Source organism: Dicentrarchus labrax, unplaced genomic scaffold (genome assembly GCF_905237075.1).
Source record: "Dicentrarchus labrax unplaced genomic scaffold, dlabrax2021, whole genome shotgun sequence".
NCBI lineage: Eukaryota > Metazoa > Chordata > Actinopteri > Moronidae > Dicentrarchus > Dicentrarchus labrax.
Genome location: NW_026136723.1, coordinates 22,386,165 through 22,447,112, shown reverse-complemented (window position 1 = coordinate 22,447,112; position 60,948 = coordinate 22,386,165). Strand labels below are relative to the sequence as shown.

The 60,948-nt window shown below is 40.3% G+C and overlaps 3 protein-coding genes across 12 annotated transcripts in view; 1 reads left to right on the top strand and 2 right to left on the bottom strand.

Moving 5' to 3' along the window:
• Nucleotides 1-232: 232 nt before the first annotated feature.
• On the bottom strand, nt 233-44,642 carry LOC127357652 (MAP7 domain-containing protein 1). 7 transcript variants are annotated; one of them, XM_051389984.1, is made up of 18 exons: nt 44,245-44,642; nt 27,187-27,396; nt 22,640-22,708; nt 22,050-22,070; nt 19,306-19,469; nt 18,292-18,400; nt 17,285-17,389; nt 12,101-12,220; nt 10,648-10,799; nt 9,259-9,401; nt 8,352-8,593; nt 6,353-6,701; nt 5,859-6,039; nt 2,695-2,799; nt 2,516-2,566; nt 2,366-2,420; nt 2,014-2,286; nt 233-857 (listed from the first exon to the last, which is right to left on the bottom strand). In XM_051389984.1, exons 1-18 carry the CDS (start codon nt 44,309-44,311, stop codon nt 847-849), a joined length of 2,427 nt encoding a protein of 808 aa, XP_051245944.1. In that variant the 5' UTR covers nt 44,312-44,642; the 3' UTR covers nt 233-846. The 7 variants fall into 7 exon arrangements, with proteins under 7 accessions (XP_051245944.1, XP_051245945.1, XP_051245948.1 ...); XM_051389985.1 differs by having other exon boundaries at nt 2,014-2,283; XM_051389988.1 differs by having other exon boundaries at nt 10,648-10,775.
• Nucleotides 44,643-48,496: 3,854 nt separating this feature from the next.
• Nucleotides 48,497-55,667, bottom strand: stpg1 (sperm-tail PG-rich repeat containing 1). Of its 2 annotated transcripts, none has more exons than XM_051390524.1 (8): nt 55,508-55,667; nt 55,297-55,424; nt 55,100-55,201; nt 54,471-54,650; nt 54,274-54,382; nt 54,016-54,184; nt 53,734-53,924; nt 48,497-51,996 (listed from the first exon to the last, which is right to left on the bottom strand). In XM_051390524.1, exons 1-8 carry the CDS (start codon nt 55,536-55,538, stop codon nt 51,923-51,925), a joined length of 984 nt encoding a protein of 327 aa, XP_051246484.1. In that variant the 5' UTR covers nt 55,539-55,667; the 3' UTR covers nt 48,497-51,922. The 2 variants fall into 2 exon arrangements, with proteins under 2 accessions (XP_051246484.1, XP_051246485.1); XM_051390525.1 differs by having other exon boundaries at nt 55,297-55,421.
• A 682-nt stretch (nt 55,668-56,349) lies between these two features.
• Nucleotides 56,350-60,948, top strand: part of meaf6 (MYST/Esa1-associated factor 6) — a 5,663-nt gene continuing 1,064 nt past the window's right edge. Inside the window, exons 1-7 of one of the 3 annotated variants that reach the window (XM_051390434.1) lie at nt 56,350-56,517; nt 57,863-57,978; nt 58,107-58,194; nt 58,313-58,358; nt 58,468-58,660; nt 60,319-60,348; nt 60,880-60,913. In XM_051390434.1, coding sequence (XP_051246394.1) covers nt 56,428-56,517; nt 57,863-57,978; nt 58,107-58,194; nt 58,313-58,358; nt 58,468-58,660; nt 60,319-60,348; nt 60,880-60,913 — 597 coding nt within the window. In that variant the 5' untranslated portion in view covers nt 56,350-56,427. Of the gene's footprint in view, nt 56,518-57,862; nt 57,979-58,106; nt 58,195-58,312; nt 58,359-58,467; nt 58,661-58,759; nt 59,337-60,318; nt 60,349-60,879; nt 60,914-60,948 lie in introns of those variants that run through there. The other 2 variants (XM_051390435.1, XM_051390436.1) reach the window with 2 other exon arrangements.

The following is a 60,948-nucleotide window of genomic DNA, read 5'->3' as shown; positions in this document are numbered from 1 at the left end:
CCCACTGATTTGTTGTGGAGTAAAAGTATAAAGTATAAGTAAAACAATGTAGTGCTTTATAACACCTATACAGTATGATAATATACAGTAAGTGTGCAGCTTTATGACAAAATCTGAAAGGGTTAAATACACCATTTGGACAAAATATCAGAATTTTCCAGATCTCTGTAGCTGCAGTTTATTTCTAATGTCTCCACGTGAACGGATGCAGACAAACAGTCACAGAGCCGAGTCCCTTTCATAAAGCTTTATTTCACAGATCCCCTGTAACAGGAGGCCGAGGCAGCCAGGCTCATAATACATTTACATACACTGTCTGTGGCCAGTCCTTACAATGCTCCCCATGTTAAATAACTCAATAATTCAAGACAAAAACAACAAACACACACACACTGTTCAACTTAAGATAACAATAACAATATCGTAACGACGGTAATAATAACAACCATTGTCAAATATTATGTATTTCCAGGGTCTTATACTGTATTTTCTAAAATTTGTTACAATGTCAGTCATCTTTAAGGTGCACCATAAAATCTGTATGTGACATTTCAATAAAACTTGACAAATGCTGCACCATAACACGCGGTGAAGATAGAGAATACTTGTTGTTGCGTTTTTTCTTTTTTTTTTGTATATTTCAGATGAGGTTTAATTTAATTTTTTTCCCGTCAGGCAGAGTTTCGCTCCTCCTCGTCTTTGTCCTCTGTGGCAGATACTGTAGATGTGAGTTCAGCGCAGTTCATTGTTTGTTTGGCACACTATTCTTATAAGCCGCTGTGGTGTGGCATGAATCTCATAGCTCAAGCTGAGACATAAGGCGCGTCTCCATGGATGTGTGGGGACTCACAGGACCTCTGCAGGGAGAGAAAAACAACAAGGGGAGAGTTTTCTTTGGTAACTTATATTTGTTAGATGTGGAATAAAACATATCTGCTCAAACATTAAGATTTGCTGCTTTTCTTTGTCACATTTGCTATTAAACTGAATATCTTTTGATTTTAAACTTTATGATGTAACTTTGAGCTCTGGGAAATTATGATGCACATTTTCACAAGTTTTTATTGACAACAAAGTTTATACATATCGATATTGACAATAAGGTTAGTAAGTTAAAGCTCTAAATTGAGACAGTAACTTATGACTACAATACATCTAAGATTGCTAATAGCTATTTTTGTCTTAATTAATTTGTTTAATATTTGTCATTAATTTCTGTCTTTTTTCATGGTAACTGCGTCACAGCACGTAGATATATGCACATCTGTGTTCGTGGGAATCTACATATATCCTGTTTCTGTTTACATTAATGAGCTTACACTGGGTTTCTTTGCATTCTTTAACATCTTTCCTATAAAACACTCATTAAATTACCATTATTACTATTATTATTGTTTTTTATTATTGGGATTGGGAGGATTTCCTCCTTCTGTGTGCAGTCAGGAAAAAAACTTTTGTTTACACGTGATAAAGAAAAATAAAAATGATAAAACTATGAAATACATAAAAAATGTCTCGCTATCTGGGGACAAAGGTTTATTTAATTTCTTATTGTCCAACTTCTACATCCATTGAAATTTATATTTCAGTTCACAGGGACATAGATTTTTAATAGATTTAATTTTTGTTGATTGTGGCGGCGCCCTGTGGACAAAAGCGGTAGTTTTCCTACCGCCTCGTTTCATTGATTTCAAGGCTTTAAGAATAACTACATAAAAATGGCCAATCTTCTCGCTGATGGTCTTGTGTGCTCATGTAGGTCATATAGAGGCATCAGAATTAAACTGAGACTGTTTCATAACCAGTTAAAACTCCTTGTAGTAGGTTTAAGATTGGAAGTGGGGTTCATGAGATGGACCACAAGATTCACTGATTCCAGAGAAATGTAAACATTTATGTCAAAAACAGTCCAAGTTTGAAATCTGGACCCCCCTTCACTGACCATAAAGTAAACCTAACACACTGTTTACTGCTCTGTATTATCACATCTTATCTGGTGTCTCTCTACCGTACCTGCGACATGCTGAGGCTTCATAGGGCCTGTCTTCATCAGGAACGGCTCTCCACCTTCGAACGCCAGGATCGGCTCGCTCACCAGCCCGCTCTGAGTCTGCGCCGGGTTGCCGCCGTTGTTCAGCTGGATTATCTCCTCGAAGTCAGCCGCCTCTCCGTTGGCTGAGACGCCGTTCTGGTGAGCGGCAGGCTGCACGCCGTTCACAACAGGAGCAGACACGCTTTGTGACGGGCTGAGAACTGCTGCGGCGGGACTCTGCAGGTTTCCAGCTGCTGGGGACAGATAATAAATAAATAATTTTTCAGGCTGCATATGTGACACAAACCAACAAAGCGTTGATGTGACACTTACCCTTACTGAGCTCGGTGTCCTTGCCGTTGACCTGTGGAGAAGCTTTGACGTCCTTCTGCAATTATAAAGAACAAAAAGACTTTTGTTATTTCAAAACAGACAAGAGGAAGTTTAGTTTCTTCAAGCCTGTTTAAAAGGAATCACACGAACCTTATCTCCTGCATCACTTTTCCGAGTCCTCTTCATGATCTCCTCAAGGCGCTGTGCAGATCAGACAGAGAGATCAGTAAGTTAGCTGCTGATGTTTTTTTTAGCGGAGGAAGTACTCATGAACTCGAGTGTGACCTGAGTGACTTTTTGAACTCTGCTGAGGTTGTTTTTCTCCTCACCTTCTTCCTCTCCAGCCGCTCCTTCTCCTCTTTCTGGAAGTGCTTCTCCCTCTCTTGGCGCTGACGCTCGGCCTCCTCGCGGGCTTTGGCTTCAGCCTCCTCCCTCTGAACAGAAAGAAAATATATCATGAAGCTTTGATTTTAGGTAAAAGAAAAGTCCAAACAACCCTCATTCTGATGTGCAGCTACAAAGAGAGAGGAAGCAGCAGGATGTCAGTTATTTTCAACTGAAGTTCAACTTTATGAAAATGTTCTGTCACATTTCAGAAATCCTTGGGTAGATTCCCACGGAGAATAAATACAAAGCAATTGACAATTATCCAGTTATAACTGAATGTGTAAATTACATCCTCAGTGCAAACAAGGGTGCAAATGTACCGCCTACTTCTACAGCTTCAGTTTGATATTCTCGCTGCTAAAAAGTGTCCTTTAGATGAGAGACTCTCTAAATTATACACGTATTTATTCTTTTAATTATTTAATCTTGTTTCATGAGCAGCAGTGTGTTGGACTGTCTTCTGCCCCAAGTTTTGTCTTTCAGGTCGAATAAAGGCTGCACTAAACCTCTGAGTGGTGGATTGGGCATCCTGAGAGGAAGCCTGCAGACAAAACTCAGGACTAAAAAAAACAAATGTTACATTTTAAACTTGTATTTTGATTTACAGGTCTCAATGTGTAATTTTGTCACTGTAATAAAAAAAGATGCTACAGGAACTTGTATGAAATTGTATTTCAGTGTTAAAGTTTCTGTATGCTTGATTCATTTAATTAAACTTACACTTCCTGAACTTCTTTTTGAGGTGAAAGATATTAAATAAATAGTCGATTAAATATAATGTTTGGATTTAGATCATGAATACAGACATTTAGGCTTTAATTATAATTCTTTTGTTAGACTTACAGATGTTTCACAGACCAATTTCGTTACAGGATGTTGGCTAGCGTCAGGAGTTTACCCTGAATTCCCTGAATACAACATATTGATGTGTATATATATGCTGTGTGGCCATATGTGCACTGTATTTGTTTTTCTTCTTGTGAGAGATGATCATGTGCAGTGTATTGTGAAAACAGAGCTCCCTCCAGGGGCAATAAAGTGTGTAAAGAAATAGAATAAATAGCATTCACATCAGGTTTTTTTGACTGGTTGAAGAGCTCCACCCTTCTTTTATGGGTTGGGAAAATTCTCATACTTCTTAAGTTAAATAAACTATTAAAACCCCCTCTTGGATTAGCTGGAAAATGTATCATCACAAAGATGAAAACCGTTTTTTATGAGCTCATGAAAAGTTGACTTTTTAGAGATACGTGGTTCTTACATATGATGATCTTACAGAATATGATGCATTGCTGTTGATTAAATTATCCAGCAGTATATAAAGTAGTTAAAATTAACTCAACGTTACAAAACAACGCTACAACATACAACAGTAATATTAATCCATAAATGTCACATATAATAGCAAAACACTGCTTTTACTTTTGATACTTTGAGTACATTTTGCTGTTTTACTTATATACTTCTACTTAAGTAAGATTTTGAATGCAGAACTTTTACTGGTTTACTAGTTTTCACAGTGTGGTATTAGGATTTGAGTTCTTCTTCATCGTGTGTGAATGGAGAACAACTCTCGGCCACCAGGGGGCAGCACGTGCTCAGTCTGCTCCATAGCCTTCAGGCCAGGGTTGATATTATGAGAGTAACTCCATTACATGCTTCAGTGAGTATTTAGACTCAGCACCAACCAAACAGATGTGTTGAAATCAGCAATAAAAACAGGAATTATGATGTTGTAACGTTAACCAGCTGTTTTTAAAATCACTTCTGTATCCACAGTCAGCTGACGTTAACTTTATATTCCACGGACACAAATCTTAAACAGTTCACACACATTTTTCAGACTGTTTTGAATGAACACTTGAACTAAATTGAGCTCTAAAATACATGAGGCCACTCTAGTCTCGAGTGAGTGCGCTGTCAGGGTGGAACAATGGTCCGATTGAGGGGGAAAAGGGGAGTCCGGGCATAGCTGATAGCTTCAGGCATGGCGTACACTGATGCTGCTTATCCGACTATCGGCCCACTGCAGAGCCAAGAGTACGAGACGGAGGCAACACAGGCCTGTCACCATCACAATGGCTCCCTCATCACCATTATGGAGGTCACCAGCTGGCATCTGCCCGGGCAGACAAGGGGCCTCTGACTAACCGGGCTCAAGCATGACACACATCGTCCGTGGCAGCGGCACATATTCTCTTCCTTTAATCTGCCCAGATGCCAGACAGTCAGGGGGTGAGGGAGTCAGTCAGATGTTTGGGCTCAAGTACAGTAGCCCTCCTCCATCCCCTCCAACCCCTCCAACCCTCCAACCCCCCGACAGCTCAGGCATCCTCGTATTCATTAATCTGCCCAGATGGTAAATGGGCTTACTGCATGCAGGGATAACAGGGATTCATGTTGGTTAATGGAAAATTAGAGGGTTTTCAGTGTGTACGGTATTTACAGTTCACAAGATATTTTGGTAGCGGAGTGAGTTTAATGCGGGGGGTTGAGGGTTTGATTCCCTTTAGCTATCTGCAGTGTGTTCATGGAGTCAAAGTGTAGCAGGTTTTTGAGTTTAACACTGGTCCAAATGACATATAATAGGTTTTGTTTACAGTATTATGAAGTAAAATAAATCACAATAAAAGCCTTTAAACTCAAAACATTTGCGTATTATTACCCTTTTGAGTCCCACTCCACTCAAAAATGTTTTTCTGTCTTGTTCATACAGTTGGATGTTTGATCTTCACTGTGCAGAATGATGTATGTGCAGAGTTTGACACTAGAAGGATGTTTTTCACATTCATCTGCTGAAAGTGAGAAGTTTCTCTGAGCTCACTGAAAATAAGATTTTAAGGGGCATCGCACACAAATTAGGTTGCAGTATGTTTGTATTTGCTACATACATTATTGTTATTTAAAATAGATAATCAGGCAGTTTTAAGTGAGCATAGATTTTACTGTATAGTGTGTATACATCAAGTCCTTCAAATAAACCGTCATACACTGGTTTCCCTGCCTCTTGGACTCGTGAGTACACTGGTTTAATTCACTCAAGTTGGATTCAGTTAAATAGAACAAGAGTGAGAACTAAGACTGTTCCCGGTTCCTGGTCACCGACCTGTTTCTGCAGCCTCTCATTCTCCTCCTGCTCGGCTTTGGCTCTCTCCTGCACCTCCTTCTCCTCCTGAACTCGCTGGGCTTCGTCCCTCAGACGCTGCTGCTCAGCCATGAACTGAGCCTCCTTCTCCCTGCGCTTCCTCTCCTCTGCCTCCCGGGCCATCGCCTCCTCCCGGAGGATCCTGAAGAGACGCGTACGTGTTACATACAGGAGAGGCAGGGAGCATTACTAAAATGTCTTTAAAAATGATTGGGACAATATAACTTTACAATGTGATGCAATACAATGCAAGTTTAAAAGGTGTTTTTTTATTGCAGGACTGTTGTATTGGATTTCATCATATTATAAGGTGTTTCTGATATTTTGTCAACATGGTATTTTTTTTATGTTCTGTCTCTTGGCAGTAAAGATAAAATGTAATTTTGTACACACTGTCTGTAAACTTTAGATGACATAATATGATGGATAACGAGGTGTTTTGTTGACGGACTGACTTGTTCTTGTGCTCCTGCTCCAGACGCTCCTGCTCCTCTCTCTCCCGCTGCTCTCTGGCTTGTCTGCGTTTCTCTGCCAGGACGCGAGCAGCCTCCTCCGGGTTGTTGGTGCCGGCTGATGGCCTGCTGGTCGGTGCAGCCGGGGTGGAGGCAGCAGCGGCGGCGGAGGCGGCGGCCGGTGTAGCAGAAGGAGTGGGATTACTGGTGGAGGCTGCAGCAGGAGAAGCAGCTGAGGCAACCGGCTCTTTGTTTGGCACAGTTGGAGAGGCTGCTGATACATCTGGTGGAGTGAGGGAAGGAGGTGTGATCGGTGCTGAGGATACCACGATGGCAGGAACATTACTGGAGTCTATCAGAGAGGAAAAGAGAGGAGAGGAGATGCTTACGTTTCTAAAAGCCAAAGGATGGAAGCAACAAAGTCAAAATACTTCATACTAGAGTATTTACTTGCATTTATACACAAATTTCTTCTCCTTATATTTCCTAAACAGGCTAATTTCTTTAGTTTTAATGCATTTGAGGGGAATTATTGATTTTCTTTTTTCTTTTGTTTTTCATTTTTTGCATCATTGCACGCGTCCCCAACATCAAATCACTGATGACACAAAAAACGTTAAGTAAAAGACCTTATAAAGACAAAACGGACAACAGAGGGAGACTCGACCCTTCATTTTTTAAGTTTTAGTTGCACAGAAACAGTCAGTAGAAATGTCCTTCAGAGAAACAAAGAGAGTAAATTTTACTTTTTTCCACAAGTATCTGGACTTCTACTTCTACCTCTGCTAAAAACACAGTAATATGGAAGCAAACGCCTGGTTTACCAAGAACATGCCTATTAAAAATATCTTAAGAATAAGATGAGGACAAAATCACCACAGACTGCCAGATGACACATTGTTTAAATATTTATTACGTAGCTCTGACTCAACATTGAATTCTCATTTTAACAGTTTCCAGTTAAGTGTCCACTGTGTGAAGCTGATTTATCCAGAGCAGACATAAAGGGCCTCTATTTTCATGAATTCAGCGGCGCAGCACAGATTGCAGTCTGGGGTGTGCCAAATGTACTTTGGGTAATTTCGTGGCCAGGCTTGAGGGGCGCACCTGTGGCACACTTGGATCCAGGTTGGACCAGAAAAAGAATATATTATCATATATTATAGGTAGGCTGTGACAAACATGGCCAATGAAGAATCATATCATATATGGATACGAAGCTCAAATATTCCACTAAGAGCAGAGTAGTTTTTTAAAGAATTCCCTTTTTATCCTACAGCCATCATGTTTTCTATACTCAATACTTTACCTGGCATCACAATGATCCATCTGCCGTTAAAAAAAACACAGTGCCGTAAATAAAATAAGTGGAACTAGTTTTTGGCATGTTATATTTTTTCATTTCGGTTTATATTCTGTTAGATTTTACATGATTGCTCACAATGAGGGAACAAAGTAGTCGCCTTCTAATCTTCATATTGTGACTGTAATGTAAAATTGATTTGAAAAATCACTTTTGTTTCTGGCAACGACACTATAAAATATAACCCAGACAGAGATCATTGCTCTGTCACTCGTCTACCTGGGCTGTAATTAAAAAACGCAGAGCTCCAGGCAACACTTTGGTCATTAGAGAGAAGGTGATGGGATCAGCTGTTCTCCAACGTTTATCCTGTGTTTTGGACGGCGACACCGGGGGGGGGGGACTGGTAGGAACGGACAGTGCTGAGGGACTTATTATCGGAGAGGGAAGCTTTAATTGATCTAAACATGCAGTGAAATTTGTGGCAGAAACTGTGTGAGATAATTAATAAAAAAGTTGTTGTTTCTGTTATTACCTGTTAGTTATTACCTATCTGGTGCTGGTTGCCCAACATAATTAAGACCTGAAGGTGTGAAACACCCACCCACTGCTGTAATCATGTGTGTTCAACACAAATGTCGGCCAAAACCTCTAGGTCACCTTGAAGCTGTATCGTCTCCATGGTAACCACACACTCACTCTTTTTCTCCTCTGGAGTGTCGGGCTGCTGGGATTCGTGGCCTGTTTCCACGGCGACCGCAGTGACCGTCTGGGGCTGTACCCTGGCGGGCGTCTGGGCTCGTTTGGGTCGAGTCTTGGTGCCAGGAGGAGGTGTCTTCTTGCCCGCGGGGGTCTTGGAGGCCACCGCGGGCACCAACGGGGACAAGGGCCGACTTTTGGGGGCGGCGGGTGATGGAGGTCTGTTTTTGGGCTTCGGGGTGCTGATGTGAAGAAGAGAGAGAGATGGCAGTGGAGGTGAAACACGAGCGGGGGAAAGAGTCAAAGAGAGGGGAGAGTTTGCTGGCGGCACAGGAGATGAGATTACATAGCAGTGCAGGAAAAGGTAATGAGGTTCCCAGTGCACTACATAAAGCCCATAACTAGGTCATGTGGAAGATATGAGTGACTCGATCTGAAACTCCACATTCAGTCGCCATGATTCTTTGGCTGTAGAGGACGGGGGGGGTGTAATATGAGAGGTGAGGATGGAGCCATCTCTTTTTTTCTCCCCCTGTGCATCAGTCGGGAAAACTCCACTCTGTCTGAGAGAGCTCCGCACTCTGCTGTTGGCAGACTGGCGCTCAGCCACTGACTGAATGGCGTCCAGCAGAGTCTCTTTTAGTAGTTAGATTACAGCACCTTGGACCATCTGTCAGACATTAACCTGCTCCAAGGTTAAAGCAGGAGGACACATGAGCTCCCTCTCTCTCTCTCCCTCTCTCTCTCCCTCTCTCTCTCTCTCTCTCTCTCTCTCTCTCTCAGCCTCTCTCCTACATCAGCTAATATAGGAATAATTTAACATTATTTAGCAAGTTAAAAACACAGATTACAGGACATATGTGCCGACAGAGGTGGTGGAAGGTTTGTCTGTGTTTCCAGACGATACCTGATCTCTGGCCTGGATCTCTGGGTCGTGGTGGTGGGTGATGTCGTCTGTCTCTTCTTCTGCACTTTCTCTTTTGTGATAGCGTTCTTCTCTTTTTCATTCTCCCTCTCCTTGTCTTTCTTCTCTTTCTTCTTTTTGTCCACCTTGAAGAAAGACGTGATGAAAATAAGCAGTTATGACCACAGGCTGAGGCTGGATAAAGCTTTTATGTTAAATGTCAGCTGGAAACGTTATAGAGGCTCCTCCATGACAGTTTATCTCCTTTGAGTATGATATTTAATCACTAACATGTGAAATTATTGTTATTTAGGTCTGCATTTATTGATTTCTTCGTCCACTAAAAACAACAGTGACATACTACTGTCTCAGGTTGTGTGTTCATTTACAGCATTATTATTAATTTGGAGTCTTGTTTCAAGACAGACTAATTTAAGGCCAATATTCCCTCTTCTTTTACTCTGTTTCCACCAACTCCTGAGTGAAATATCTGTCTCTCTAGCTGCTAAATGCTCCGTTATGTTCACCAGCTAGTCGCTAACTGTGTCTGTCTGCTGTTTGGTGCTGAGCAGGTTGTGTACAGCAGGTTTTTTAAAGTTTTGTCACTGTAAACGATGCTTATGATGGATAACCAAAACAGAAATCTAAAAGAGGCTCAGTACAGCAAAACATTTAATCCATTGTTCATTTTAAAGTAAATAAGTACATGTTCAAATTTTACATTCCCATTTAAAAAGGCTTGATGGGTCAGGAAAGATCCAAAGATGATGGATAACCTCACAAAAGATAAACGGAAAGACATTCTAAGTAGGAATTTTCCGTTGCAGTTCGTAGACACACCATTCAAAGTTGGCCCCACCTCCCCGGCTCAACTGAGAGCGGTGGTGGTGGTAGAAAGTGAATGAAGAGAGGGAGCGACTTTACAGACAACAAAGCAGGGAATCTTTTTCTGACAGTTTCTGCACAATCCTGCAGAAGGTGCCCATTGCTGGATTTTGCTGTGTGTAGCTCAGCATCACCCTCAGTCAAACAGACACACAAACTGCAGCTCGCTATACGTCTATATCTGCATCTCCACACTTTATTTTAGCACTGTGCCACCGCTGGAGAGCAGAGGAGAGATTCGAGGCAGCGATGAAACCTCACTACGTCCCGAACACAGCAAAACCAGGCAGATACAGAGACCGCCACACACTTCCTGTGTCATTTGAGGGTTATTGAGAGGGATTATTATTATAGTCTATATTTTGTTTTCTGCTTAGTATGCCTTTAAAAATGATGGGTCTTGTGCTTCCAAAACAGTTAATCTTGGTCAGTACATTAAAAAATCCACATCAAAAACAGAGCATATATTTACAATAGGTTTGTGCACTCTGTATGTGTGCGTCCTACCGGTGTGGAGTTTCGTCGGCGCTGGCGCTGGGTGATGTCCGGCGTGCTGGCGGAGGAGACCCTCCAGCGCTCGGCGGCGTTCTGGTGCGGGTGGTGATGGGAGCAGGCGTTCAGCGGGCTGGCAGAGGCTGAACGGGAGCAGTGGTGAGAGTCTAAGTAACACATAAACATGCAGAGAGCGGCAGCAGGGCCGAGGTCAGGGCCCCGACACACACACACACATACACCATGCCGAGTGTAAATAACAAGCCTCAGTGAGGCAACACGCTGAACACAACATGCTACCAGACAATGATTCAAATATCTGACAGATAAGGTAATAATAACTGAGGAGGAGGTGACTCATTTTACTGTTCTTTAATAGAATATTATTGATTTCATCTTTTTATAGTTATCCATTAGTGCATTTTATAGCTTTTTTTTATAACAGGAACAGAGCAATTTCCCCTCAGGAGTATTTTGCTAATTGATAAAAAATAGAAAAAAGCAAAATATTTGCTTTCAAATGTGAGTTTTTTTCCTGGTTTTTCTCAGTTTTATATAATTGTTACATATCTTTGTGTTACGGACCATTTAACGATGTTATCTTGGGTTTTCAGAGGCTTTTAACTGATTAACCCAACAAATAATAGAACAAATTAACTGATATTGAAGACAGTCGTTAGTTGCAGCAAAATATCACCTCGGGGATATATAAAAAAATATGTGCATCTATACACAGAGAGAAAGAGTGACTGAAACACATTATTTATGAAGCAAAATGCCAAATATTTGCTGCTTCCAGCTTGTCAAATGTAAAGTTTTATAACATTGTAAATGAAATATCTTTGGGTTTGGGACTGTTTGGGTTCTGAGAAGCTTTAAACTGATTGATCAAACATATAATACAATAAATTAACTGATATTGAAAAATGTACTTGTTATTTGTAGCCTTATCTTCAATCTAAATATCACCATAGGGTTTTATATGAAAATATAGATGGATACATAGAGAGAAAGAGTAAGAGAGTTTAATTTTTGGATTGTTGGTTGAACATACTAGCAATATGAAGATGGGCTCTGGGATACTGGGCTGTGTATTTCTCACGACTAAAATAATTATTGTTGAGAAATCTCACCACAAGGTCTATTTCCATTTGTGTGGGGCATTTACAGCAAAATCTACAATTTCTACAAATAACTGGATAAACTCTGCTGGATGATGAAGGCACTACTGTACATGGACCTCGTGGTGAGATCGTTTTCTCAACTGTTGTTTCCAAGATCAAGAATGAAAACAATTGTTAGTTGCAGTTCTTTCAATCAAACCAAATGTCACCAAAGAGTAAAAACATGAAGATGGTGACCTCCGTCCGTCCGTCCGTCCGTCCGTCCCTGCACACTGCTGACCAGTGCAGGGAAGGGGACTGTAGGTACATTGAGTAGAAAGATCTAGATGCTATCTCACACTCACAAGAGTCGCTGTTGTTGAGGAGGGTGGCGGCGCTGCGACTGCGGGCCAAGAAGGACAGCGTCGGCGTCATGAGCCGCTCCACGATCCGGCTCTCCCACGGGCTCAGACGCAGGCTGCGGGCTGACACAAGAGGGCGCCGTCAGTGTCGGGTTATTGTCACAGGCTCACTTGCTACAAAAAAAACACCCCTCACATCTCTCCTGCATACACCAACACTGTCGCACAGGTGCACACACATACTGCAGGAGGTGTACCATTCCTCAATGATGACGCTGCAGCACACACGCACACACACACACACACACACACACACACACACACACACACACACACACACACACACACACCTACACACACACACTCACACACTGAACACAATCTGCCTCTGTCTGATGCAGAGTGGAGTTTTACACTACATTCATGTGCTGCTGGAAACTTAATAAAAACTAAATGTTATCAGGTCGGGATGCACGATAATTATTGGGGCAGATGAATTATCGGCAAATAATGGAAACCTACTTAATTATTATTAATTATCAGGATAAATAAACTATAATAATCATGTATTTGGAATTCTTATGCAAAACGATTGATAAGCTTTATGTTCTATGAAAGCCAAATTATGTTTGTTTGTTTTTTTAATGAACTTTACTCGAACAAATAAATAAATAAATGAACATTTGAAGGATCAGAACGGTTGTTTGTTTGTTTTTGTTGTGTTAACAGTTAGAGCCTATCCATCGTTGATCACTACATCTAAGCCTTTCTTACCTTCAGGTGTGAACTTCTTCTTAAAATACAAAAATGCGATATTATCAATTATCCTATCGGCTGAAAAAGAATCCATAACATGCGACCCTATTACCAGCAGGCAATAATGGTAGTAAGTTAACCAGATAAACCCTCATAACTTCTTAAACTTCTGTATCTGTTAGGTTTTATGTATTTTAAAAGGCCCAACTAGGGACAGACGTTGCAAATTAGCTCAGGTTATGAATGCTGTGGTGTGTGGCATTTGTTTATGCTGCATATGAGTTCTTACTGCATGTCATACCCCCTCTCTCTCCAAATAAAGGCCAAAAAAAGCCCCAAATAATATAATAAGAGATCAACAGTTAACTTGGCGAGTGCAAGAAATACATAAACAATACCCAGGTTGTCATAAATCCAAGTTTTCCTTTAAGATAACAGTTTTTTTTATAGCTTCACCAGTGAGATTACTGCTGAAACTAGGGCGTGTTTGTAAACTCCAGTCTGCCGATCGGACACTCTCAGACTCAAAAGATACATAAAAGTCATACGTGATGAATGACTGAACTGTGGCCTACATGTTACACACCAGTACCAGACATTAGATAACAACACACAGAGGAGCAAACCCAAGTTAATGTTCATTACTTACCTGCTCACAAAACACACCACGCAAGAAGCCAGTGTGGCTGTGTTTACTCGTCCCCAAACCCCCCCCACAATGCAGTGCAAAGGCCTGGCATGACATTAGTGCTGTTTGTTCTATAAGCAACACACTCACACTGACTGTAACACCAGTCTGGTATCATACAGTGTGTGTCTCACTGTTATTGAGACGTCATGTGATAGAAATCCAGCACATATGACGTCCAACAACAGCCAAATATAATCAAATGCATTGTAATGACGGGTGGAAAACACACACACACACACACACACACACACAGACACACACACATACATACATATACGCACACACACTCTCATGAGTAAAGCAAACTTAATGTCAGACAATAAAGTTGCTTTTAGTCAGAGGATTCAAATCAGTCTGATAATATTTGTTAGAAGCTACAGATGTCTCTGTATGAATTTTATAAAGCGCAAGACTAGAAAAAACCCTCAGGACGGAACCGAAGGAGAAAGAGACTTTGATGAATGACGGAGTCTCTGAGCATCGTATCGAGGAGACTTAAACTTCAACAGTAACTGAAATAAAGACACACAACGTTTGAAGCGTTTGTCATTCAAATAATTTAAACTTAAGACCTGCAGAAAGTGGCAGGAAGTAATACATTCACTCAGTATATTTTGAGTTTTGAGGTACTTTGCTCTCGTATTTCTACATTTAATGCAACTTCATACTTTCACAGTTCAATATTTAGTTTTTTTACTGTACTACAATTATTTAAAAGCTATATTTACTAGTTGAGTTAAGGTTTTACACACAAACATATTGTATGTTTCTGAAATATGGTCAGTTTTTAGGGATGAAAGTACAGAATATAAAGCAGTTAAAACTACTTCTTACATGCTAATAATAATAATAAAAATATACAATAATATAACACTGAAAGCAGTAATTTAGCTGCAGAAGTATTTTTATTTTTGCATATTGAGATAATACTAATGCACATTTACTTAAGTAGGATTTTGAATGCAGGACTTTTTGTGTTCCACTCTCAAAAACAAACTAGGTAACATACATGTTAATTAGTAAACTATAGAGGTGGAGGCCCATGTTTTTACCAGCCAGTCTGCTGGCTGGCTGCAAGTTCAAGTTTACTGTACGGACACAAGAGTGGCATCGATCTTCTCATCCAACTCTTAGAAAGAAAGCTGAACTCTTCCTTGAAGTAAAAGATCTGAATTCTAGTAACCTGACATTGTGTTTGAGCCTCTTTTTAAGTTCTTTTGCTGTTCTGACCTCCTTTCTGCTCCACGGTAAAACACAACAGAGAACACGCGAGTGCACAGGAGACACGAACATACAGATGGACACAGAATGTACCATCTCAACATGAGAGCTAATGAAATACGACAGCGAGCTTCCTGCCTCTCGCAACAAAAACGTCCACTGACAACATGATGTGCATAGATGTTTTTTTGTTGTTGTTTTTTTTTAGTGACAGGTCGTCCATGTGTACTGCCTCTTCTCCTCTCACTGCTCTACTGTACTGGTATCACTCTGCCGACGTACGCAAAAGGTATGTACGACACCTACAAACACATACCACACATACACATGATAATAGTGCAATCACAACAGTGCGCGAGTCTTTATAACATAAAAACACTCCTTGTATCATAAACAGGCCTTTTTTTTCCCTTATGTAACAGCACAGGCAGTCACCTCTGCTGCACGCTGGCCGGATCATTTTTAACAACACGTTTTATGCCTAACTGATAACTCGAACTACCTCCTGTTGCTAGGCAACAGTCGTTTCCCCTCCCCCTCCTCCCCTCCTCCTCCGCATCCTTCTTCTTCTTTCTCCAATGCGGCAAGAGGAGGCTGAGCTGCTGCCTGGTTGATCGACTGCTGTCCTAGAGGTAGATTGAGGCCTGGATCTATAAATGTCACCAGGCCAACATCACTACCCCCGTTAACCACCCCAACCACCACACTATTACTGGTACACTGTGCAGAGCATCTCCCAAGGCCAGAAACACCAGCTCTGATAACGACTCTGGCGCTGCAGAGTGTTTCCCCCCGCAGTATCGGGGCATCTGTTTTAGCGTTATGATAAAAGGCACGAATGTCTGAGTCTCTATTGTGGCGACGAGGGAGCCGAGAGGCGAACTGCTGATTGCACTGTGGGTGATACGATCTACGATGGCACATGTTATGAGGCGTGACGAATCTGAGATGAAGACAAGTGCTGCGTATGTACATGTGGCAACTCAGGAGTCGGATGAAATGAGTTTGATATGACAAGTTAATTTAAATATGTATCTTTAAATGGCAGCTTGTTTTATGCCATCATGACAAAAACACATTTGCTCAGTTTCTTGTTATAATTTGAAAATCCTTGTTATAACAAGATATTTTGGATGTTATTTTGACATATTTTCCTTGTTTTTACGACGCTGCAAGACACCTTTCTTGCTATAACAGCGTCTCACTTTATCGTTTTATATCACAGAACAATATATGGATGTTTTTAGCAGCACGGCTCTGTGGACAGCAATGTAGGTCTTTTGATCCAGACTGAAAAACAAATATTTGAATGGATTATTTAGGATAAATGAGGATCCCCTAACGACAGTAGAGACCCCCCCGACTCTTCCTGTGGCGGCATCATTATTTAAAAATGTTTAATTTGTCAAACAGTTACAACTAGTTTATAAATTGAAGTTTATGAAATGATGATGCCCCTAGAGGAAGGTAGGTTTTTATTTCTGTTACAAACTTACTTGGTCTGGTCTGACCAGCAGCTTATGGTGGCTAATGTTGGACTAACCTAGCACGTAGCATTAAAGTACAGGAAAGGATAAAGTTGAATGAGGGTTGCTCAACTGTTATTGGAGCACAGAGCCAAAAGGGGCGGGACTTACAAAGGCTTGACCAGTCACAGTGATTTGTGTTCAGTCTTCACCACCAACTGACAACGTTATGATGAGAAAAGTTTCTTGTTTTAATCATTATGTTGCTTTTGTGTCGTTACAGGGATGTTTAGGATATAACAAGATAAAGTAATGTGTTGTTATAACATGAAATAATTTATAATTTATGTAGTAATAACAAGAAAACATGTCACAGCAACATTAAAAATATCTTGAAATAATGTAAAAAAGGATTGTGTTACAACGAGAAACTGGGCACATTTATTTTGCCTACGTTGCTATAAATAACTTAATCTCTATGGAAACAGGCTGTAAACTGTATTTTATACATAAAATAAAACATACAACCAAAATATAACACAATGCATGTGCACTTAGTTGCTCTACTTTCATTTGCAACAGTCACACTATAAAATCCACCACCAATACCACCATCACACCAAACCACCAACAGTAAAGTGGAGGGGGACAACCAATAAAGAAGGTGTTGTGACAAGATGTGAACTGAAACACACCAAATTATATATATTTATCACAAAACATGGGCTCAGTGATGTCGATGTGAAAAGGGAAGGCTGATCAAAAATGCAGAGGAGACTCAAATCAATGACAACCACCAACTGAAATCAAAAAACCACGATGCATACGAGACCGAGAGCGTGATAAGAGGAGGGAGTAGGTGGTAAATGACCAGTCACCAAGCACAGGCAGGCAGGCAGGCCACCAACGACGACAGTTATAATAATAAAAATAATAAAACCAAAAAACCAGATTAGGGTAAGGAAGGGGGGGAGGAGGTGGAAGGGGGATGAATAGGAAGGGAAAGGGAGGGAAGAGGAAGCCTGGTGGACATTGACGTCGGGTCGTCCTTACTTCTGTTGGGGGAGTTCCAGAGCGTGGCAGAGGACTTGGACAGCCTGTTGTTAATGACAGGGTCCACCTGTCTCGGCAAGTTGACCGTGGAGGCCGAGCATCTGCCTGCACCGGAGAGAACGCAACAGACAACAACTGTTCACAAGGCGGGCCGGGGTGCGGGCGGCACCCCCCCTCCAAAGCTGAGGACTCTTAAGAGAGACGGGGGGCTGCTGCCGACTCCCTCGGTCTGGATCTGGAGGAGAGCAGGGACTCACCGTTCTCTGAGGTCAAACTGGCTTCTCATTAACATTTAGGAGGAGATTAATATTTTGGGAAATGGGAAGGAAATTTGAGGAAAGTGTGGGAAGGGTGTGGTATATAGAAATCACATTTAAGAGTAACTACTTCTTTTTTTAGCTATTTTTTTTTAATGCTGCTGCAAGAAATTTGCATAAATTATCACACACACACACACACACACACCACGCTCTCGCGCACATTCAGGATCTTTCGCACTCAAGAGAAAAAAGAGAGAGAGAAACTTGTCTTGACCTCAGTGTCACGGGTCCAACAGAAGCAGCTCGTCACATGTTTGACACCCAAAACAGGACAGTCTGAAAAGGGAAATTAGCTCGCAGCTCTCTGAAAAAACACTGTTAACACTGCCGATCTAATGAAACGTGTTCACGGCAGCTACCTTTGCTCTTCTCTCTGCCTCTGTGATCACTTTTAAATGGCAAAAACTGATTCACAAAACCCAAATGTCTGCCTTAAATACAGAGACATTCACAAAGGAATTACAAAGGTTTAACATCATAAATTACTGAGGAGGTCATCTGCCTCTGGTGCCCCCACCCTTATGACAGCAAACCCTTCATAAGCTATTTCCTTGAATTGCATCAGTTGGACCAGTGAGTCACAGTCTTGTGCAGTGTTGTGTTCGACTGTGAGGATGTGATACATTACTGGCATTGTGATTGGGCTTTTATGAGTGTCCGTGGGGTTGTGGTTCATTTGAGACTCACTTTCTCTGCGGGAGGTCTGGTTGAGTCCGCCCGCCCAGGACCACCTCTGTTGGCGGATCTCGGCCCACGTCTTCTTCGTCGACCTCTTGATAGCTGCTTCGTATCGCTCCTGGAACGACCACATGGTCAAAGCTGAGTCAGTCTGTGCACGTATTCACTCTCGTAACAGTTTGAAAGGAGTAGTTGAGCGTTTTGGGAAATGTGCTATTTTGCTGTCTTGCGTGGAGAAGTGTAAATGTGCATCATCTAACTCTTGGCAAGAAAGCAAATACGCATATACTTCCCAAAAAGTTGAATTATTCCTTTAATTAGTGAGCTTAAAGGACCTGTGTAGTAACTCCCTCGCTTCACCCTCCACTTCCAAGTGCAAAGGAGAAACTACGGAGACCTTGAAACACGCCACCCTTCATGCAACGCCGCTAACAGCCGGCTGGCTGTAAAAATACGAGCTGTCTCATTGAACTCTCGACAAGAAAGCAAATACCATCCTTCAGCAATGACTCAAATGTTAACGTTCTGCAGTTAGAAGGGAAAATAACTGTTAAGCAGAAGTGCTCACAACTTGACAATGAGTCACATTTTAAAAGGTCGGAAGCCAAAAAAGTAGAGAAGCACTGCTGTGATCAATAACTGTTAACTCAAATTACAGCCAATAAAAAAAGCTGCACTTGTGACCGCTGGAAAACTGGCTGTGTGCCGACACTTGGCTTCACGACTGATAGTCAAGATGGCACCAAATCTCTGTTACACAGGCAATTTTCCAATGGTCAGAAACTGCTCTAAGCATTAAGCTTGCACAAACACTGGCATAGTGTTGATTTTTCCACCCTGTCACTAAATATGTTGGAGAGCAGGAGCACAGTTCTGTGACTGGAAATGAAAGAAATCTGTCTGTGTTATTGAATATTGGCCCACGGAGAAGATATCGTCAATTACAGGCATATTAGCTTCATATTGGATGGTTTTAAGCTGCTACGTCCTCAGTTAAAGTTGGTTGTTTTTGTGTTTTCTCACCTTGTTCTTTTCTAGTTTCTGTCTCTGTTTCTCCTCCAGTAGAGCTCGGCGTTTCTCAGCCTTCAGCCTCTGCTCCTCCAGCTTCTTCCTGCGATCCTCCAGCTGGCTCTCCCTCAGACGTCGGGCCTTGTCCTCCTTCTCCAGCCACTGGGCCTTCTTCGCCGCTGCCGCCACAGAGAGAGAGGTTTTAAATTTATACCGAAAAGCGAGAAATAAAAATCTCTGTTATCAAGGGTTGAAGAGGAATAAAGCTAGGGTTGCCAAGTTTTTTTCTCACTTTTGTTTAGAAAGTCCAGCCTGTTTCTATATAAAATCCTAATAATAATAAACTTTTACTTTACTTTTTCTGATTTTTTTTTACCATGTTGATCATTTTAATTTGGGGGATTAACATTAGCACAAAACACAGAGCACAGCTGAGCTTGATAACAATATCATTAATTAGCAATAGCATAATCCATCCAATAGTTGTCGAGAGATTTCGCTCGTGGCAGCACTAGAGGAAAATGTAGGAGGAAGCCAAAGTCAACAGTCATCCTCTGGGAGCCTCTGTTGGTGCAAAATCTGGTGCCAATCCATCTTGCAGAGAAGTGGAGATTTTTCACTGGATAAAAGAAAGCTTTGATGCTAGAGGAGAGTCAAGAAATCACTAAAATCATAGGATTCGTCCTCTGGGGACCGTGAATATTTGCACCAAATTTCATGGCAATTAGAGCCCGACTGATAAAGGAGTTTTGAAACCAATATTGATTCTAGAGAGAAAAAATTCAGTGAAAATAGACCTTTTCTATGCAGATTTTAGACCTATTTTGCACCAATACGACTTTGCAAAGATACTCAGAAGGCTGCTATCGTAAACAAATAACTCTGTTAAAGAATATTTAAGTTAAATATTCTTCAATATTTATCGGCCAACCAATATATCGGTCAGGCTCTAATGGCAATCCATCCAATAACTGTCACCAAGAGTTGTTCTGATAGCATAAAAGTTATTAAAAGCCACAACAGAAAATACATAAAAGCCAATTTATGTGTAATGTAGTTATTCAACAATGATTTAAAGAAATTTTTGCTTTCGTACGTTATTCCAAACTCCAAATCCAACAGTGTTTTTAATCTGTCAAACTCTTGATTGGCCTCTTCCACCACGCAGATGGGAGACACTGAGTTCAATACGCTATAATCCTGATAACAGTAAATAAGCAGAAGTTTCCCGCTGTGTTTTACAGCAGCCTCCAGCAGATGCCAGGTTTTCTTTGCACATACGCTGCTGTGGCTCATTTCTTGGAGGAACAATTAAACAGCAATCAATCCTCTTAAATGAAACTGCATTACACTGGACGACAGCTGTGTCGCTCTCTCTCTCTCTTATACTTCACATTTAAATTTTTTCTCATCATTTACATAGAAGTCTGCTTACACAACATATTTTTAGCACTGGGAGACAATGAAAATGTCAGTATGGATGATGATGTGGGTGGGTTACATGCTGGATCCAACCAAAGTAATGGCATGATTCAACATTACCTCATAATGCTGTGAGTTAGACGGCATTAGAAATTTGCTTTGCTTTTTGTTGGATTTAGCTCTGCGAGGATGTAGCAGCGTTGTGAGGCAAAGACGTGTTTTGTGTTTAGTTCAGCATTCTGCAGCTCATCTTCACTAATGAGCCAAAGAGACACACTAGTCTGAGCCTCTTCGACAATGAGAAAGCGTTCTTCGTTCCTCCATAAATCCAATTCCTGAAAAAATCCAATTATGTCTGCATTCTGTGCAGCAGGATTGAAAAATATGTCAGTTTTGTGCGTTTCACATTCTCATTTTGCATTATTCAGCGTGCATCTGCTGTTACATAACAATAAAGTTAATCTTCTTCACAATATATTTCAAATATATCTGTTGTTTAAGGGATAAATGTACAGCAAACATCATGTTTTGTGACCTATATGCCATTCTTTGCATACTGTTTTGGATAAATTGCATGCTCCACATTAAGAAAGCCTTAACATTGTACCATGTAATTACAGACAGAAGCAGACTGCAGGAGACTAAACTTATCACAGAGCAACTGAAGCTGAGTAAACCTCAGATATTATGGATAAAAAGTCGGCAGAATCCTCCTTTAAGTGTGCTGCGGCTGCAGCATGACCACATTATTGATGCTAATGAAAGCAGTAATTAAATCTAATCTGTCTGAGAGGCCTGATATCAGTTCATGCTAATGACTGCTCATTTTTCACGCCCGTGGGACGTCTCTGCACGGAAACGTCCGATCAAGCTCTGCTCTGATTGGCTACTCACGCTTTGGCCTTCATCCACGGGGAGAAGCCCTGTGTTTGAACACTAGATATAGTCTTTCATGTCTTTGGGCTAGCACAGTATTTTCATAAGAGGAAAATGTTTCATTCTGGAGCCACAAAGTCAAACCATGATTATAGGTATGGGACATGCACGCTGGGTGGGAATGCAAGAAGAACATAAAATAAAATTACTTTAAACATAACAAGAGCGGGTAATCAAAAGTGAAACTGCTGAGGGGTTCACCAGGTTCAAAACTTTCCACCGAATGACGACAGAAAACCAAATGAACAACGTAATCGATTCATGGAGGGCTGAAGAAAGAGAGCGACTGTTCAGGCCGGAGCAGGCGGAAATGAAAGGGAATGGGATTCCCATCACAAGTTTGATTATTCCCGAAAGGCATGACCGCTGCGGACACTGAGGGTTTTAGTGAAGCCCCTTACCTTGCAGCTGAGTTTGCTGTTCTGAAAGCCATGCAAGGAGAAACAACATAAGACGTCAACAACCGTCAGAGCAGAGTGACAGAGGAAACAGGAAAGTTAATACTACATTTGAGAATTGAAGAGAAGATCTGCATGCAGAAAGTTAGTAACAACAAATTCATGCACCAGGAAAATCCAATTTAAAACAGAGTTAAAGGTCCAGTGTGTAGGATTTAATGGCAGCAGATTGCAACTAACTGGACACCACTAGCGTCTGTATTTGACGACCTGGGAATGAGAACGGCCTGTGAGGTGTGTTGGAGAAGCTAAGGTGGCTGTGAAACTCGCAAAAAACACAAAAGGTTTTTGGTTTATCCATTCTGGGCTACTATAGAAACATGGCGGTTCAACATGGAAGGCAACCTGCAGCGTCTGTAGATAAAACATTCTACTGTAACAAAAACACAATGATTCCTATATTCAGGTGATAATACACTCATAAAAACGTACCTATGAATATTATATTTCTGACAATAAATCCTCCTGAATGTTACACACTGGATCTTTAAGCCCAAAATATCTGAAGTCAATATTCTTTTATCATTTCTTACCGATATATCGAGCTCTTTCCTCTCTCCGCTCCTTGGCAAGTTTCTGCCGTTGCTCTGAACTCATCGAATCTGTAAAGAAAAATATAAATTCATCTTAAACCTGCCAATAACTGTTTGTTTTTTTGGCCACTAGGGGGCAGTGCAACAAGCTGCAAACACAACATTGACAAATTAGGACCTTTTAAGCAATGAAAACTTGTAAGCAACATCCAGCAGTTACGGAGCAACATTATGATACATTTGGAGTCGTGTTTCTGTCAACCTGATGAATAAAAGCCCATAAAAGCCCTTGTAGCTTCACTATCTGCCCCATCAGAGTGAAGTGTAGAGCTGAGGGTGATAATTCCCTCAGGGTTTGTCACTACCAGAGAACACTTTCACATTACATATGGTCATTTTTTTCCATTGCTGATATAAAAATATTGTTTAGAGCAGCTTTTAATTGTACTGTATGTATTTTCTACGAACTGAACTACTGCCCATAAAAAACATCAACTAACCATCAATAAACAATAAACAAATCAGTTTGTATTGATTGTTTTGATGAGGACCATGATCACATGGTGAATAAAATATAATTAAACCATACTTTGGCAGAAATCTTTCTCCATAATTCATTATGTTTACATTCTTATATTCAAATTAAATACAGTACGATACAATTGTCACTACAGAGGTTGCAGGTCCAGCCCTTTATGATGAATTATGAAATCAGGAGATTGTGAGTTTTCTTCACAGCGTGGAAGAGCTCACTCTCAGACAGCAGGTTCATGTATCTCGCAGGTCTAATTAACATGTTTTTGACCACACGTTGGAGCCGATCATATGAGACAGCTGTCGCCCTGCTTCTCACTGTTAGCAGAGACTCCAGTCTGCAGAGTAGTTCAAAAACCTCACTGCTAAACCTGAGATAATAACCAGATCTTTCAATCTTTCCACATGTGCATTCATTCTCTCCTGCTTTTTCTTTCTCTCTCTCTTTTTATTGACTCACTTAAATGGTGTTCAAACTTCGGTACCATTGAATTAACTTTAATCAATCCCGGGACGCCAGATCAGATCATCAAATAACCAACCCGCGCCCGTTGGGTATTAGAGATGAGGTAAGGAGCTCAGACATCCGGAAGGAGCTTGGAGCAGAACCTCGGCTCCATCACATCAAAGTGAGACAGTAGAGATGGTTCGAGCATCTGATTAGGATGCATTCTAGACGCCTCCCTCTGGAGGGTTTTCAGGAACAACTCCAACTGAGAGGAGACCCCAGGCAGACCCAGAACAGGCTGAAGGGGATTACATATCCCATCTGGCCTGGGAATGTTGTGGGATCCCTCAAGAGTAGCTGGAAGAGAATATCGTCTGGGATACCTTGCATAGCTTCCTGACACCAAGTACTAGACCCGACAGAAGCGCAAGAAAAGGATTATTTCAAAATGTATGCGTTATTCCTGAAATGAAGTCTCTGGTACTTTAATTAATCCTCAATCTTAACACAGCACAAAAACAACACTTAAAAACAGCACTGTGGATGATCAGGAGTAACAATACTTTAACGTGTCACAGATAAATGCATAAAATAGACACTTCCTAATACATAAAATCTTGAAACTAGTTTAATTCAGATCTGCAGGTTTTATTCATCGATTCAGTTTCAAGGTCAATGCAGCTCCATCTCTCCCTCAACACTGCCGATGTTAAACTCTCTTGTAGCTCAACCGTGAATGTACACAAGCTTTTCTTAACCGCTCTTATCTGCAGTGGTAATGAGCTTGAATGCCTAAAAAGACGCGACGGGGTAACACAAGGATTTGTGTTGCTCTTTCCGCCTTAAAACTGTCTGTGAGAAGCCACGACTGAGCACACCGTTGAAAAACCAGGACCCCTGGGGTGCTCGCTGAGCCCTTCTTCTCCGTGCTATGTAATATGTATGCCACACATTGTCAACCAATCACAGAGGGCCCTGCAGCACTTCAGCCCCGTCTCCATGGCAACCTGAATCCACCACCCTACCCTCCTCCTCCTCCTCTTCCTCCTCCCCACCTTTCAGAGAGTTTCCTACACGGCCGTACACTTCAGTTTGGCTGATATGCAAACACTAAGGAGTGAAAATAAATCTCATCGTCCTGGAGGTCTCGCCCCACTGAGACGTCACTTAATGCATCAGCCTCTCCCCGCCTCCACCTGCCCCCCGATCAGTCTTCCTCCCCACTATACATCCTGTCTCCCCATAGCAAATGACAATTTGGCTTTCAGCCACTACCATCTGTCCAGTGGGACCGACACAATACGCATAGAAACTTCCATTAGGACAGAAAGTACGTAAAAAATCATGTCTTTGAGAACAGAAATGAAAACATGGAGGATAAAAAATAAGCCGCCTTAATTAACACTCCTTGTCCTTTCATACTTTTAAAGAGCTTTGTTCAGGCGATGCAGTGGTTTATGGGAGCAACTGAACGAGTTACATGGAGCAGGTTTTGATCAGAAAACAAATGAACCCGCAGTCTGACACATGGCCAGCAGCAGTGAGAAAAATACTGACTCCACGTTTTACACTTCATCGGCTATTAAACAGCTAAAACTGAGGAAAACCAGGTGGAGAATTTACCAGATTGGTAACAGAAATAAAGGGAAAACTGCAGCATTTTCTTCTGTTTAAAAAATCTGTAGCTATTGTTTATTATTAATATTATAACACCACATTATAACAACGATGACCTTGCATTGTGTCTAGTATCGACAGGCCTTCAAATGAGCGCTGGTATCTCCACACTGCATAGCTCTGCTTTAATTACCTTTCTACCTATCTGATCACAGCACCCTGTTGTCTGCCCGATGCCTGCAAACGAAGCACACAAGTGCCAGTACACACATATTCTTAACTTGGCTCTAACCAGTTACTAAGCTTACTAGTTGGATTAACTTTTAATAAAATGCAAGTTTCATGTTCACTGAAAATGTAGTATATGGACTCCCCTGTCCACAAATATTTGGGTAATTATGGGGCTGTTTTGTGTAGTTAAACAAAGGTAAAGAATAATGCTAGACCAGTGGTTCCCAACCTGGGGGTCTGGACCCAGACTAGGGCCGACCCAAAGCTTCACAGGGGGGTTGCGTGACCTTCTAAATTTTAAGACATGTATGAAAACATAAAAAATATACACAGTAGGCCTATATCTCAGCATTTTGTTCATTTCTGTGAAGAAAACTATAATTGTTCTAATTGTTATTTAAGATTTAAACTTTGAAGACCTGAACACAAGCTGAATTCCCAGAGCTTTCACTCTCTGATAAACAGCCTCGTCCTGCTTGAAGAAAAGTTAAAAAGACCGAAGAGCTGATAGAACAATGAGAAGAAAACACTGAATTTGTTGAAAATAAGGCGGTTAAGTATGTATGATTGTTAAAAACGATTAAAAAAATATATAATAATATAGACAGAGAATTGCATAAAAACAGGAAATAATTTGCTCAAAATGAATCCAAATCACCTTTTTCACACAAACTTCTCGCAGTTACTGAGTTCACTATTTGGGTTAATTGTACAGTTTTTAATATAATATGAAATAGCCATAAAATATGTCACTTAGTCAGTTTAATAAATTATAGAAAAGGGGGGTTCTTTAAGGTAAAATGTTGGGGAACCACTGTGTTAGACAGTATTCTACATAAACTTTCCTGTTTCAACAACGGATTTGTGCTCAAGTCGATAAAGAAATGGAGTTCCCGGTTTGTTGTGGAAGAACTTGACCGGCCCTGACCTCAACCCCATCCAGCTCCTTTGGGAGGAACTGGATCGAGCCTGGAGTTATCTCCTAATCACTAATTCTCCGGTGGCGCAGTGGGAGCAAACGCCCGCGGTCAAGTTCCAAAACCTTGTGGAAAGTCTTCCCAGAACAGTGGAGGATGTTATAGCAGCACGTTAACGCCGATTGTTAAACAATCACATATGGGTGTAATATTCAGGTGTAGATAAACAATAAATAATCACTTAACTCTCTAAAAGCAGACCTCCCGCATTATCCTTCTTTAATCAATCTAAAATAAAAACTATAATAACTAGAGCATTCATTCTTTTTGCAGAAGAAAGCTGCGGCTTCTGTCTTTAACGTCATCATGTTGTGCGCTCTGGGTGACGTCACTACTTTATGTTTTGTGCAAAACGTGCCGGCGATGCGCTGTGATACCAACTGGTCAATTGTTTGTATTTATGATGAATTTCAATACTTTTTTCAGTAGTTATGGTTTATTGACTGATATAACCTTTCAGCTTAGGTTGTACAGACTTTAGGGATATGAATCATTTCACGATACTCCAAGGAAATTACGTCACAATAAGCATGTGTAGGCACTGGCGGACCATTTCTACTGCAGAGTAGAACTTATCTGACATGGGTTTGATGTTTTACTGCCTAACACTGATACATTTTATGGTTTAAAGTTGGGTAAATCTGATTTATTACCATGTTTACATTTTGGACTTTGCAGGCTAAAAACAAGCCTGTGCCTATATGACAGATATTGAACAACAAAAACATCCATAATGTTACCTTTCTTGGGCTGAGGGCTGCTGCTGCTGCCCGGGGTGGATGGCCTGACATCTGTCTTGGAGGAGGCATCTGTATTGGTGGGGGTCTCTGTTTGGGGGCTGGAGTCTGTTTTAGGAGAGAGGTCTCCGATGGCTGAGTCGTCAGAAGTCAGAGGGTCCTTCCCCGAAGACTTGTCCCCTTTCTGGATGGACTCTGGCTGTAGAGGCAGAGCTGCAAGACAGAAAGTACACACACTGATTAATAACAAAATACCACAGTGAAAAGTCTCCAAGGTGACGCCATCCAATAAACGTGTGACTTCCTGTCTACATCCACTCCTGACACACCTTCGCTATAAACCTGGAAATCCTTTCGTGACTTCATTAACACAACCCTCACGCCTCATTAGAAATCACTAACGTCTCTTTCACACACAATTCACACGCATCAGGCGATCCGCAGCAAGACGTTACACTTCCCCCTAACATCCCTTAAGGTTTTAGACCTGCAGAGAAAAGGGCTCCTGTCAACAGCGTTAAACACACCAGCAGTGGGTGAGACATAAGCGTGGGAATAAATCTCATGTCATCTTTTAGGGAGTGTAGCAACAGTTTCGCAGTAAAAAAAAAAATAAGATGGGAGCTGATTTATCCTGCAGGGGGAAGAGGAAAACACTGGAGAGTGTTGTGTAAGTCAGCTCGCTTCCCTTAAAAGAAGAATGCTTACATAGTGATTATCATGGGAATATTTAACGACAATTGGTTTAATTACCCCCATAGAGCCACCAAAACTAAATCCCTTGACTTCACCATGGGGCATAAAATAGTCAAATTAATCAATAAAAACATTTATGATTAATTAATTGTTAAAAACTCAAATTATATTGTTGCTTTTCTCTGTTTTAAATCATCGTTAGCTGAATATCTTTTGGGTTTTGGACCGAAGCCTTAAATTCTGGAAACTTTTAATGGACATTTTTCACTATTTTATTACATTTTATTGATTAAACAGTTAAGAATGATTTAATATTGCCCCAAAGCCTCTATTTATACCTGCCATTAACCTGTAATCATGATATATTATGTGACACTAAACTTCCCGTAATTAAACTTTTTATTCCGTGTTTATGTATCAGTTATTGTAATTATCGGTTTCCGACGTCAGCGTCCAAGTCATAAGTACGTCTGGGAAACTTGGATTCTTCTGAAAGCCCTGATTCATCCGACTCGATATATTGGCTAATTAAACGTTTTTATGTAACATGAAACCTCTAGAAGTCTGTATGAAAACTAACACGAATACTGATTGATGATCCGGACACGGATCCGGTCACGAGGACAGACTTCCTTTGACCTCTGACCCTTACGGAGGGTGACAAAGAGGCAGCAAAAAAGCCACAAAACACATCCTGTTTTAATCCCTGCTCTGACTTTGTTTTCACACTTGGACGCCCTGCTGATACTGTCACTGAGTTCGGTTGCTCAGCTGCTGCTTGTCCGAGTCGCTCCCCTCCCTTTATCCCTCTCTGGTTGTCACACTGGAGAAGTCGGTGACAAACTGAGCAGAGCTGCAGTGACGCATGGAGGGGGGACGGCGGGGGCGGCAGGGGGGGACTGGAGCAGGAAGAAGAAGAAGAAGGAACAATTTGTGCACTTCTACAAGGACATGTGGAGGGTGAGAAGAGAGATTTATATAGAAGTGGGAGCTCGAGGACAATGAGTGGGACGGGAAACGCTGCAGCATGCTGTTTTTATAATGACAGAGGGGAAAAAAAGGGAGTGTAGGATTTGAAAAGACAAAAAAGGAAGAGCGATTAAGACAGTAAGAGCTGGAGAAATAATGAGACGGGAGCTCAGAGACAGTGAGGTAGGAAGGTGAGGGGCTGCAGGCTCAAGGCCAGCTATCCACTCCAAGTCCGCCAACAGTGGGGCAGATGGAGCGTGACGCTCTGCTCGGGCCCGTCCAAACGCCATCGAACCACATAAATCACAGATTAACACTGGGCTCCTCTCCAAATCCCCCCCACCCCCTCTCTCTCTCCACTGTACAACACAGAGCTTAATGCACAGACTCCACTGTAGAATACTAATGGAGGAATAATAGGATCGTGTGCGTGCGTTTAGATAAGAGAACGACTGTGAGAAAAAGGATGCAGGATCATGTTCGAACAGGACGACACTGCTTCTACCTGATGTTGAAAAAAGGGGATTAGGATTTGTAAAAAAAGAGGATTGCAGTGTTCCTCCTTACTTGAGAAGATTACTTGTTCACCAAGTATGGCTGACTTTTCGAATTTGATCAGTTTACCGGCCTTACATGGCTGCAAGAGACACGGCGAGTCCAAATTAGGACCTATTAGGATCACTTGAATTCCTAGAATGTAAAATATTCTTATATAGCTAAAACAGAAGTCAAGGATATTAAAAAATAGACACATTACCAAGTGGTGCGGATTATACTGCCGCCATAACGCTGCCAGAAAAACTCGATAAAACCAGACAATTCACTGAGATGTAAAAGAGAATTTGAGCTACAACAATCAGTGTAATTCTAAATTCATTTTGATCCTAATTTGTTTTTATGCTGAGGTTCAAATCATGCATTTGCACCTTAGTGATGTGCGTATAAGTACTAAGTGTCTGACACTTCTGTCTGGTGACTACAGGGGAAGACAATCGTCAGAAAGAGGGTCTAAAGTCTGAGAAAGTCCCTCTTTCTTCCCTCTCTCTGCAAGCACTGTTGCCAAATATGATCACTAAGTTGCAGAACTTTTTCCAGGTCACTTGTGTTACTGCTCGTGAAAATCTATCAAATAAATTGTACTGTATTCTGTTTGCTGCAGATAGTTACGTATATATCTATCTTATCCGCTGTGATAAGCTGCACAGAAAAGACTGCAGAACAAAGGCCGAAGATCCCCTCATATGACTGTAGTTTATGCTGCAGAGTTGACTCTAACTAGTTATTACGCAGCATTGGGTGTGGCTGCTGTGCTGTAAGAGAGGAGCGATGATAGGTGTTATGTTAAAGCAAAACCACAATATAAACTTTAGAGAGAAGAAACTGCATATTGTCCCTCTCACAACTGAAAAGTTGAGCAATAAAGTCTCGATCAGAGGTTTTACTGCTATAGTCTCAGCTTATAGTGACTAATGTGAGACAACTTTAGACGGATACTGCTGAGTAACTAGTGTAACTGTGTCAGTGCACTGACTTTAGGACTCTTTGTATGACTCACTTCTCTATTTTGTGCGACTGTTAAACTGCACTATGTGTATAGTAGCGTTTCGTAATCGAATCTAATCACCTGAGGCCACATTGTACAGCAAAAGCTACATGCCGGTAGTTTGATGCCCAATGGTAGACAAAGGAGAGCACCAAACGACACGCAGCTGTTTCAAAGAGTCTGAGAATGGTTCATAATTACAGCTAAAATTAAAATCCTTAAATTGCCTTGCGTTACAAGTCACACTCCTCCTCCTCCTCCTCCTCCTCCTTCTCAAATCTGAACCCACAGACAGGAAACACACATTTTTAGATTCAGTGTGATTTATACTTTCAGAGGATCTCATTATGTGCTCAAGTATGTTGCAAGTAAATGTCCATAAAACCTCCTTAGTCCAGAATCGCCTGAGAATAATCATGTTTTTAAGTTTTCTTCAGTATCGCAGTGACACTGCAAACAGTAAGCTGCTAACAGCTAATTCAAAATAATAAGACTGACAAAATCCATTAACATTTTCTTTTACATTACTGAGGCTCAGGATGGGGGGTTCTCATACAATCGTATACATTTCTTTTAATATCTTATATCTTATTATATTATCTTATAATACACGTTTAAATTCTTATGTTATTTACTGTGTACTGAGAAATTATTACTATATGTATTTATCAGTCTTATTATTTGACCTGTACAATTATCTTATACTGTATCTATATCTTCTCTTACATCTTTCTATTATATTATATTATATTGTATTATATTATATTATGTATCTGAATTATACACTGTTAATGATCTGGGGCTGCTGTATCAAGTGAATTTCTCCATGTGGGATCAATAAAATCTGTTTTATCTTTATTATTATCTTGTATCCTAACAACTACATATTACCTTTGAAAACTAAAACCATAATATTACTTTAAATATGCAGCCTCAGTAACAATCAATACAGCCTTGTAGAAATTCAGCGTCAAGTCAACAAGTGCATCTTATCGCACATGATCAGTCATTCATGTAACAGCCTCCATTTAACACAGAAACACAAATTCAGCATGATGTTCACCAGTCGCTCCCTCCCTCCCTCCCTCTCTCCCTTCCTCCCCCTCTGAGCCTCGTCCCTCCACTGCCATCTCAGGTTTCTGTGCCACTGTGACAGACTCCGGGTTTATAAATAGCGTTAAGCACCATACTGAGAATGTCGGCCATAAAAGGGGCTGGCTTCTGTCGAGGCACCTTGGGACGGCGCAGTCACCACAAACTGCAGCATGTGGTACACCAGATTTACTGGACAGGCAGGGCACGAAAACCTAAATGTGTGGGCCATATTGGCTGGTAAAATCCAAATCTGGGATAAAAAACAGGTTTAAGCAATAATAGAATAAAACACAGAAGGCAACCAAATGAGAGTTGGTAACCTGCCAAACTGGGAGCCGAACTTAGCCACATTAAGTCTCAACCACAGCTGAAATTTACCTGTTAACCCTTAGATACTCTAACAATGTTTTCCCTCAGACAGCTGAGGGAATATGGATGCTTATACTTATAGTCGTAGCGTACTGCATTTCCCAGATGAAAGGCTCCATGAGAACAGGTGTGACAGCTGTAGATTGGACGTGCATTAAGAGGGACTGATAGTGTGGAAAAGAACTGCTATGAAAAGACAAAAAAAACAAAGAAATGTGAGTTGTGTTACAGTTGAAGTACAAACGTGGTGAGTTTGTAAGATGATGGAAGTACAGGTGGTGTCAGACAGGTAAGGTAGGTCGACCAATCACATTTTATCTAGTTTTCTCTCTGCTGCTGCATGGACATTTTTACTGAAAGAAACTTACTATGCAGTTAAACAAACTTATGGATGTTTTTCCATGCATGTACTTTGTTCTGCATGGTGCAAACTCCTTTCATCGTCCAATATAATAAAATATGACAAATAACGTAACAAAAGCATCATAAATAAATACAAATTATACTATCAATGGGTAAATATGTATAGTAATACTAATAATGACACTTATAATAATAATACATTGCAATTGTAGTAATTATTATTAGGGCGATATGAATAAAAGTGAGTGTTTGAGTGATTATTTTTGCATAAAAATTTATTTTCACTGAAAAAAACTATTAAAATCATGATTATGTGAATTCTTTTTTAGGTCTGTAACAAACAAATATTTTTTCTTGAATCTGGAGAACAAGATTTGTAGACCAGGACATCTCTGCAGCTCTACAGTATTTCATCATAATACTGTTTGTCACACATTTTACCTTATTAATAATAAAATATATTAATAAACTGCAGCTTGGCCAAACTGTAATTTCCATAATATTTACATAAATTGTGCAGCCCTAATTTCAATAAAAATAAAGGAAAATAAAATTAGTACTCACAAATGAAAAAAATACATAAAAATTAAAAAATAGTCATCCCCCCCCCATTTCCTGTAACCTCTCTGCTGTCCACTTGCAAACAAAGGCAGAATATCAACAATGGCTCTCTTCCATTCACGTGTCCCAGTAAAGGCCAACTCACGGTTTCCACCATGAACAGCTATCCACGTACTGACGTATGATCGACACTGTGACAGTGAGTGAGCATGCACGATACCGATACCAGGCAAAATTAAATTCAGCCTCAGTCAATCAGTTTACTAGTTTTCCTCTTTTTAACCCTTCACATCAAACTCTAATTACCTCTGGGAAGCTCCAATGTGTTTTAATTAGTTTGTCCTCCATCTTTATATCAATGAGAATAAGCTGAATAACGTAACACTATAACCTTCATGAACTGTTGTATTAGACTGCAAAATAGAGATGCAAACCTTTAAATCAAACTGTTTTACTTCCTTTTTGCATTTGTATATTCTGGAAAAATGTGTGCCACGCTGCAATATAAGAGTTTATTTTATACATTTACTTGCGAAAAATGTTTGTTAAAGAAGTTTCTTTTGATTTTAGGCAAATGGGAAAAAATATTAACAGCAAAACATCTTTTTAATCAGTCTTTTTATAAAGGTGGAGGGGAGCAGAACCCCCTGTTGTGTGAAGCAGGTCAGCCTCTATTGTTTGGAGTTATGTGCATTAGAGAGCCAGTATGTGAACGCATGTATACTGTATGTATGTGTGTGTGTGTGTGTGTGTGTGTGTGTGTGTGTGTGTGTGTGATGAGTGGGACATGTTGGATCTGGGTCAGGCCAACCTCAGGAATCCCTGGCATCCACACTTCCCATGCACGTGTTTATACAGCAAAATGTGTGTCTTTTGTCATCGTCTGCGTGGCCTGTATGCGCCAAGAAAACCAACCGGATTAAAATCAACCAAAATAACATGAAGAGATTAAAATACTGTAAATGTCAAAGCAACAGGGGACAACATCTGCTTGTATGCAGTTGCACAAAATGCACAATCTCAGATTAAGTGACTCCAGGAATTTGTGATATTGCAACCAAAAAAAATAGACTTTTTGTTTCAGTTTGACACGCTGTCCTATATGGATAGAAACAACGGAAACGCTCTCGGTGCAACAAGTATCCACGCCCCAGGGAAAAGCAGAGGAAGAACATTCCTGGGACACTGGTGCTGAGAGCAACAACAGCCAAAAACACACGCTTGGAGAGCAATAACCAGTGAGTATTTAACACCAATTTATACCTCAACAGCTGAGGAAAAAAGAAGGTATCTGTTGTCTGTTGTTCCATCTCGTGACAAACAACAATAAAACTGAGTAAACCAAAAGGTCACTGAGTCCAAATTCAAGCATGAAAGCCCACAAACAAAAATGTCAACCACACCAGCGCCTCCGAGGGCACAAATGCTGCACGAAACCCCTTCAGATTCTCCCTGTTAACGCCGTGAGAGGTCACCAGACCCGACAGCTGTGTGTGTAATGAGTAAGCTACTAATCACTGTCACAGAACAGAAGAAACGTGACTTCTCTGTGAGGATGAAAGAAGAGAAACCTTCATTTTAGATTCAGAGAATTACAGACCACTTGCTCTCACAGCTAGTTGTGTGTGTCAGCTGTTATGGACAATGCTGCGTTTTCTCTTTGAATCACCGAATTGTGCGAGTTTGGCTTGAAGTGCTAAAGCCGCCATTGTGGCTCGTTTTCCATTCTGTTCTTAGTCATTTTTTAAACTATGAGTCTTCAATCTTACATAGAAGTAAACAAAATAAGACCAACAACCGAGGATTTAGGCACTTAAAGTGACAGCTAGCCAGAAAACAATGTCTCCTACTGACTTTTTAATGTTTCCAGTTGACTTGTTTTTAAATGATGACCCTTAGATTAATGCAGTTACTGTTCCACCCCCTAAATAAATAATGACACACTCCATGCTTTTGGTAAATAACATTCGGTAAGCTGGTTAGCCAGACATGTTAACGATTACAGCTCACTTCAGAGCGGATAAAGACCAATGAATTGAACATTATCGCTAAAAAGAAGTATATTACGGCTGTTTATCTGCCTCTAGTTGGTTGATTCAAAAATGTTGGCATTTCTATAGCACAGGAGCTAACAGGAGCAACTGGCACATTTGTCAGGAGTTGTGAAGGAGAACATTATGGAAAGGTACATTATGAAATAAAATGTTACAACCATAATTAAATAGAACTGATATACAAATATTTATTGTGTATTTATTTATTATTTCATAATAATGAGTTGAGTTTGACTGATTTCTTCGATTATTTCACAAATGGTTGGTCTGTTTATATATTTTGTGCAATTTATTCATATGATTATTTCATAATGGCTTTTTTAACCAATTTAATATTGCACAAAGTGACTCATAAATTAAGTTTTATTCACCCAATTGTTGAGTGGCTGCAGAACCCACGAAAACAAACTTTTTTTTTCTTAACTACCTACCTTTAATATAAACTCATATTACCTATTTTCTATCTCCAAATAACCCAAAATTGATTGAAGAGTGAATGAGCACTTTCTTGTTCTTTTTAACCCCTCCCCTGTCTTTGATTACAGGGCAAAAACAGGACAAGCTATTAAAAGTATTAACCAATTACTACTACAGAGCGCACAGGTCTGAACATGAAAGTTAAAATACATCCAGTCAGAGTGGCGAGAGGCTGGCAACAGGATGTTACTCCACTGCAAACAGGAGGCATCTCCAGATGCTTTTAACCACATAGAAGTGGGTTACCCAGTCACAAAGACATAAAACAGAGCCAAGCATGAATCATATATGGACCATCTATTATTCAGTTATTTTCCTCTTTCTCTATCCAGCAGCTCAGAGTTAATAGGCTACGGTCAAAGGTGCTGCGGCGACGGAGGAGAAAAGAGGCAAGATTTCTGAACCATTTTTAAATGGCGGGTGCTGAGAAAAGCTCTTCTTCGAGACAGAGAGAAAATAGCTTGGTTTGTTGTGACTGAGGCTGTAGTCAGGGAGTTGCACTTCCTCAGTCATGACTTCATCGTTAGATCATCTCCATGACAGCACACGGGCACATGATGCAAATAAACACCACGAGGTTTGTTTCTCTTTACGTTGAAGTCCAAGAAACAGACATATTTAGTCATTAACACTCCACAAGAATGTGATTGGGACAAACTGTTGATTGGGACAAACAGAACTATGGCTTCTGCTTTAAGGCGGGACAAATTTAGCACCATAGCGTATCAGAAACAGTTTTTCTTGAGTTCTACGTTCATGTGAACACGTTACTGTTACTGTTAAGCCGTTACTGTAACTGTTAATGGGACCATAATATTGTCTCATATTGATCACAGGCCCCTGAATCCTTTTGTATTGTGGCAGACTTTGTGATATCGGCAAATATCATACCGTCGTCCAAAGAACCGATATAATATCTTATCGTGATGAAAACAGGTGATTTCTGCCTCTAATAATTACTGATTTAAATCAGAATGTTGTAGACTATTTTAATACAGCTGTACTAATCAATAATAACAATAGGATATATATATTATGTGTAATGTGAAGGGTGTTGCTCACGATGATAAATCTACAATCACTTAAATCTGCAGTTCCTGTCAGCGAGCATCTTTCATCAGTCAATTGTTTTAATATTTTTTGGTCACTCTCGTCGCTCTAACCAAAGACAAAAAAGCTGGTGAACATAAGGAGCCTGATATTTCCTTCAGTTGGTGGAGACCAAAAACAGAGCTTAAAATATATATTATATAAATTTGCAACTGTTGGCCAAAATATTCACCTCAACAACTTTATAAGGTGATAATATGTCATTGTTCTGTTTACAGCTTGTAACATTGCCCCCAAGTGGCCCAAAAAATACTTATAATACTTAAAATACATATAATGCAACATTTGCAAAAAAGACAACATTTAACGTTTGTGAACTTTTGCTTCTTTTGTTATTAAAAGTTATGGTTTCAGAACGAGCACAGAAGGTTTTCAAACAATACTAATAACAGCAATTACAAATGGATTTGTCTAAATAAAGTAGAGATAATGTAAAACATTACATAAAACTGAGATAACCAGTTGAACAAAAGACAGAAACAAAATCTGCAGTAACAATGAGTTTGTTTATTTCTCTCACGACCGCAGACCACCAGACTCCTTCAGACACTGACCACTTACTGCATCAGAGCCCGCGAGCACATTGTTTTTGTGTTTTCGCAAAGAAACCATACTCCTAATTATATCTAGTCTTTAATTTTCCTTTACCAGCTATTTTATGAAGAGAGAACTGGTCAAAAAGAAAGAAAACTCCAGATCCCGTCACAGTTTCAGCTAATACTCGACTCTATCTGAGAGCTTGGTGTCTGTATTTAGTAAATACAAAGTCTTGATGCCGTTTTTTGTGATGGAAACCTCTAATGCGAACATCAGAATCAAGTATATCATCTCTACAGGCCGCAGTTGCCCCACCGCACTCTTGTTTTGGACTCATAAAGTAGGACATAACTGTGTCTGGCTGACTAATGTTGACCTGGCAGCACGGTGAGATGTGATGACGGACTAAGTTTAATCTCAGCTGAGGTCTGGTTTCAGTGCTGCAGTTCAGCCTGGTCACAGCAGGTCAACAAATGATGGAAAAGATAAAAACCTTCATGAGAAAAAAGTTAATATTGTGCTGTTTTTTGTTATCTTTATAATTATAATGAGTTAAGTTTCTTGGAAAGGGACAGCAATTATGTTTAAGGGACCAGTGTGTGACATTTTGTGGCATCTATAGGTGTATTTATAGCAAGTTAAAGCGCTATTATGAGGATTATAGGGAAAAGTAGACCCCCTGCATGAGAAGAAGGGCCAATAATCAATCAAAATCTTCTTAACGGAAGAACTGACATGTCTATAGCTGTGCAATATATCAAATTCATTCAATATTCAGTAATAACATACAGTTATTATGGTTGATGCTTTGGGGAACAGTTTCTTATGTTAAATGCACTTTCGGCATGTAGTATTGACTCCTTGACCTTTCTACTTAATGAGGATAAACCTGCAGTGACTTAATCCATTCCTTCATTTCATAAATAACATTCACTGCAACATAAACTCTGCAGTGTTTTGGCCTTAAAACATCAGACATTTGATGTTTCTTTGAACGGTAACGATTCACTCACTCACTGATGTCAGACGGCCTCCATGTGATTCATCACAGCTCTGAACCATCAGACACATGAAAATATGTTGATTTAAAGCTTTCTGAAAACCTGAGCAGCTGCAGCCAAATGACCGACCTGGTTTTCATCTTGGAGAAGAGTTTTCCAAGGATCATTTCAGATTGTAAAAGGGCACAGTGAGCCGCTGGCTGGGTCACCACAGCTCGTATGTGTGTGTGGAGGTAATGGAAGAAGCGATGTGGCGTCATGGTAGGATACTGCAGGGGTAATCAATTGACGGTGCAGCAGGAGACGCTGCATTTTAAGTGGTTTAATGCTGCTCATACGACGACTGAAAGCACTTGGAGAGGTTTGGAAATAAATAAAATATCTGACCACATGACGACATCATCCTCACACAACCAGAAGTAAAGATTTGTGAACTATGACCCACTGTGAGATCCATTTCTACACGTGTTTCATTATTATGAGTTTTAAAATGACTGAATGAGGTTCAAGTTGTGCAGCCTGTTAGCAGAGAGCATTAGCCATCATCTGCGCTCTAATATTAGAGCCTGTGGGTCCTGTGACTGAGATGTTGTGGGGTGAGTGAGAGATTGTGTGCCCACATACAGGAGAGGAGGGGGGGGGACGCATCTGTTAGTGATTCCCCCGAGGCTGTAGTGACACATCAACAAAAACATCCAGTACATACTGCAAGGCAGCATGGGTAAGGGGGGGCAAGTACAGGACAGGAACCAAACAGCTGAACACCAGTGGAGCTAAACTACCATATTCATTTGATTCCTATAATAATACTATATATGTTAAGATATCCTTCGAAGGACGGCATTAAAGGGAGGTCTCCTTTGCAGCAAGCACAGCAAAAAAAAAAAAAAACTCCTATTTAACATTAAAGATGAATTCAGCTGCATTAATATTGATCAATTAAACTTTAATAGACAGCCAGCGCCCAAGGAGGTCAAATCTGAGCGAGCTGCAGAATAAAAAAACGAGAGACGTGGGGGTGTGCCTCTGGGTGATAGCTAGAAAGGACCCCGAGGATACAATCAATACTGTCTAATACATCAAAGTGAAGCTCCAACTCGAATATTTAAGAGACATTCAAGTGCAGAGCAGCACCAAATTCATGTCACCCAGGAACTAAGACTGGACGTCGACTGACGGCTGTAGTGTCGAGGGTCTAAAAACTGCCAGTGAACAGGTTTGTGCCGCCCGTCAGTGCTCGGGAATGAGACTCAACAATCAACTATCGTTCTGGGTTCTGACTGTTTTTGTTGCTTTTGTTGAGGCACAAAGAGCCAAAGGAGCCAGAAGAACCAGATTTTTTCTACCGTCAGGATATAGTGAAAATGTCTAGATGGGAATTCTGGCTGTTTTTAGTGAGTCTGATCATTTGGCTCAACTCAGCAATAAGAGTCGACTTAGTCCCACTTCTGGCTTTTATAATTCAGCCAATGACCATTGACAGGATATTGACAAATTTAAAGTGGAGTCAGATTGGTGATTCACGTCCACTGTTGTGCTGGTCGACACAACAGCGCATTAAGTCTGAATCATAGAAGCTTTTGCTTTACAATATTAAACATCCTCTGCTGCACAGGAAGTGGAAGTGATGTGTGATGTGTGTGTGTTGCATTCCTGACGCAGCAGCAGTTAATGTGGAAGTAGAAATGTGGAGTTAGCATTAATTGCTAAAACACTCAAACAAAAGGGGGAGGAAATATGATTGAAAATGAGATTAGATTAGATTTTGTCCATATTGTTGAATCAGAAAGAGGTCAGCACTGCGTATATATACCTGCCTCTGATTTCTCTTCTATCCACATCAGCTCTAAAATAGTCACAGATGTGTAGGTGTTGCTCTCTAATCTATAAAATGTGATACGACACTTCCTTTTATGACTAAACTCTGCCTCCCACCATTCCCCTAACAGGATTATGCTGCAAACAGGATTACTAATATCAACGTCCCATTCATGATTTTTTTTTTTTTCCCCGGATACGAAGGGAAACATGACTAATGTGTACATAAAGCTCTCAGGAAGCTTCAGCCTTCTCCTTCTTCTTCCTACTACAGCAGATTGGAGCATTTTCCTCCCTTTTTTCTGTGTGTCATGGCTGTGATTTAAAGCATCTGGTCACAGGGATCGCTGACGTGGACTGTAAGGGCGAGAGCACTCTGAGTCTGGTCCTCCTCCTTCTCCTCCTCCTCCTCCTTCCTTTCTTCTCCCAAGGATCCACTGAAAACCACAACAACCTCGACACCCCGTCCAGTTTCTCAAGAGTCATTCTAGCCGATCCCATCCACGCCCCAAACCCTCCCCAGCAGCCCTCTTCGCTGTTCATCCACCAGCATGTATGAGCATTTCGAGCCCCCCACCCCCTCGATGAAGCACAGTTGGCAGAGCCGTGAGAACTTGAGCCCCGTCTGACTGCAGGAGCTGAGAGGAGCTTTGTCTTTGTGGGGTTTTCCCTCCGATGCAGAACAGAAACTGTATTAAAAACTATAATTCAGAAGTTAGGGTTAAACAATCTAAGGTAAGGTGGGAGTGAGTGAGTGCCTGGCTGAAACAAGTATTCGAGTTTGTGAGTCAGTATGCTCGTAAATATATTAAATAAAGTTAAATAAAGAGTTATTTTACTCTTGTGATTAAAACATTGCAATAAAGTTCAATTCTGAGGGTTTTCTAACAAATATAGCATCTTCTGATCAACCATATCAATTAAAGGCTAAAATTTGCAACTTCTGGTTAGCCCCACCCACTTCAGCGTTTAAGCCCCGCCCACTTCAGGATACAAATACAGGTAATTAAGTTGGTTGAACAAATACAGGTGATGGCTTCTCATCCCTACCTATTATTATTAGTAGTAGTAATTAGTATGGCCACTTCTCCTTGCAGCGAACGTTAGAGCACATTGTTCAATCCATTTCTTTTTTTTAATTTTTTTTTTTTTTTTATTATTATGTTGTATTACGAGTATCACTCTTTCTACAGCACCAGTTATGGTTGCTAAACTTTCATTTAACAATTGCTGTTCAGCAGAAAGGTTTTACAATCATGTGGATTTTGTTTCTAAAATGTGTTTTGCTGCTTTTATATTATAGTAAGTTGAATATCATAATAGCAATTTTAAGACAGTTTGGGCTCTGGGAAAGGGTACATGGGCATTTTTCACTATTTTCTACCATTTAAAACACATTAACACACACTAAATTATGGCTGGAAACCCTAGGCCAAGGTTGCTTCTTTTAATGGTGGCGGATGACTTATGATTGTGGCAAATCAAAAAAAAAAAAAAAGAGTGGAAGAAGGTTTCTAGGCCATAATCTACATTTCCAGGCTGGCTGCGATGTTGAACCCGTGCCAAGAACATAACGTCAGCACGACTGGGAAGCTCGCCGGGGCCAAAAGGGAGTCCACGTCTCATGATTACTTCCACAGAGGAGCATTTAACTCCACACTGAGACACACTGACTGCTGTCCAACCAGGCTGGAAAAGTTGGTACAGACGGTGACAAGAAACAGATAACAGGAAGGTTTTCATCTGGGAGGGAGTGTGCAAGTTAAACGCCTATACGAAACAAGTGCAGAGGTTTTCTCTCACACAAAAGGTGAATTGTTTCAGGGGACGGGTGCCACTCCTATTGTGAGCTGCAAACAGAGAGTCTTTGAACGTGTCATGTCTTGGAGAGGCCTTGACTCCGCCGCTCGCAGAGAAAGTAGGAAAAAGGAAGCTGCTGGCTGTGTTTCCTCAAAGAAACACCAGCAGACAGAAAAAAAAACTGATTAATGTCGCTGGTTGGCTGGTTCCGGAGGGGGTGTGAGAGATGAGGTCAGGAGGGGTGAGTGTGTGTGTGTGTGCATTCATTGGAGGGTGTTGGGGGGGATTTTGTATGGTCTACATGCATTAGGGATAAAACCAAAGGTCTGTCAACACTCAGACCTGAATAAATCACTTTGATATGGGATTATAATCCCCTTTAACAGCTCTGCAGACACACCAGACTGTAAAAAACAAACAAACCCTAGTTGCCTTTTCTTCTTTCTTTTTTTTTTTTACAAGAGACTCACAGCTCTCAGAAAGGAGTCAGAGAGAAAGAATGTGTCTGTTTATCTAACGCCCCTGCCTTTTTCGGCGTCTAGCATTCCCGATAACGTCACATGTTGATCAACCCCGCTGTGTGCTGGAGCTCTCTGTAGAAGGCAACCAAAACATGCTTTGTTTTTCCGTCTGAGATCTCTTACTGATAGGTGATTTTGCTCAAGAACGATACGAGCTTGAGGAGTATTTCAGCACACATGCCTCTTAAAGATATAATGTGTAACACTGTGGGGTTAAAAATGTCTAAAAACGATATAAATCTATGTTGTATTTGTTGTTGAGTTGTGTACTTATATTATCCAAAATGTCAGTGGCGTCATATGTCCTTTGTGCTTTGACTTTTTATCCAGTTTTAAGCCTCATTTTTAAGTTTTTTAACTCTATATTTTAACCAGATGAAGGATTTCAGTCATTGTACGTCTGGATCTTAAGTTATCAGAGGAACAAGCTGAGCTAACGTTAGCAGCAGCTCCTCCAGGACGTCCTTTTCCACCAAACAGCATTGGAGAAACACTGATTTTTAAGGTGAAACTGCTTTATTCAGAGTTTCTACTGATTTTAATCACCGGATCTGTTTGTTTTGGAGAGGAGGAGACCTCTGCGGATAATTCGGCTCGTGGTAGAAACCTCCTGAACCATGAACACTGAAGGAATCGTAACCGGGAGAATCTGACAGCAATGGTGGTGAAGACAACAACTCCCATGATCCCACGATACAGCAGAAATGACATATTATACATTTAAAGGTTGAGTTAGGAAGATCTATTGGAATATAACATTCATAGGTATGTTTTCATTAGTGTATAATCTCCTGAATATAAGAATGATTGTGTTTTTGTTACCATAAATTGAGACACAGAGTCTGCCATGTTGAACCGCCATGTTTCTACAGTAGCCCAGAACAGACAAACCAAACACTGGATCTATGTAGGGACTTTTCGTGTGTTTTGCAAGTTAAAAACATCCTGATAAAGCTCCATTTCTAGCAACAAAAGACAGCCGTGCCTCAATAACATCCCAATTTAAAAGAAAAAACGAATAAAAAGGATCCATATCAAGATTGTATGTTTATGCTGCGTGTTTAAACTATTACTTTGGCCGATATATCATTATTTAATCTTATTAAACTCCCAAATACTCTTATACAGTATCAGTAATCAGTATTGGCCTCAGTATCCGTCGGGCTGTAGCTGCTGGTATATACAGCAGACTCCTACACATGCAGCAGGACGAGCATCATGACAGCCTGTGATAGAAAGCTGCAGCAGACGCTTCTCCCTCCATCCACTGCTCTCCACATCAAGTGGGAAAGCAAGGGAGGGAGGGAGGTAGAGAGGGAGGTAGAGAGGGAGGGAGGGCTGCCAAATGACCAGAAAGTCACCTTCCTCCAGCACACAGGTCAGGGGGGGAGGTGTGCAATGGAGGTGGAGGCTGTTTGTTGATGTTTCGTGGACTTGAAGACGCCCACAAATTGATCCATTATAATTACTATAAATCATTATTTACAGTACCAGAGGAAACGTGACTCACTAATTAATATGAGCTTACTTGTGCATAATTATAAGGATGTTCACCGAGCTGAGGCTGCACAGAGGCTGAGCATCAGTCCCTATCTGCCCTGCCGAAGTGCTCTTGAGCAAGAAACCCAGACACCAGAGGGAGATAAAAAGGAGTTTCCTGTTTAATATCTCATTAATTTACTGATTGTTTTCTGCAGAGTGTGTTTGTGTGTGTGTGTATCTTCAGCTTCCACTTATGTATGTGGGCCATTTTTATTTTTTTCCCACCCTGTGCACCACTGACGCGTTTGGTAATGGAGACCACAGCTCGGTGCAGCATTTCCAGGATCTCTGCTGGTTAGGACCCGCCTGTTAGAGATGCAGACAGCCCGCTGTTTTTGGTGTGGAGGAATTACAGCGGGTTGCCAGGGCGGACAAACATCCCATCTTTTAAAGGAGGGGGGGAGAAAGCAGAAATCTGTATGTTCTGCACACATTGCTGCAGCTGTTGGATCTAATTCATAAAGATATTTATATATTTATATACTGGAAAATACTGACACACTTTCATTATGACTGGTGGGATAAATACATAAAATATTAAATAACAACCACCTTAATTCTAACTGTTATTCACGTCACAGTTTTAATGGCTGTAAGATACTCACATTTGTCTGTTAGTGTCAGCTTCTGCTCGAAATTATGTCCAAGCTCCTTATAATCCATTGTTTCCATTCAGGCGGATCGCAGTCCCTTTCCAGTTGCTGTCATTCCTCAGGAGTCGCGCAAGTACAGGAGATGAAACTCCCGGTACAGATCGCCCCCAAACACGCCCTTTGTAAATCCAACCGGAGTAGAAGGAGAAAAAAAAGGGACCAAAAAATTAAAAATTAAAAAAAATGTAATGTAGTGAATGAGACAGGATCCGACTGGAAACAGCTGGGAATGTCTGAAAATGTTGAATTGTAATAAAAACTTGTTAAAATGGGAGAGTCGGTCCAGTCCAGTTTGGTGGAAAATCTACAGTGCGGGAATAAAACAGCTTCAGTGACTCCTGAGAGCCGCAGGACCGGAGTCAAGGTACAAAGGATGGGGGGAACCACTTCCCGTCAGACTTTTCAGAATAAAATGAATCCGCACAATGTTTTCTTGATTTTAAACACACCTCAACCTTTTTTTTTTTTTTTTTTTCAATTAGAGATAGTTCAGCTTTCATCACGTAGATGGCTGAGCTGATCTCCAAAACAACAGAGAAAACAATCCAGTAGTTGGACCTTGAGTTCACTTTTATTTGTCTAATTATTCCTTCTAAGGTCAAGAATTACGCTCTATTGTAAGTAGTTGTTTTCTTTTTCACTTTTTAGTAATAAAGAAACACTTTATTTCCCCCCAGATATGTTTTATTGAGGTTCTGGCAACAATTAAATATTCTCTGGTTCTAAATATGTACATATATACATTGATACCTTATCAAAAACACAAAAACGAAAAGGCTAGAAACACATCTTTTAATATGTTTTTCTGATTTTCACAGACAAACCATGTGACGGTATAACATTCAACATACACAGTACAGACAGAATAACAAAATAAACATTAAAATAAGCAATGCATTTCAACAGAGGGCTGTTATACATAAATAAACACGATGATCTTGGATGACAGCTTGGAAGGATACTCAACAGATTTTCGAAGCATGGTCGTTTTGTTCATACTAATAATAATATAATAATAATAAACTTTAATTATATAGCACTTCTCTTAATATAGTTACAAAGTGCTTTACAAAAAGAACCATGCAAGTCAGATAAAATGACGATAAGGACATGCGCAACAGAGGAGGTAAAAACAATAAAATGAATAATAATAGAAGGTGTGGCGACAAATATTTTTGTAGCAGAATGATATCAAACATATATAATAACATATAAAACCCAAATATTGGCCTTGAATGTACCAGATTTAGCTTAATCTAATCATAAATCACAATGTATAACACTAAACAGATAAGACAGGACACATAATAGAAAAGTATTATTAATAATTTATCATTTTCTTGCTCAGAATATGGGTATTGTCCCAGATTATTTTTCTTCATGACAAAGTGGAACAGCCATAATGTAATTCCATTGAAACACATATTACTGCTATGAGTTCAATTAACAATAATATAAATGATTATTATTATTATTATTATTATTAATTACACGTGTTTAAGATATCAGACAGCTTTGATTCCATTTATTTAAAAAAGCTTTTATTCTGAAGGCAGTATTTCTCTATTTCCGGTTGCAGCCTCGTTCTCGCTGTTGCTAACTTGACGCCGCCGTTCGCAGCGAAAAACCGCATGCCGGATAACTGGACTGTACCAAGTATTTCGCTAGGGAAGAAACTCATTTAAACCATCAAACACCACGCCAAATAATGTATGGAGAACGTATTAAAAACGTGAAACAACACATCTGGTCGCCGTGAAGCCTCTCTCGTCGGGTTTAGCCGCAGTAAAAACACAGAAATGTCCTGTTAACTGTCGGTGCCCGGGAATGGTTTGATCCATCCCTGCTGCCTGGACCGAGGTGAGTTGTCATTACAGCTTATGAAACGGAGTGTATGTGTAATTACAGCAATTAGACATACTTTAATTAACAGGTAGTAACAGGAAAGGGCTTTTTCTTTTTACAATACATCCATTAATACTAGAATATTGATTTAATAAAGCTAAAATAAGCCTTAATTACCACAGGAAAACTTTAAATCTCATACGAATTAACAGAAAATAATAATGTGGTCTTTAGGGATCTTTATAAAACTACCAACAAATATGCTAAATATCTTCTGCACATTATAGAAAAAGCAGGATTTCTTTAAGGATGTTTATTTATTATTTTTGCTAAATGTTGCATAGGCTTTTACTAGTTGCTTAATCATGTTTCCCTTTGTATAAAAAGTGACAGGGCATTATCTGCCTGTATGCTGCTCAACATTGGTGATGACAAGCTGATTAACAATTGATATGACAGAAGGAGGTCAGTCTTCCTGGAGGAAATTTGCTGCCCAGTCTTATCTGATAAAAAAAAAGAGGTAGCAGGAGGGATTAAAACATAAAAACAGCTCATGGAAACAAACCCTAACATAGTATGAGATGTATATGACACCACAGTGGTTTATCTGGGGGAGTATTGGATCCAAATACAAGTTCTGGGAACATAAATGGGACTTTTGCTGGATAATTCAGATACTTTTGCATTAGTAATTATCATATTAATATGATAGTGTTCAATAGAACATCTCCTCTCATAGATGAAGATAGAAGAGGAAAAAGTGGCTTCTGCTGGGTTGAGGAGGACTGTCATTCATTTTTAAGAGGCATTTTATAAATAGTCTGACCAGAAACGCACACACCCACCCACAGTTTTTTTTTTTTTTTTTGGTCATTTTAATAAAAAATTCTGATTAATTATAGATGAGGTCATCTGTGTTCATGTCTTGTTTCCTTGAACCTGCAGGACATAGAGGATGGCAGTGAGAACAAACACAAAATAAATTTAAAAAAACCTATAAATTCTCTGAAAGCTCATTTTGAGACTCTTTAGAGCGGGAAAGATAATTTAACATAATCACAGAGCTATGCTAAATGCTAAAAGGCCAAACGTATGCGAGCGTTAGCACAGAGATAAAATATGCATGACCCACTTAGCTCGGTGAAGACACTAAAGACTTCATAGACTTCAGGACTTAAAACACTCGGGCTGCGGCTGACGCTAGAGACTTCTTCACATCCAGATCGTTCACTGTGAGGTGTTTCATATCCCTTTCCTACATCTTATAGGTCATCCTGAACACAAACATCGCCAGTTAAAACTCCAATAAATTTCACATGACTGAAAACTATCCTTAAAAAAAAAACACACCAGCTGACTTAAGCAGATAACAGCTTCTTTTTTTTTTTTAAGTATTCCTTTAAACGTGGTGGGAGGAGGTTAAATCAGATCAGGCTGTGCTGCGCTGAAACACTGTTAATCAATCTACCGCTGGCCGCCCTGCTACACATGAAAGGGGAGGACAAGCTGCTCCATCAGGGCTAATGCATTGGGTCTGAACTGCTGGTGCCTGCGAGGGAGCGAGCGGCTCTGTTGTTGAGTCTGGAGTCTCTGGTGAGATATTATTTCTTGATGCAGTAATGTGATTTTGGTAATACAAGGGCAGGAAATGTAATACAGCGGTGGGGGGCGGGGGGGCAGGCAGGCAGGCAGCGATCAATAAACCTTGCATATCTTGTTCATCTGCATGCAGATAAGTAAAATATTATATTGTTCTGTCTGTTCATCATCTGTTTTGTAAATGTATGCTTCATTAATGTCTTCAGAACGTACTTCTGGTCTGGTTTTACTGGTCCAAACTGGGCTGTAGGCTAAAATGAGCTTGACACCAAAACACTATAATATACTAATAATATATAAAATCCATATCGCAGCATTTGTTGCTACGTGTCTTCTTCTACATACCTTGAGTTGTATTTCTCCAGGAAAATCAAGACATGTTGAGAGGCCGCTTAATGACACTGATCACACACAGTAAACTTGTTTCTCTAGAAAATGTTGTTACTGTAAGTCATGTGTTATAGACGGGAGGGGAGGGGACGGGGTGTATTTCCAAGGACATAACCACAAAACAAATAAATTACCTAATTTATGAAAGCGCATCTTGATCTGTGAAGGGACTCTTTGTTTCACTGGTGCACTGGTTCCCCTCAGGTCTCATCTTCTATCTGCTGCACAACATCTGTTGACAGCCCACACTCTCTGTATAAGGACACATATAAGAAAATAACTAAATGATGATTTACAGTGTTTACCGTCTTGGTTTAGCCTGTTAACATTTTCTAATTAGGACAAAGTACAACAGAAACTGATGGAAATGTGATTTGTTAGCAGGTATTTTATCATAAACCAAAGTATTGGACAAAATGAAATTCATGATGGATTGAAAACATTAAATTTCCCCTCCAGTTAACAATATGTTTTTCTTATTGTTCCTACAGCTGGATGTTTGAGCTCCACTGTGCAGGATGATGTATGTGCAGAGTTTGACACTGGAAGGATGTTTTTTAACATTCATCTGCTGAAAGTGGAAAGTTTCTCTGTGCTCACTGGAAATCAGACTTTTAAGTGGAATGACAAATAGTTTGGATCCTGGTCAAATATGCAACAACAATGGACTTTACAGTGAAGTAGGAGACATTTTGTGTGCGGCAGGAAAACTTTAGGAAAGCATGTTCATGGATTCTGTCATTTTGAATGAGGTAGAAGAAGTAGATGCCTTTTCACACATTATTGTTCCAAGCAGACTATTTGTAAATGTTGTAATACGTCTGGAGGGGATAATTAAGGGATTACCAAAGTTATGACAATTCAACCGGAGGGTTGACGTGAATGTGTGGACAAAATCTAATGACTTTCTCAACAAGGGCAAAAATGTCAACCTAATGGTGGCGCTAGAGGAATAATCAAAGGATCACTAAATTCAGAAGGCTTCGTGCTCTGAAGACCTTCAACATCTCTACAAATGTTTATTACAATCCATCTGTTAGTTGTTATTTCAGTCCATGCCGCTAGCAGGGCTAAAAAACGAAATATAATGGACAAACAGGAGAGAAAAATCCTCAAATACTTTATCTCATCTTCATGTTCTGCTTCTCAAGGACTCCATAAATACACTGTGTGTCTTTAAACATGTTGGGCCTCAAGACTCGTGAAATTACAGCAGAACAAATTGTGCCTGCAGTCCACTAATGTACTGCCAAGCAACAGACATAAGCTCAAGTTGACATTGTAAGCTCTTCACACACAGGCAGAATCACTTTGGCAAGATAAATTAGTTTCATTGGATTCCCTCAGGCTATTATTGGTATCGTTAAGAGTCAAATATAACTTAATACACCCGGTAAGAGCACTTAAAAGCACGATTTTTCATCAGCGAAAGATTGATGAGCAACTGATTCAGTCTGCGTGTGTCGTTGAACCTTTTCCTACAGCAAAGACATTTCTCAATGAGACTTCCTTTGAGGGAGTGCATGTCCATACTCGCCTGCACCTGACTGAGACATGGGGAGGTTCAGAGAGCCTCCCATAAACCCATAGAGGCATGTCGTTAATTGCCCTGCCTACACACACTACCACAAAAGCACTACAAAAAGATTCCCAACAAAAAAGCCTGCAGTTGCACTTAAAACACTCGTCTGGATCCTCCCTGCGTGTTTGACCAGAGGGGAGAGCCCATTCCTGCCTGTTATAAAATGCTCCTTTCATTGTAAAAAAAAAAAAAAGTACACAATGGTTTGGTATTACAGGGCGAGTACACATATTTGGAGAGCACACTGCTGAAGTCAGAGTCTGAATATAACCACAGCTGCTACAGTGGGAGTCAAGCATGTCTGCAGTTGGTGTGGTTATCGAGAGCAGAGCCGAGGCAAAAAATCTCCATCTGATTTCCTTTGCGAGCAGATGACGCTGCGGTTCAAAGCTGGATCGCATCCTTGGTCTTTGCAGATGGAAATAAGCAGGAGGTATAAATAATAACTCTTTGACACGGCGTTGTTTTATTGTCTCTCCGTGACATTTCCATGTTTAACGGCTGCATCTGGTGAACACAAAACACCACGTCAGAGAGAAAACTCGTCTTAAAGCAAAAAGTTTAACATTTAAAGGGAAACAGGCGGATAATTTCGATGACAACAACACTTTAATATCTGCAATGGTAAATACGAAGCTACAGCAAGCAGGCAGTTGCCAGGCAACCAGCAGGAAACTGCCATGTCTGCGCCATGAAACAGCTTTTTAATTTAACAAACAAGCTATAACGTGTTAATTAGTGAGTTGTAGAGGTTCTGGTCAGAGGCTTTTGTTACTGATGGAACAGCCAAGTGAAACTGTTTCCCCTTGTTTCTTTACACTAAGCTTAGCTAAGCTAACTGGCTGCTGGCTGCAGACTTCAGTTTGCATTGGCAGAAACTTCATACAGCTTTGATACTTTGTCAGGAGAGTGAACAATAAACAGTGAGGCTGATATCAATGAGATACAATTACAGTACAGTAATGCTGGATTTCACACTACAACAGCTCCCCGGTGAATCCTTCACTTGTATGAAGGCAATCTGAATCCCACTGGGCAATGGCGGACCCTGCCACTAACAATGAAAACCACTTTATAGAGACATGCATTGCTGATAAGATGCTGACCATAAACAGTACCAAACTTTGATTTCATGAACTTTAAACATGCCGTTACCGATATGTTTTGGACACTTTGTGGCAGAAATAATTTGTGATCACAACATTCATATGAACTTGTTATCAAACAGTTGCTCATTTCACATCCAGAAGTTACAGAGCAACATAATCATTCACTTGTTTCTGGCCACCTGATGAATGTGTTCACTCTCTTTTAGCTCTGTTTTTGGTCTTCACCCACTCCTGAGGGAAATATCTGGTTCTCCAGCAGTTAAATACTCCACAATATTCACCAGTCTGTCTGCTGTTTGGTGCTGAGCAGCTAGTGTACAGTGTGTTTTTTAGTAAAGTTTTGGTCCGGACATATAAACAATGAGCTGAAACTCACTATAAAACTCAGTAAAAGCCGAGGGGAGCCGCAGATTCAGGTGATAATTCTCTCTAGGTGTGTCAATACGAGCGAAACCTTTCACTACTCTACTCTGTTTCAAACTGTTGCTTTAAAACAGAAAGAAAAGTGTTGTAGCCACAGTTGCAACAATATATAACATCTGATAAAGGGAGTGACTGATGAGTCCATTTGACCATCCCTGCCTCATGCCCAGTCAGTCACATTGCTCACATACAGAGCCACACTCCACCCCTCTGTCTGCCCTCTAGCAGTTGGCACAGTGGTGTCATCTCAAGCTCTCAGCTGTTACTGTGGCGTTACCACTGAGTGGACCGGCAGCTGTTGAGGGCTGCGGCAACATTTACTGCTTTATCATCTACAGCTTAGAGCATCAGGAAACTAGGGTGAGGATGAAACATATGGCTTTTCAGGAGTTTTTGGCATTCCCTTACATCACCATTATGGATGATTCATCTTCTAAAATATCTCAACACTCTTAGATCTCACTGACCTATACTTAATCATAGAAATAGAGACTAAATGATTGCAAAACATTTAATTTTTTATCTTTTTTTGTGAACAAATGCTGATTTAAGAAATGTCAGATACATGGGCCACTGCACATTTCAAGACAAAGACATTGCGTAGAGGCATTTTGATAGAGATAAACACAGGTCAGGTGTGTTAAAAATGTACATATCTGCAGTGCAGTTTTCCTTGAAAGCTTCAAACAGGAATCCAGACTCTGGAGTCATTGTAAAAGAAGGACTGCTTTGGCAAAATTAGTGGATTGTAGAAACCTGGAAAGAGGGAGAGAAAGTTCATATGAGCAACTGAAATACTCAGATTAAGACTTAATATATGTTTTTGCAAATGCTAACAGTTCAGTTAGAAATTCTGTACATGTGTGTCTCATATAGCCAGAGAAAGTAAGACGCAGTAACATATCTTACTTTACTTTCATACGTGGAAACGAGTTGTGCACTTTCTGTCTGAAAGTCTGAAAGTTTAAGTCAAGTTGAATTTTATATAACAGGACAGCGACCACTTGCACTTCTCTCTTGCCTCAGGCGATGAAGAGACAATGAATGTTCAGTGAGCGACCGCCTTGGTCTCCCAAAACTCAGGGTCATTCCCTCTTTTAATGTGTCACACAGTTTGATGTAGGTGGATAATTTACCCATTCAGCTGCAGGCCAGAAATGCTACTTGTATTAATCTTCCTCTCAAGGTCATTTATTGGTTGGTTTGTGACTGCATTGGACATTTTCTTTTTTTTTTTTTAGGATAACCTTTAAAACTTGGAAGAAAGATTTAAACAAATAGTATTCATGATTTATGATGGACGGAAAATACAGTAACAAAATGAATGTATTACATTTCTAAAAGGTATCAAATATGATAGCTCATAACAAAACAGTAATACAGCTACAATCTGTGAAATCTGTGAGGTTTGTGGCTTAACCAACCACATCTGGTCGTCCACTAATCCCCGGCCCTTCCTGCTGCATGTCAAAGTGTCCTTGGTCAAGATACTGAACCCCAAATAGCTCCTGATGCATCAGTGTGTGAATGAGTGAATGTGACACAGTGTACAGCGCTTCGAAGACTAGAAAGGCGCTGTGCGTGTACAGTCCATTTATCATTAACGTCGTCATGACCAATAAATAAATAACACAGGTAAAAGTACAACAAAACATAAAGTCAGAGTATCTTTGAGCAGCTGTTACAGTCAATTCTCTCTGACTTTTTAGGTGTCGAGGGGCAAAACCTAGAATGTAAGTTGTTTACAAAAGCATCATAACCAGGGTCCAACATTTACCTTTTGGCTCACCTACTAATGGCAGTTAAACTAAGAAAATGTACAATAAAAAACTGCCAATACAACTTTATAATGCATTATTTGACTAAAAGTAATTCCCTTCTTGAGGATCTTGTGATCACAGTAGGCACAGTGGCCATTGAGGGTCACTGGTGTTATTTTGCACAACCATATCTGATATGTAGATGTTTCTTGGACAGCCACAGAGCAACACACAAAGTTACAACTATCGATACATCGATTAAAAAGTGGGATTTAAAAAGTGGGACTGATGAAATATTGTCATCACATTTTTATGCACACCTACTTTTCCTTACAGGGCCTCATTTACATAGACTTAAGTCAGCATTTTACTACATTTACCCCCACGTGTAGGGATGCAAATTTATTGCAAACCTTATCCAATCCCAACATATTTATATACATATATTCTCTTTCTATTCTAATTAGATATTTCTACAACGAGCAAACTAGTGTGTGAAAACTGTGGAATTCCACAACCACAACACTGCAGAAGTTAGTATCTTTATACCTTTTTCTGCAGTCGTTGTGTGAAACGATTCGTCTAGATAGATAACACAACCTGGTGTTTGCATTGTTCTGCATCACCTCTATTTGTGTATTCACAGAAATAAGAAAAAAACAACCAAAAACGTGCTGTAAAATGCAACGTTTTATGTTTTATATTGTGGATTTCGGGTGGGTTTCGTCATTACCTGGACCTGGCCTCATATCGGCTCGTGACTTTGGAGGTACTCTTTCGGTTCTGGATGCAAACGCAGAAGTGGGCATGGGACGCTTGGACGGGCCGTTATAATTCCCTATGTCGTACTGCCCGGGGCCCGGCAAGGGAGGGTCCTTAGGAACAATCAGAGGTGGCGCAGATATTGCCAAATAATGTCCCCTCCTTCAAACACAATTAACAGAATTTACATTTATTAAACTAAAAGACAACATAACACAAACCCACAGCTGTGAATATGTGTGTATATACTCACGGCAGGATGGTCCTCTTCACCGGTGCAGGGGTCTGATGGGGATTGTAGGCTCCTGGTCCTGGCACACGGTTGTCCACTGGGTCAGGGATTCTCTGAGTTTTTGATTTGAAGGGGGACAGGACTGCCTTGGAGCCGTGCTGGATTGTGTTGTCATTCACTTCATAGTGGCCTTTAACACATTTGATGATGTGAAATTAAAACCAATGTTGATGAATAAGATTGTTGTATGACTTGACGTGGAGAAATAGAGGTAATTACATGGCGATGGCGCGTTTCTGTGCCGGTAAAAAGTGTCACGTCCAGTTTTTGACAGGAAGGTTGATGTACCAACCACTGGGGAGAATCTCTCTCTGCTTCCACAGCTGACCTGACCACACAGAGGAAACAACAAGCGAGACTTTAACAACAGGATGTGGTCTCAGAAGACAATCTATTAAAACCTTTTGCATACATACATCATATTGATTCGGCGCTGGAGTGTTGTGCTTCGGACCGTCCGGCTGCACAGCCACGGGCAACCTGAACACCCTGGAGGCTCCGACGTTGAAGTCGTACCTGTCTATCAGGGAGCTCGGCAGGTTGTACGCGTTTGGTCCTGGGACGCCTCTCAGCGGGTTATCGGAAACCCTGGCAGCCTGTTGGAGAGGACGATAGAGACGGAGACATTTTAATGTGAATATTTGGTGTATTCAGAGATAATAAGTACAATCTGAAAACAGTCCCTGCGGCTTTTTTTGGGATAGTTGAGGCCTAAATTGCCTGATTTCACTGCAGCTTTTTGAATAACTTGTGATGCATGTTGCTGTGTTTTCAGTGAAAAGTTTAAACTTGTTGACCTGATGAAGGCTGTAAAAGAAGATTAAGGAATTGCCTGATGAAATGAATGTGTCCTTTCAATCGTTATCAGATCGTCACTGCGATTAGGACACATCATCTGGAAATGATGAGTGTCTGTACAAACTTTATGCAAATGCATCATGACTATGTTGACATATTTCACATATATATATATATATATATATATATATATATATATATATACAGGATTTACACTGTGGATTAAGCTAAAATCAGGGACCCTGACCTTGGATGCAACAAAGCCCGTGGTGCCTTTCTGTGAGAAGGAAGGATGTTTGACTTCAGCGCTGGAGGAACAGTCATAGCTGCCTGGTCCTGGATTTTGGTTCTTGAAACAAACAAACATCATTATAGTTTGTGTTTTTAGTTTTTAGTTTAGCTGGTTTATTCTCATAGTGAGGTTGTTGGGAGAGAATTCCCTACCTGATGGACTTGTGAGGGGAATCTCTTAGCTTGAGATGAAAACCCCTTCTTTTCTTGATTTGTTATCACCACTGTTTGGTATTTCGTTGGTATTGAAGATGGAACCGTACAACCCAGAATCTTATCTGCTTTAAGATTTTTAAAAAAAACAAAAACATTATATCACTTTTTTAAAAGCTAAAAATGAAATTAAGTTTTCACTTAGACTCACTTTTATTAGATCCTCGGTACAAGTTCCCCATGGTTCAGATATCACGTAGAAACTCACTGCTCAAGTTAAATCTGAAGCCTTAGAAAAGTGTCCTCACAGATCATGTTGCCATGGCGACGTGAAAACAGAGGGTGGTTTGATTGTTTTTTTTTCTTTTATTAAAACTTTATTGTCACTTTTAATAGACTTAAGTCAAAAACTATAGTATAGAAATCCTAATGATAAAGGATAATATTATTCTTTTTTTTCTTTTATTAAAACTTTATTGTCACTTTTAACAGATGAAGTCAAAAACTATAGTATAGAAATCCTAATGATAAAGGATAATATTATTATTCCACTTTCAGCTTACATTAACATATAGCAGCAGAACAGTAATAAATAAACATAAAAAATGAAAATAAATAATAGTAATAAAAAATAAATAAATATAGGAAGACAATAATTAAAGTAATTTATTTTTAAAATAAAGCCACTTTTAAATTTAATTACATTAAAATTAAAATACATTAAAATTAAAAGTGGCTTTATTGCCAATATATATATATATATACAGATTAGTAAGAAAAATGAATTACTTTAATGATTGTCTTCCTATATTTATTTATCTTTTATTACTATTATTTATTTTCATTTTTTATGTTTATTTATTACTGTTCTGCTGCTATATGTTAAAACAGTCAATAAACCCACATTCATATTTCACATAAAAAAAAACAACAACAATCTCGTCGCATAGCAACCGCTGTGGTTCGACGGTTGGCGCTGACGTCGTCCCCCGCCCCCCCGCCCCCCCCCGCTGTCCTGTAGCGCCCTCTGTCGGTGCGGTGGCGGCGCAGCGGCCGTTCCTATAGCTACACGCACCAACCCGCCGCTGCTCGCGCTGCCGGAGAGAGAGAGAGCTAACGTTACCGTCCATCATGGCGATGCATGCGAAGGCGACTCCGCCGCAGATCCCGGACACCCGCCGGGAGCTCGCCGAGCTGGTGAAGAGGAAACAAGAACTTGCGGTACGCAGACGTGGCCGCAGTTTTATTTTTTGTTAAAATATATATATATATATAAATAATTAAAAAAAAAGCGACGTTAAGTGTTTTGAGTTGGGAATCACCGCGATCTGTAACTTTAATCCCAGCGTTAGCCTAGCCGAGGCCCAGCTAAGTGCTAAGCTAATGTTGCTAACGTCGCTTTGGTTTTAGGTGAGAGTGCTAATAGCTGCTGCTAACGTGGCTAACTCTGTATTAGCTATTGTCTAATGGTCGCTATCTAATGTTCATGTGCCTGGTTGTTTAACGACAGCACGCTTTACTAGCTTTTCGGGTACATTTTATTTTACATTATTCGCTTTTTGTTGCGTTGTTTTTTCTTTTTTTTCTTTTTTTTTTTTTATAGCGTTGTTTGCTAAATGTGCTAGCAGGTTAGCATATAGCTACATTTTAGCCGCCGCCCGCTTTGGTGGAGTTCTCGCGAGATCTTAGCTACACGGGTTCATCGGGATCAGACCAGAGCCCGTCTCTGATCAGACTTTATTGATCCCCCAGGAGGGAAATTGGTTGCGTTACAGTTGCTCAAGTTGCTAAGAAAAGCCCTTATGAGAGAAATAGTAATAAAACACGTTAAAATATGTGCAATAAATCACAATATATGAGAGTATATATATATATATATGTGTACAAATAGATAATTATTATTCAAACTATGCATATTACAGTATGCAACAGAAGTGTGATAAATAATTATGAGAACTAGTGATTCTAAGAACTGTATGCAGTATAATTGGAATATTAATGACAGTAAATCAGAGTATTGCACATTTTAAAGTCACGCAGAAACAAGATATCGCTTTTACGTTAAACTATTAGTTTATAGTCTCTCCTTCACCTGGCATTTCTTCTCTATCCTGATGGCAGCTAACGTTAATTCCTCTGTCTGTGCATCCCTGGCAGCAAAACAGTGTTATTATAGTTATAGTGTTAGAAACTAAAATTAGGTGTGGAAATACAGTTTAATTAACTGGAAATAATACTTTAGAAAAAAGTGGGAAAACTGAAACAATATTGCGTGCTTATGAAATGAACTAACATTAAAATATACAGGAAATGAGTTACCTGTAGTTTAGTTTTAGTCTTTGTCAGTTTGATTAGATTTTTCAACATAACAGGCATGAAGTAAGACCTATTCTTACAAATATCCCCCATATTATAATAAATAAAAACTACAAAACTATAATATCCTTGCAGCAAAATCACCAAAATGAAGAGTCAGACAAACATGCTTACACATCAGTCTGATCATCTCTGCACCACGATTCCTTTTTTCACAATTAACTTTGACCTTATGTCTTCAATATCTTAGGAGACGCTGGTGAACTTGGAAAGACAAATATATGCATTCGAAGGCAGCTACCTAGAAGACACCCAGATGTATGGCAACATCATCAGAGGATGGGACCGATACCTCACCAACCAAAAGTAAGTGTCCTATAATGTTACTCTCAGGCTGCCTGCAGGATTTTTTCATTTTCTCAAGTGTACGGAGGAGAAGCCATTACACTGGATGTCGAGCTGCCTATCTAACCATATTTCTGTAATTCAAACAGGAACTCCAATAGTAAGACTGACAGAAGGAATAGAAAATTCAAGGAAGCAGAGCGTTTATTCAGCAAGTCATCTGTCACATCGGTTGCAGTAAGCTCTCTCTCTCTCTCTCTCTCTCTCTCTCCTCCACACAATATATTGGTTACTCAGTTTCTGAATAAGAAAAGAACTGCGAATGCAACTGCTCTCTCTTGTTTCTGATTTGCAGGCAGTATGTGCACTCGGTGGGATACCGGATCACATGAACGAAAAACGTGAGTTGTTTTTGCAACTCTTCTCGAGCTGAGTTGGGGGAAAAAAGTGGGGGGGTAGTTTTTGGTACTTTTGTTTGTGACACTGAGTTTGTGATGTCGTTTATGTCAGGTGAGGCAGGCAGCGGCACAGAAAGCGACGCCTCTCCAGATCTCCAGAACCAAGAGAACGAGCCCAGCCAGGAGGATACGGAAGACGTGGATTCGACGCTGCAGGACCTAAAGCCCCAGAAGGCCGCCTCCTCCTCCTCCTCGGGCAGCCATCACGGGAGCCACAAGAAGAGGAAGAACAAAAACAGACACAGGTACATGATCAAGATTCAAGACCCTGTGTCTTAGCATACTGCTGTATCTCTGCTTCTTTTCCTCTCTGATTGTGCTGTTAATTGACTTCCAATTTCCAGATTTCTTGATTGAGAAGCTGAGGTTGTTCATAGCTGATCGGTATGTTTATGTGGGTTAAGCTGGAAGTTGGACAGCGTGTTTACGTGCTCTGTAGTAAAACCTGGTTACTGAACAATCTGTGTTTACATGCAGCAGTTCAGGTGAGATTTCCCCCCTACCCTGACTTTATTCTGGTACCACGGCTTCATTTTGAGGCATTCACGAAGCTTCTTTATGATTCAAATTCAGACCCTTCAAGATGACAGTCTGAATGTTACTCAGTCAGACTTGTATAGGAGCCACTTTGTGCAAGTTTCAGTCTGAAGATAATTTAATTTTGGATTCCAGGAAGTAGAGCTACGTGTAATAATCAGACAGTAGTCACTCAGCAAGTAGGGTTCGCATTTCAATCCCAGGCTCCTCCAGTCAAAGTGTCCTTGAATTAGACACTGAATCTCAGTAGCTCCTGATAGTTAAGTGAGCACCTTGTATGGTATCTCACTGACATTGGTGTGTTTGTTTGTTTGTTTGTTTGTGTACATGGGTGAAGAGGACAAATTGTAAAGTAATTTTCAATAAAAGCGCTATGTAAATTCATTCTGTTTATATCTGAATTAACTCTCTCTGCATCCTGCTGTCACTGAAGTGTTGGTCACGGTTGGTAAAAACCCAGTTACATATATACATTGACAAGAAATCATTTTTCTCCTCGAGAAATGTAGTCGGGGAGAGCGAGGTTTCTGTAATCTAACATGATATTGGACTGCAAGTTTCTTGACTTTTAATAAACCATAGAATACCACTTCCTTATTCTATGGTGGTAGTTCGCAGTGCCTTTGGCTTGTGACCCCCTAAAATTAAGCACTGCCTACTTGTGACCCCTCATCAGACCTTAAAGCCTTTGTATGAACATGAGCAGTTCAATTTTTTCTTTTCGTTTGAAGGACTTTTAGAGACCCAAAGAGGTCAAAGTGTCAAGTATTTCACAATAAAAATAACCCGTAGTGGTTCAAATATAAGACAACACTAATTGTATACAATACATATTAAATCTAATATAATATATTAAAATACTAGTTCAGTATAATATCTGGAAAAATTAAATTGTCTTATTTTTGGGCCAACGTGGTCTTTCTCATAACTTTATACCTTGAGACTCTTGGAGGATCCAACACGTAGTGAAACACTGACTTTGTAAATGCACTGATCGTTGGGAAGTCTTGTTTTATTATTATTATTATTATTATAAGAGTTAATGTACTTTGACTTGTTGTTATCCACTTTCACAATCCAAAGAAGGTCTTTTTAAGTCTCTTTTTCAGTCTTTAATGTCGCTGTGTTACCCACCTGTTTAACGTCAACCTGTTTTTCCTGACTCAGGCTACACTGTTTTTCACCACATGTTATTAACACAGCAGGTGCTCCACCTAACTCACTGTGAAGAAGTGGTTCTCTCACTCTGTAAAGTCTGGACTGCAGTTTAAGGGTAGACGTAGGGCTTTAGACCCAGGTTGGTGAACTAACAGCTGCTGCTTTCTTCCTTTCCTTAATGCTGCCCCCCTCCCACCCCCCCCCCCAGTCCTTCTGCCATGTTTGATTATGACTTTGAGTAAGTCTGAATTTTACTTCCTGCTCCTGTGGTGTTTGCATCCTGCCTGCTGTAAAACCCTCATCCTCAACTTTTCCACCGTTTTGTTCCCCTGCTCCCCGTCTGCTTCTGTTGACCTAGAGTTTGAGTTTAAGCCTGCCAGTTATTCAACCACACTTGCATGTCCAACACTTCATTCTTTAATTCTTGAATGCACATCAGCATCCAGCACTCTGAACTCGTCTTAGATATTCCTGCTTGTTACCGGGGTATTTTGATTTCTTTCCGACCCTAGATTCATTTCATGTGTGCGTCACCATTTCCAGCAATTCAAAAACAAACATTGCTGGTCTTGTCAGAGGCTGGGTTGGCTTCAGGTTTGCATACGAACAAGAACAAACACATGTTCATTTAGTGTTCTTGTTCTGAGCTTGTTTTTCAGGCTTGTTAATGATCCGTTAGTGGTGCCGCTTTTTGTTACCATAACTCCCACCAGAATGAGGTTTATGATCTGTTGATATCTAACGCAGCCTCCCTTTGTTTTTGTTGCAGATTTGACATGAAGGTCAACAAGAAACCGAGAGCTGTAAGTTGAGTTCATTTGTTTTGTTTATCTGAAAA

What these genes read in the sequence shown, in the direction of transcription:
- LOC127357652 (XM_051389984.1), bottom strand. Translation starts at nt 44,311, where the DNA reads ATGGAAACAATGGATTATAAGGAGCTTGGACATAATTTCGAGCAGAAG. An exon ending in GCTGACACTAACAGACAAAT is followed by an intron (nt 27,397 to 44,244) that starts GTGAGTATCTTA and finishes TCTGTCTTGCAG; the next exon opens with CTCTGCCTCTACAGCCAGAG. An exon ending in GGACACCGAGCTCAGTAAGG is followed by an intron (nt 2,287 to 2,365) that starts GTAAGTGTCACA and finishes ATCTGTCCCCAG; the next exon opens with CAGCTGGAAACCTGCAGAGT.
- stpg1 (XM_051390524.1), bottom strand. Translation starts at nt 55,538, where the DNA reads ATGGGGAACTTGTACCGAGGATCTAATAAAA. An exon ending in CGGGCTTTGTTGCATCCAAG is followed by an intron (nt 54,651 to 55,099) that starts GTCAGGGTCCCT and finishes CCTCTCCAACAG; the next exon opens with GCTGCCAGGGTTTCCGATAA. An exon ending in CGATATGAGGCCAGGTCCAG is followed by an intron (nt 51,997 to 53,733) that starts GTAATGACGAAA and finishes CCCTCTTTCCAG; the next exon opens with GTTTCTACAATCCACTAATT.